Source organism: Phalangium opilio, unplaced genomic scaffold (genome assembly GCF_054372755.1).
Source record: "Phalangium opilio isolate 3A_F unplaced genomic scaffold, DU_Popi_V2 ptg000025l_1, whole genome shotgun sequence".
NCBI classification, from domain to species: domain Eukaryota; kingdom Metazoa; phylum Arthropoda; class Arachnida; order Opiliones; family Phalangiidae; genus Phalangium; species Phalangium opilio.
In genome coordinates, this window is record NW_028324156.1 from 4,230,427 (window position 1) to 4,291,374 (window position 60,948).

The window sequence follows — 60,948 nt, forward strand, 5'->3', positions numbered from 1 at the left end:
GTCAAAGTCCCGGACCCCCTTCCACGGGACGGAGGGGTATGAAAGAAGAGGCGTGTCGTAGCGACAGAGGTAAAATGGAATTACGTATTTTCGTGGTCCCCGTCAGCAACGTCATCAAAACGTAGTTTAAGTGAGCCAATAAGACAATTTAAACTTTTCGTTACGAATTGGAGGGAGGGGCTCTATACTGGGCTATGAGTCGGACTGAAGTAAATTAATACTAAACGTTCTCCATTCAATTAAATCTATCCCTGGTTAAAACGAAACACCCGGTAATATATGTGGATGCAAAGACGTTAGATAGGGCTTCGAAGTTGTTAGTCCACCACATTAAGTCCGTATTGTTTGAAGCCATATCTTAATTAAGTCCACATACCCATAAATTTTCCCACTTAAGGAATCAAGGTGGTCAACACACCGGACTCTATTTGACCCCTCTACTTTTGAAATAGGTCTATATGGTTTGTAGTTTCCCAAAAGAACGGTTGCCTTAGCTGCTCTCTGGTGGTAAAAATAAATTTTAAACCACACGCAGTTTGCGCTGAAGCTATAACTTGACGCAGTTATCGGTATTTCATCCCTAGTTTGCATCGTGTACAAAGCTACGTTTAACGTTTTATTATTATTTTTTTTTAATAGTTATATTGAAATAATGGTTTCCCCCCTTTCGATAGCGTTGCATTCTTAGGGTGTAACAATGTAAGAAACTTCATCCACGCTCGTAAAAACGAGGGTAATGCGCGAGCGAGATTGAAAAATGTTATATAATAGAATTCAATCTTAGAAAAAGCAAAATTTAACTGATAAAAAAACGCTTTCTTAATACGAAAATTTAACACTTTAAAGAGTGAAATCTTAACTCGGAATATCTAGCGTTTCTCTATTGAAAATGATGCCCTAATAAAAGAAAGATGTTTCGCTATGAATTTACTAGAATTATTTCATGAAAATTCGAACGGAATTTCTACCACGGAGCATGCGCAGATGAAATATTTTTGGGGTCGACTGTAGAGAAAGAGAGGGAATAAGATGAGAGTCGCGGAGAGTTCTGAATGACGTACCATTTATTTTATTGCCTTCACTGGGAATCGTTGCTAAATTTACAGGAAATAATAACTTAGGCCTTGGTTAGGCCTTAGCTATTCAGAGCAGAAAGGCTTTTTTATTTATTTATTTTTTTGTTACTTTTGGGGATATCAATATAGCATTACCAAATCAATTGAACCGAATAAACTTTACGTAGAGATATGATGCGTAACTGAAATCACAGAAGGGATCAATATTTAAACTATATTATAAATTATAATTTAAATTATCATTAAATTAAACTGAAACCAAACTCGCTAAGGCTAAATTTATCCTTTCAATGGTTTTTACGACAGGTTTAGAAAGTGGAGGAGTTAATTAGACAGTGTTAATACAAACCTGGAAAACCTGAAAATGTTAGGGAATTAAATTGTTGATTAAAAATTCAGGGAAAACTCATGGAAATTTATAATTTTATGTAAAATTCAGGGAAATCAGGGAAATTTGTTAGGTTGCTCTAACCAAAAATAACCAATCCCGTAGTTATTATTCCCATATCTTGAAATATCAGGGAAGTATATGGGAATAAAAACCTGTAAATGTCAGGGAAGAATATGGGAATAAAAACCTTTAAATATCAGGGAAGTATATGGGAATAAAAACCTGTAAATATCATGGACATGTATGGGAATAAAAACCTGTAAATATCAGGGAAGTATATGGGAATAAAGACCTGTAAATATCAGGGAAGTATATGGGAATAAAGACCTGTAAATATCAGGGAAGTATATGGGAATAAAAACCTGTAAATGGCAGAGAAGTATATGGGAATAAAAACCTGTAAATATCAGGGAAGTATATGGGAATAAAAACCTGTAAATGGCAGAGAAGTATATGGGAATAAAAACCTGTTAAGTTCATGGAAGTATATGGGAATAAAGACCTGTAAATATCAGGGAAGTATATGGGAATAAAAACCTGTAAATATCAGGGAAGTATATGCTTATAAAAACCTGTAAATGCCTGTGAAATCGGTTTTCTAAGAGTTGTATGAACCCTTTTAAATTAACCCCCCCCCCCTAAACCTTATTAAGATCATTAGTAACTTGTTAAGCTTTGCTTTATCCATTAATTAGACAAACTTTATAGTTATAAAGCTAGATGTCTTCCAAGTCCAGCCAGAAGTAGTTCCTTTTCAAAGAATCATCTGGACCGTAAAAATAAATGCTTCAATACGATACTTTTCTAATGGTGGTAGTTGTTTCTTCTTTTTTTTTTTCTTTTGAGAACGTAATCGTTAGGGACGTTTTTTGGCGCTAATTGAGGACAATTTTCGCTATTCCTCAGTGGAAAAACTTCACCCTCTTTTTCGGGGAACAACAAGAGAAACTAACTGAACGAATGAGGAACTGAAATCCGGTTGACAACACCTATTATTGAGAAAGAGGAGATACCCCAAAAGAAGAGGGAATTCTTTCTTTGGTGTGGGCGAATGAGTTTAGCGATTTTTAAACAAGTTGGAAAGACCGATACTATTTAGAGTTTTATCTCAAATTGAGGAGTGTTTTAGGTTTTTAAGCCACGTGACTTCTTGGCGCACGTGATTTATTAAAAGCGTAGGTAGATTTGAATTAAATGGGGAATGAAATGAAATGATCAATAATCCTTTGTTTAATCAATTTATTGATGAAGTAACATCAAATTCATTAAGAGAAAGCTATCAAAACGCGTGGATAAGACTGCAACCTGTGTTTTAGGTTTACTTAGGGTTATATGGGTTAGTTTTAAATTTAGTTAGGGTTGTATAGTTTAGTTTTAGTTAGGGTTGTATAGTTTAGTTTTAGTTAGTGTTATATGGGTTAATTTTAGGTTTAGTTATGGTTATAGGGGTTAGTTTTAGGTATAGTTAGGATTGGTTAGGGTTAGGTTTAGTTAGGGTTATATAGCTTAGTTTTAGTTAGTGTTATATGGGTTAGTTTTAGGTTTAGGTAGGTTTATTTTTAAATTAAGGGGGAGGGGTGGCAGATTGCCGTCTTATATCCACCTAACCCTTTCCGTTAATTGGTATAATTTTTAGTTTAGACTGTATTTTAATAAAAACCACGGTAATAAACAGTAACCAATAAGCGTCCGACATCTCACGTGATTTATTATTAAAAATCGCGCGCCGTTTGCCACGTGTTTCTCTTCGTCAGTCAAATGGCGCGCTTTTAAGTTTCAATTCAATATAGAAAAATAAAAATAAATGCATTTCTTTAAATTGTTTATGGAATTCAATTCCACGGGGAAGGAACCCAAAAAACCTTCACTAAAATTGAAGGAAGAAAAATAATAATAATAAAAAGAAGCCGAAATAAGCCTCGGTAACCTTTAACGGAAAAAGACATAAAGCTTTTAATCGACAAAAATTCCAAGTTGTATTATTTTTTTTTTGGAGTTTCGTCGTATCGTATTTCTAAGGGGATTTCAAATCCTCTTGTTTTTTGGAAACTGCTGGAATCACTTGGGAGGTATATGTAGTAAATGTCCATCTTGAAAGTAGCTCGATTTAGCACGGGAATAACGGGGGGAAAGAGTGATTCCAAGATTGGATACGCCTTATATATCGAAAAGCAGCTTTTGTTTTCCCAATACCTCATACGCAGCTGCCTTTTAGATCCACGGGGAAGCCTGGCCACAATCGTATTAAGCCATCACCTGAAGTTTACGTTGAAAATCTTATGATTTATAACCAAAGTCCGTGTTTTCCCAAAGTGCTTCATGTTCTTTTATCTTTGGCCCGATTATAAATTTCCACGTGCATTTTTATATGGATTTCATGGAACTATACAGGGTGTTTCTTATAAGTCTGCCATATTATCCTATATTTTTCATCAATTTCCACCTATATTTAACACCAATTTCCTCCTATATTTTACACCAATTTCCTCCGATATTTTACACCACTTTCCTCCTATATTTTACATCCATGTCCTCCTATATTTAACACCAATTTCCTCCGACATTTTACACCAATTTCCTCCTACATTTCATACCAATTTCCTCCTACATTTCACACCAATATCCTCCTTTATTTTACACCAATTTCCTCCGATATTTTACACTAATTTCCTCCTATATTTTACACCAATTTCCTCCTATATTTAACACCAATTTCTTCCTATATTTTACAACAACTACCTCCTATGTTTAACACCAATTTCCTCCTATATTTTACCCCAATTTCCTCCTATATTTTACACCAATTTCCTCCTATATTTTACCCCAATTTCCTCATACATTTAACCCCAATTTCCTTCTATATTTACACCAATTTTCTCTTATATTTTACACCAATTACCTCCTATATTTTACACCACTCTAAAGGAATTTACGATTTTTAGTCTCCACCCTGATTAGGGATAATATTTACTTCAGTTAGTAAACCTCCGTTCACTCGGATGCATTTCTAAGGGAGTAGGCTTCTTTTCTGTGGGATCAAGGTGCCCTTTTTGTTCTTTTGTGCCTCTGTTACTTACGTTCTTATTCTAATAGATATCAAGGACATCTGCCCATAGATATTAAGTCTGGAGAGCCTTAAGTACTTGTAATAATATGGAACATATCCTCTTAGTAACAATCCCCTTACTGGGCCTGCGACGGCGCAATGCATCTCGGGTATATTAATTATAAAAATTTTCCCTGCATGGGAACACTGATTACATCTTTCATCGATTTGGTAACAACTCTCCCGTGCATTTCCAAATTGCATTGTTTGGGATAAAGGGGAAGAAGAACCAATGAGGATGCTATTACCTAGTCACGTGATCGTGGGTAGATTAATATCAGATGATAGAAACTCGAGATTGTGTTGAACCCTTTAACTAAAGTTACGAATGAATATTTTAAGTCTTTGAAATTTTGCTAAGAGAAATTGTATTAGGTAAAATTTTATCTTTAGCGGCCCTAACCCACTCAAAATCTGTCAAGATGGCGGCTGCTCGTCAGACATTATGTAAATTTACTGTATTTACTTTAATTGCAGACCAATCAGAATAGGGAACGCAGGGGAATGAGTGACACCAGGAATACATACAGCTTACGGGAATCATTGTGGCCCCAATATCTCCATTCTTATTTTAATGCGGGTTTTATGGGCCGGGCTTGAGAACTTACTCTCCGTCACACCTCGTAATTCTGACGTCATTCTAACTGGGATTCTATTGGTTTGTAGCAACGCGAGTTCCTAGGCGATTGCGCAAGGTGCAACGCGCAGCGATATTGATTATTCTCCAGGTGAAATTCATTATAAATAATGATTAGTCTAGCTCTTCCCACAAAATCCGCCCTAGACACTTTGAGTGAAAACGGCTACACACAATGATTCCAACTATCGGTATGAATTCCTAGTGACACTCATAATCTAATCTAATATCAGATTATATTATTAGAAAGATAAAGGGTTAGGAACTAAAAAAAAGTAGAAGAAAAAAAAAAGATTACGTTGCTGGTTCGTTCAGTCAGTCAGTTAGTTTGTTCTTTTCGCTCTAGCAAACTAAATTTTCAGCCAACAATGGAAGAAATTTCCTGTAACGGGTTTTGGCTCGCTAGCTTAGTAGCTTCGCCGTTAACACCTTCGCTTTTTCACGAGGAATGACCCGGAAGGCTATCTTCAACCGTGATACGCTATTTTACTCGTCTCGTTTCTCTGGTGCTAAATTGGAGGGGCTCTTCACTCGTACAGCGTAATAGACAAATTCGGAAATTACAAACAGAGAAAGCAACACACAACCCTGACGAGACCGCCATTGGGCAGGGTTCGTACGGTACCTGGATAACCTGGAAAACCTGGATAAGTCAGAGATATAGATAATAGGGGAATAAGTCAGGGATTTTAGAGTTTTTCCTAAAAAGTCAGGGATATGTCAGGGATTCCATTTGGTATTTCAAACCATGCTTCGAGTAATGCTAAATATGAGCCAGGTGTGAAAAGTGGGCCCGGTAAATACCTTAAAATGGTCAGGGATATTGCGAAAATTTGGTCAGGGATAACCTGGAAAAGTCAGGGATTATCAATGTGAAAATTTCGTACGAACCCTGCATTGGGGTACTCTCCCTATTGCCAAGAAGCTCCACCAGAGGCAGTGCGAGTTGGTTAGCCTCCCGTGTGTAGTCAACTTAGGCTCCGTCTGGCGTTGCTTCTTGGAGAGAGGGAGGATACGTCAGAGTTTCGAGGCGTGCAGAGTAATCAAGCCCGGCCCACAAAACCCACGTAGAAATAAACGTGGTTGCAAAATGTTTCCTATTAGCTCTGTATTTATTCCGGTTTTCAGTGATTACAACTGATCCATTAGGTTTACACGTAATCTCAGAGTGAACGGCCCCTCAGGGGAATTTACGGGTGGGTTTCTAAGACTGGCCTTTTTGTATGGACCATCCATGTTTCACTCATCATCAGCATCCCTTCCCAATCTCTCTTTTTCTTCTTCCCCTATCTAGTTTTTATCCATTAGCCAAGGCTTAAGCGAGTTCTCTTTTGGTATACCTTACACGTTACCTAATGTTATACTACACCTACAACGCGAATGGTGATTACTGGTCAAGATATTTCTGGTGGTCAAATATTGTTCTTATGGGGTATAGAAGATCGTAAGGAAAAGTAGGCCTAGAAAATGAAAATCGGGTATTTTCTCTCATAGAATAATTTAGGGATTAGACTAGGTTAGGTTAAAGTTTACCTGATGATTATAGTGGGAACAAAAGGGTTAAGGGAGATAAGACTGCAATTTGAACCCCATGGTATTCATGGGTGTTTTAGGGTTAGGTTTAGTTTGGTTAGGTTCAACTGAGGGTCAGATTGTCGTCTTCGAACAGGGTTAGGGGTCACCTGAACGATATTCATGCGTGTTTTAGGTTTTTGTTAGGGTTAGGTTTGGGTTCAATTGGGGGTCAGGTTGCCGTCTTCTATCCGGGTTAAGGGTCACCTGAAACCCATGATATTCATGGGTGTTTTTGTTTTTTTTAGGGCTGGGTTTAGGTTTAGTATAGTTAGGTTCAACTGGGGGTCAGGTTGCCGTCTTCAAACTGGGTTAAGGGTCACCTGAACCCATGGCGTTTTATATTTTGTTAGGGTTAGGTTTAGTTTGGTTAGATTCAATCGGGTTGAGGGTCACCTGGGGTCAATTAATCTATAACTGGGGTATTTTGGAACTCCGTTTATGGATACAAATCGAAATAACTACTCTTTATCAGAATATAATACAGTAAAAGCCACCCATGGAAGTAATGGAGGCTAGAAAAGAGGTGTTTTTTTTTTTTTTTGACTTAGCAATGTACTGAGCTCCTTCTAAAGCTGATTTATCACAAGTAGAAAATCTGTAAAATTCTTTAGCCCGTAAAAATACCTTCTGCTTTTAAAAAAAAGTGTCACAATGATGCGAATGTGACTTTAAAAAAACAAAAGATGGTTCCCTAGTGCGGCTTAAAACGAGCAGAAAAGTTTAGAGTCTTCTAAAAGCTTGAAACCTTCGACTTAAAAAAGAAAGAAATGAAAAGGAGAACGAAAGAGGATGGAGATAGATACACGGTCACCCCACAACCCTCTTCCCGGTCGAGTATGTTTGCGACATTAATCCCCGGAGACCCTTAAAGAGAGCCACTATAGAGCCCTCGACTCCCATGGCTGCTGCCTGCAGTTTTTTTCGCCCTGTTTCGATAGAAAGAGTAGTACCTCCTAAAAAAGTGTACAAAAACATAAATTGAAAGGTTCAGAGTTCGTACGGTTTCGAACGACGATCACGCCGGAACTTATAGAGTAGCGAAACGTTTCCGTTTCCCGCCATCTTCGTCTTCGTCTAACCCTAAATCACCCCGAGAAGCAATACCGAGGAAAAAGGCGGAAAAGAAAAATATCCCTAAGCCTAACTTGAAACAACGATCTTGGATTTTTAGGGTTATTTCTTTTTTTAATTTCGCGTGCCACGTGCGGTTGTTTTCTAAGTTTAAGAATACAATTAATGAGCTTTAAAATTAGAATAAAAATATAGTTATTACAGCTTCGGATGTGGTTGACTTTCCAGTTGAAATTAATTTAAACAGAGCGAAAAGGGCGGGAAAACAAAACGAAAAAAAAAAGTTCATTGGCCACGAGCGTTATGGCGCGAAATAAAGATGAACAGCGTAGCTGCTATTATTAGGGTTAAGGTTTTGACGACTGGTGATTATTATAGATCTATTTACGATTGCACCACAGTTATATAAAAATCGAAGCTATCCCGCTTTCCCTCGTTCTAAATCAAGGGCGTTAGGCTTAGCTATCGAAACCATTATCTTTTTCATTTTCGGACAAATGATTCTGTCGTATATTTTTAGACAGAATTGCCCTCGGTTATACAAAAGCACTATCAGTTCGTGTTATCTATTTATTTTTTCCACCCTAACACAGATATAAAGGAAGCGGAAATAGATCAATTTCCTAACCCAATTTTGGTGATATTTGTATCAATTTGTTTCAAATTCAATTTAGGATAAATTTCAATTGGATCCATATGTTTCTTTGTTTACTCTTATCAACAAAATATATCTACATAATCAACATAAATGTTTTGTATTTTTATTTTTGACGAATTTATATCGCAGACAAATTTTAATATCGTTAGACAGGGTTCTTACAAACCTGGAGAACTTGTATTGAATTATCACGGAAAATAATTGTTGACTAAAAAATTCAGGGAAATTTTGTGAATCTGGAGTAAGTTTGCCCCGAAGTCGTCACTCAAACTAAAAATCATACAGACCTGGAGAACCTGCATGGAAATTTAAGGCAAATAAATAAATTGTTGACAAAAAATTCATGGAAAACTCAAGGAAATAAATAAATTGTTGACTAAAAACTCATGGAAAACTCAGTGAAATAAATAAATTGTTGACTAAAAATTCATGGAAAACTCAGGGAAATAAATAAATTGTTGACTAAAAATTCATGGAAAACTCAGGGAAATAAATAAATTGTTGACTAAAAATTCATGGAAAACTCAGGGAAAATTATGATTTTTAGTAAAGTTCAGTTAAATTTCTGAGACTTAAGTTAGTTTGCCCTGAAGTCGTTGCTCCAATTAAAAATAATCTATCCCGTAGTTATTACTCCAATAAAACCAATCTAGCAATTACTAGATGACCTTGCACTTTAAATTATATGGGAATAAAAACCTGGAAATGTCAGACAAATCGATTTTCCCAAAAGTTGTACGAACCATGTTAAAATATATTTTAAAAAATTCAACTATCCTAGGCAAATTTTAATATCATTGCATATTGAAAAAAAGTAATTTTTAAAATATATATATATATGCATATATATATCTTCTCCCTATTTCCTTGTTAGAAATAGCATAAAAAGATAGTGGGGGGTCATCCATACTCCCTGAGGTATATGGTACGGGGTCCAAGTAATAAGATTACGTTCGACCCAGGATGGCTTTTCTACCTTCCTAGATTCCATTGAATCCCAAAGAATTGGCCAGAAATCCAGAAAATTTTTCCAATCGCAAGATGAATTGATACCAGGCGCAAAGGCGGGTCACTATGTTTAAGAATACACGTAGACGTTACCCCATAACGTACCTTAACTGTGTGGTACACCTTCGTAAATGGCTTCTATGCTTTTTGACAAAGCTATCTTCGCATATACCTATTTTTGGACTGAATCTTTTCCTAACAATTTCGGTACTATTTTGCCCCCCCCCCCAACTTTTTTATCAGATTTAACTAAAGGTCCATGGTCACTTGTCACTAAGTTAAAATAACCGTCAGGTTCTCCTCATGCTTTAGTTTTACTGGCAACTTAGATTGGATTCGTTCTTTTTTATATTGGAACCAATTTATTTCGTATTCCTTATCTGTATCTTATCTGGAATGTATAAAACTAATAGGAATGATTGTGTACCCATTTTCTCAACGTTACGTATCGAGCCCGATTTTGTGGGAGGAGCCCTAGACTAATCATTACGTATGACGAATTTTGTCTAGCGCGAATAATAAACCTTGCAGCGCGTGGAACCTTGCGCGTGTCTAGGAACTCCTCGCGTTTCTTCTAACCAATGAAATCACAGAGTTAGAAAAACTCCAACAGAATTATGAGGAGTAACGGGATAGCAAGTTCTCAAGCCTGGTATACTCACAAACCCCGAGTAGAAATTAACGGTTCACGGGTAGTTGAGCGGTTTTCAAAAGAGCGTTTTGGAATAAAGCGGTTCCTAAATTAGCGGTTTGCAAAACCGCGTGGAAGCAAAACCGCGGTTGCTGTTTCCGCGTTTTTCAATACAGCGCTATTTCCCAAAACAGCGGTTGCTGTTTCCGCCCAAACTGTGATTGATAGGGAGGGAAATATCTATTATATTAAGTATATAGGACAAAGAACAATATTATGCAAAAAGGAGTAATGTTATATCGGAAGTAAATATAAAATATAATTTTTTGGAAAAGGTATATTATTTTGGGAAGTTAATGAAGATAAACAACAATATTTTGGAAAAGGCGTACTTTCGTACGCTCAAGATATAAACACTGTAATCAAAATGCGCTAAAACGAGAAATGGCTATAATGGCAAACGCGTTTATGAAAAAGCCGTTTTGGACAATGCTGTTTTGATAACACGCCCAATCGATAACATACCGAAATTAACATGGGGGATAATTGAGGGCACGATAATTCCTATTAGCTGTATGCATTCCTTATCTTATTTATATCAAATGCACGATGTGTTCCTTACGAAAATATATATATATAATGCGAAGGATGGATGCTAGGTCAGATTGATTCTTCTTACTTTACTTGTTACAAAATATCCATAATATGCAAATTTAAAGAAGAAATTTTTTAACGTATGTTAATTTTATGCAAAGTTGTTTAGTTTCTACGTTACTGGAATTATCAAAATTTTAAAAAGGGCAAAAAATAAAAAAATTATAGAATCATACTAGTTTTTTATTCCGAACACGATATTTTAGACTATATTCAATACCTGAGCACTGCACTTCAAATTATACACTTCTGATGTGAATTTAAACATAAGCCAATTAAGAAACCTCATTTTAAGCTTCAATAAATAGGATATTGTCTGTCGCGAACTTATAAGATTAAAAATTAGGCTTAATTCGCAACAGGGTGCTTCCGACAATAGTAAACGTCTTTTTCAAAGAATTGCAAACTTTGGTTTTGTTTTCTTTCTTTTCTCTCACTCCATGCACAGTGTGTTTCAAAAAGAAAGGGTAATTATGGACCAAAATACATACAGTGGGATGGTTCTATGGGAACTGTACATCGGTCCTATAAATGCCCTTCCTTTTTGAAACACCCTGTACATAACTTAAAGTCAGACAGTATTAATGACTTCGTGCGAATATCGTCGCATCTGAGACCATGAAAACACTGCGTGACGTATACTTTCTATTATTAGCATTTGCCTTTGATATAAGCAAATACTGTACAGACGTGTATGACATCATAGAGCAGACTCCAATATTATCTAAGACATCTTGTATAGACATTTTAATTTGATTTAACAACTGTCCTTTCTTCCAAGAACTTGTCAGCTTCCAAGATTTTATAAAAATAAACAAACGGTCCTCGCTGGTAAAACATTCTTAAGTCGAGCGTTGAAATTAATAACCCCTGGTTTAAGGAATAAATAAACATTTCCTAAGCCTAACACACTCTTTCCAACCAAAAGCAACTCTTTACCCTCTCTCAGAGTCTCAAGAAAATGCATGACGCAGTTGAGCCGGTTGGATCAATCATTCTATAAATAGACAATCCAACAAGAACCGCTGTAGGACCCCTTCTCTTCGTTTTATAAAATATTTTTTCCTCCGAAACTTATTAGGATGTGTCATTATACCTTTGATAATTAGGCCCAAAACGCGTACCCGGATAATTTAATTTTAATTAGTGTTTAACTCTTTTAATTGGTTTGTAGTAGTTGTAGACGCAACAAGTTTAAGAGTTTTCAATCCACTAGAGTTCTGGTTGGATATACCTTCAGGGCGCCAAAATATATTTTCTAAACAGCCAATTAGAGAAAGAGAGGGACTAATTTTGCCCGGGAAACGAGAGAGAGAGCGCGCGTGACTTCATCGATCCTGCAAATTTACCTTTCGTGGAATTATATCTGCAACTCAAGGTAAGGGGTGGGACTAGAGAAAGAGAGTTAAATGTATGCTAATTGCAAATTTCGTGGAAATAGTAATAATACTACTAACTAAAAACGCAAGTGAAAATATACTAAAATTAGGTTTTTATTTAAGTATTTTAACTTAATTTTTATTCTAGTAAAGGCAATTTAATTAATGTAGTTAATTATTTATGTTAAAGCGCTAAGCCTTGGTCATAAACAAACAGAAAAAAATAATATTTTATTAGTCAGAAATAACAGAATATATAATTATCATTATAAAATTAGAATTTCGCCAGCATTGGGCTTAGCTGAACTTGGAATTTTGAAATATTCGGATTAGCTGAACTTGGAATTTTGTAATATTAGGCTTAGCTGAACTAGGAATTTTGAAATATTCGGATTAGCTGAATTTGGAATTTTGTAATATTTGGCTTAGCTGAACTTGGAATTAAGCCATAATAGGCTTAGCTGAACTTGGAATTTTGAAATATTCGGATTAGCTGAATTTGGAATTTTGTAATATTTGGCTTAGCTGAACTTGGAATTAAGTCATATCAGGGTTAGCCGAACCTAATTAGAATTAAACCCGTATTAGTCTTAGCTGTCCTTAATTAGAATTAAGCCATAGAATTAACTGAACACTTATCATTAAATATGTTACTTCTGCTATCGTAGATTGTCAAGCAGCATCAATCAACATAATACCGAAGAAACAAGGTTTTTAAATTTATGGTTGAGAATGGAAGACCCGGGAATTAAAGATCCTGGGAAATAGGAGGGGGGAGGAGTTTTAACCGCAATTTCAAATTCCGGGAATCAATTTTCTCAAAACCTTTAATTTAATTCTACGGTAGGAACAATGTCCTTCATCTCTCTCTCTCCCTCTCTCGTCCTCTCTTTGGAAACCTTCCGAGGATAGGATAAAACTGAACACCAAATTTAGGGACCCCCACCTCATCCTTTGTCAAAATAATGGGACCCCGACTTTTCCTTCCATTCTCTTTGTCTCCGCGACATGTCGGAAACACACACACAAGCTATATTTGGATGGTATGCCACTGTAGATTTGAATACGGAAGGAACGGTGGTATAACCATATATTCATTCTCCATTTTTAAGAGGGCACGGTTAAACCAAACCGACAGGCCCAACCCCCTTTGATGGAAGAGGTTGGTTCGGTTCCCTCTCTCTCTCTCTCTCTCTCTCTCTCTCTCTTTCGCAATTTCTGGACGGCTACGCTGGATGCCGTTGGAAGAGAAGGATCTTTGTAGCTATAGGGGAAAGATGGGGAAGCTCAAGAGGAGTCCGACTTATACTTTTCCCATGGAGGATAAATGAAAGGAGAGGAAATGAGGGTGCTCTTTCTCTACCTATCCGACAAGTAGAGAATTATCCCGTTAAACATTCGAGGGGCGCTCTATTAGGCTCTTTTGTCACGTGATTACATTTTACCAGGCTGCGAACAATGCGTTTACAACGCGCCTCACCCTCCCGCTGTAGGAGGTTGGTATCAAAAGCCTGGTCATTCTCACCCATCCGACAAGTCCTTCCACCCACAAGTGTTTGAGTATCCTGGTAAACATTAAATGGGGTGCTAGAAGGCTCTTTTGTCACGTGACTACATTTCACCAGGCTGCGAACAATGCATTTACAACGCGCCTCACCTTCCCGCTGCATGAGGTTGGTATCAAAAGCCTGGTATTTCTCCAACAAGACGAGCCGTTATAATACACCGGTGTACTGCGGGTTAACCTTTCTACAGGCGCTCGTAGGATTACCATTAGGGCATTTGCCCCTGTATGTCGGCTTATGTAACAATCCGACTAGTCCTGCTTACAAGTGTTTGAGTATCCTGGTGAACATTCGAGCGGTGCTTTAAAAGGCTATTTTGTCACGTGACTATATTTTACCAGGCTGCGAACAATGCCTTTACAACACACCTCATCCTCCATCTTCCCGTTTCGGGAGGTTGGCATCAAAAGTCTGGTCGTTTTCTTCTCCTTTCATTTATCCTCCATGTTTTTTTTCCGAAAAGGGAATTTATTTCTCCAAGTAAAATATATTCATTTCAAATTGAAAATTTGACTTTGTAATAGCATGCATGGACTTTGGTAGGGATTTCTAAAAAGGACTATTGATGAAATAATTTTTCGCGACCCGAGTACAGCTAGTGGGTTTAGGGGAATGCATTAATTTCAATTACTTCCCCCCTGCGGTGTCTATTTTGACCTTGATATACTAGAATTATAACTTACCCTTATATCGTTCATATCGTGAAGTAATATTTTTGTATCTACAAAAGTATCACACAATTTTTCGCATATCCGCTTTATTTTTCAGTAAGAAAAATATTCCGTTAAATGTTCTAGAAACTTTACGTCAGTTTTTGTTCTAGCCAATATTTTAATTGGCTATCGATAAAGTAATTAGGCTGCTAGGCCTATAATTTGCCAAAGGAACAACGGAACGGAAGTGGCTTTTGTCTGCGTGTGTATGTATGTATGTGTTCGATAAGAAACATTGGTAAAACTTGCGTGATAATGGTTTTTCCATTAAATCAACCGTAAAAAGTTTTCTTTCCTAATTTTTATTCAAATTCTTTATACTGTAGCAGATGTTTGCTACAAACTATTTAAAGTATTTATGGTTTTGCTGTTGAGGCATAGAACACTATGAAAGTGATAAGGCTTCAAAATGGTTCAGTACGATTGGTGTGGTATTCCTATCATCGTATTCTCAAAATGTGCTTCGTTTCAATTAGGCTTGGGTGGTGTTCTCAAATATGGTATGTTTTCAATTAGGCTTAGGACCTATTCTCAAATAGGCTTAGGTCGTATTCTCAAATAGGCTTAGATCGTATTCTCAAATAGGCTTAGGTCGTATTCTCAAATAGGCTTAGGTCGTATTCTCAAATAGACTTAGGTCGTACTCGTATTCTCAAATATGCTGCGTTTTTAATTATACTTCTACTTCTCAAATATGCTACGTTTTCAATTAGGCCTAGGTCGTATTCTCAAATATGCTACGTTTTCAATTAGGTCTAGGTCGTATTCTCAAATATGCTTAGGTCGTATTCTCAAATAGACTTAGGTCGTATTCTCAAATAGGCTTAGGTCGTATTCTCAAATAGGCTTAGGTCGTATTCTCAAATAGACTTAGGTCGTATTCTCAAATATGCTACGTTTTCAATTAGGCCTAGGTCGTATTCTCAAATATGCTACTTTTTCAATTAGGCCTAGGTCGTATTCTCAAATATGCTACGTATTCAATTAAGCCTAGGTTGTATTCTCAAATACGTTACGTTTTCAATTAGGCCTAGGTCGTATTCTCAAATATGCTACGTTTTCAATGAATTAGACTTCGTTATAATTATCAGTTAATATTCATTATGATATTAATTACTATGAGTACAGATTTAAACCCCCTTTTTTTAAAATAAAATAGGCTTAGCTCTAAACGCGCGTGGAAATAAACTCAAATTTTGATATTAAAAAGGAAGGTTAATACACCCTTAGAAAAAGAAAAATGGAGGTTGCTTCTACTCAGACATAAGCTGTTGCTCGAAAACCCTCTGGTCCGAATCCGTGACCAGAAAGCTGTCACTTTTCGCTCTTATATACAGTTTTCTAGCTAAAGGGTAAAAATCGGGGTGAAATATGTTATCTATCTACGTAATCATTCATAAGAAAGGGGGTCTAATAAAAAAATCAACCCCTGGTGGTGTAAATCATTCATTTCTCCCTTCAGAGCAACCCGTACGCGTCACTGCAGCCCCTAAGGTAAGAAAAAGGGGGCCCACCCCCGCCAGTAAATGACAAATTATCGATTAACGCCATAGATATACTATATAAAATGTCTAAAAAGAATTAGGTCGCTATTGAGTTAAAGGAAAAGTTCAGGTAACGAAACATTATATCTTAAAAGAACGGAGTCTTTTTCGAAATATAATAAGGGAAAATATTAAAAAAAAATTTAAAATTATCTCTTGCATCAGGGATAGATTTAATTTGAGAAGTAGGAATGGAGAACAGAGTAATCTGGGCGCGAGTCAAAGTCCCGGACCCCCTTCCACGGGACGGAGGGGGATGAAAGAAGAGGCGGGTCATAGCGATAGAGGTAAAAAGGAATTACGTATTTTTCGCCGTCCCCGTCAGCAACGTCATCAAAACGTAGTGTAAGTGAGCCAATAAGGTAATTTAAACGTTTCGTTACGTGTTGGAGGGAGGGGCTCTTTACTGGGCTATGAGTCGGACTGTTCTCCATTCCTACTTCTAAAATTCAATCTATCCCTGCTTGCATTTTATTAGTCTAAAAAATGAGGACTACTACTGCCTCGCCATGCTTAGAAGTGTCTGCTTCTATTTTTTAGAAGAAAAGGTCTTTCTTTTAAGGTATAATGTTATATGATGCCTGAACTTCTCCTTTAAACGTACGCGTTTATTTTTGATATGTTTCTCATATCTATTCACCGGTACGATACACCTCTAGAGAATGTTTCAGAAAAGCCTTATTTTTAAGGGAAAAAAATATAAGGGATTTCTATGGATTTAACGCCTTTCTGAAAATATGCCAGACCTTTACACATATATATATCGATTGCACTCTTGGAAAGGCTAAATTATTAATATGGTAAACTGGAATTTTTGCAGTTTTCTTACGTTGCAAGTGAATTTTATTACTTTGGTGGTTAGCCCATTAATAACAAGTAGTGCATGTTATCTCCAATAGATCTATTTTTATACCTAAATATAAATTTTCCAAACAAATTTATTATTGCAATTTGAGATAAATTTAAGATTTTAAAAAATTTACAAAGGATGTTCTGAAAAGGGTAATTGTAGGACCGAAGTACATACAGTGGGATGGTTCTATGGGAAATCAATTTTGAGTCGAAAAATGTTGTAACTTCTATGACATTTTGCAATAAGGGTCACCGTTTACACGTTTATGATTGTAGTGTTTTATTGATGACCCCTTAAATAAATTAGAAATCATTGTCTTTCAGTTTCTTATGTTAAATTTAAGGAGTCATCCGTAAAACACTCCAATCATAACTTGTTTATGGTGCACCTTCTTAGGGCAAAATATCATAGAACTTACAACATTTTCGACTCAAAATTGATTTCCCATAGAACCATCCCACTGTACTTCGTTCCTACAGGGTTAAATGTAATGTTAGAAGCAGGAATGGTCGAATGGAGAACGGGTAGTATTTACTTCAGTCCGACTCATAGCCCAGTAAAGAGTCCCTCCCTCCAACACGTAATTAAAATTTTAAATTATCTTATTGGCTCACTTAAATTACGTTTTGATGACGTTGCTGACGGGGACGGCGAAAAATACACGTAATTTCTTTTTACCTCTGTCGCTATGACCCGCCTCTTCTCTTTTTTCATACCCCTCCGTCCCGTGGAAGGGGGTCCGGGACTTTGACGTGCGCCCACATTACCCTGCTCTCCATTCCTGCTTCTAAAATTACATCCATTCCTGGTTCCTATAATTACCCTCCTTTTTTGGAACAACACCAAGTGTATACATGTTTTTGATATCCATGACTTAAACCATTCCGGACATAAGCTTTGTGTAGTGACTCTAGTCATTGTATGTATCTTTTGCCGCCAATATCGTGTGTCCAAGCAGCGCGCCAAACCGTCTGTCCGGTAAGATAGGTGGGTCCCGGTCAATCCAAAGCAATAGGCATCGAACTTGGGTGGTTGGTTGGTCTTTATCGAGTGTGTAGGCTTACGTTTTTAGGCTTAACTTTCCTCTTCGTTCAATTTTATGGATTGATGTAAGGTTAAGGTAGAAAATATCGAGTATGAAACTAGTGAAGGGCGCGGCCATCATGTCGATTTTCAGCCCCCTCTCCGAGCCCTCTTCCGATGGGAGTTTAAACCCTGCATGCGTTTATGGGTTAACTTTTTCCATTTGAAGGGATTTGGGACTTCTTTGATATCAAGGATCAGGATAAACATGCGAGACGTCAGGTAATTTAAAATTGAGCGAAAAAGGCCAGGGAAGTGTTTGGAAATTTTAAAAATGGATCAAAAGGTCAGGGAAGTGTCTGGGAATTTTAAAAATGGATCAAAAAGGTCAGGGAAATCTCTGGGAATTTCAAAAATGGATCAAAAAGGTCAGGGAAATCTCTGGGAATTTCTAAAATAATGAAAAAGAATAGTCAAAAGGCAGGGAATTTAAAAATGGGTCAAATATATCAAGGAACAAAAATAAATTACTGGAAATAGTCAGGGAAAGCAGAAAAATTCAGGAAATTTGAAAATGATCATTCTGTATCTGAGAAGGTATAGATAGTTTTCACACATGGAGGATTCATACCATTTTCACTAGAAGGCCAGGCTGCCTGAAGGACAAAATCAGGCGTGTTTTTGTCCTCCAAGTAGCCCGGCCTCCTGGTGTAAATGGTATGAATCCTCCATGTGTGAAAACTATCCATACTTCAATAGAGGGTTACATCTATTTAAAGTCTGTGGAGTTGTACAATTGTCGTTCAATTTTTGAATGTTATATCTATGATATCTTTTGCGCGCGCGTTTTTAGGGTTTGCTGATTTTGGGCGCGAATGAAAACGTCATTGCACGCGCCCGGAGTTTGAACCTCGTTTATTAAGGAGTTTCGGGTCTCGAGATAAAAGCTTTAAGTAAACAGACGCACGGGTTTCCCCTCGCGCTCTTTGGCGATAACACCATGGGACACGATAGCGGGACGCCTTCATAATGGAGCGCTAATCCATCTTGGATCAACGCTTTGTACTGCATGTACAATGCGCCGTTTCCATACTTAATTCAAAGAGTATACCTTGTAGGCTGTAGATTAAAGGAAGGAATGTGATGCGCGTAGCTCCGTTAAAACCCGACGCGAGGATACACTTTAACGTTTTAATCACGATGAAAAGGGTTTACCCTTACTCTAATGGGATGAAATTATTCCATTATTCTATACCTAAACAAGTGAAATAATAATTTCATGATTCCATCAAACTTTAAATAAACAAAAGTTATACTTAAACCTTGTTTGCTTGAGCTCTTGTTGACTTGGTTCTGTACTTAGTACCCTCTGAAAGAGCGTAATTTCATTTCCCGTAGAATTCAAAATTTAAAGAGTTCAGAGGCGTTAAACTTTGACCCTCGTGGTACTGAGGGGCCCTAAATATTATTATTTATTTTCAAACTTTATTTATTCGAGAACTGGTTGAAGTGCATGCGGGTACCCTTGGGAAGAGGATAATTTTATCTGTCAAAAACTATAACCGTTTTAACTTAACGTTTAAATTTCGAGACTTATGACGCCCCCAAGTTTGTCCACATTGTAAATATTTTAAAATCTTGTTTACTCGAGCTACGGTTGACGTGGACCACCAAGGTCTAGGTACCTTTGGAAAGAGGAAAATCTGATCTATCATGCCCTGAAAGGGTCTCCCCTTAGAGTGTAAATGGGTAGAGTTCTGACGTCCCATGTTGCATGTCCTGTTTATATTCTGATATTAATTTATCTACTGTATTCAAGGAATTGTATTTGAAAAATGCATGTTTTGACGTAGGCGGTATAGTGAAAGCGGGGAAAGTTAGCTAGCCCGGGATTTGGACGCAAGAAGAGCTGAAGTTCTAGTCTCAATTATTATCTGGCAAGTAACTCGTCAGAATTCACAAGAGAGTCTTGGCGTATTCAACGGAGTCAGTTGTCTGCCATAATTTCTCTTTCCATTACTCACTAATAAGCCTTCCTCTCTTTCGCGACAGAGAAAGGGGACAGATACTTCGCTTTATATTTAGGAACAACAAAGCTACGGGTGGTGGCCTGAACTCTAAGCACGAACATAAAAAGTTTTCGGTTGTATTGTGGCTCCCGGGCGAAGACATTAACAACAACGGAAAAGAGAATTCTGGGAATATACAGACTGAAAAATATCTTAGTTTGATAGTCGTAGTTTAGTAGCGGCATCAACATTTTTAGGCGGGAAATCTCAAAGGCGCCAAACTTTCGCGCGCGCGCTCGCGATTTTTACTTAAATATATTCTTCGCGCCAAAAGCAAATTAAACTAAAATTGAAAAAAAAAATATAAACCTAAACACGTATCATAATCTCTCATAGTCATGCATGGAAATTAGATAATTTGAATCTGAAAAGTTTGTGGGGGATAAGACGGTAACCTGACCCGACCCTAGTAATCATAGTGCGTTAAGCTTAGGTTAGTTTAGCCTTAGGTTTGGTTAGGCTTAGGTTAGTTTAGCCTTAAGTTTTCTTAGGCTTAGGTAAATTTAGCTTTAAGTTTGCTTAGACTTGGGTTAGTTTAGCCTTAGGTTTGCTTAGGCTTAGGTTAGTTTAGCCTTCCGTTAGGTTAGGCTTGGGTTAGTTTAGCCTTCCGATAGGTTAGGCTTGGGTTAGTTTAACCATAGGTTTGGTTAGGCTTAGTTTAGTTTAGCTTTGCTTAGGCTTAGGTTAGGTTAGGTTACGCTTAGGTTAGTTTAACCATAGGTTTGCTTAGGCTATGTTTTAGTTTAACCTTAGGTTTGGTTAGGCTTAAGTTAGCTTAGCAATGGGGATCAGGTTACCGCATTTTAGCCCGTTCATGGCAACCCAGTGCAAATATTGACGGCGTATTATCACTTTTAAATCCTAAACATTACGTGAAAGTTTATGATAACTTTGAGTTAAATTTACTGTGGTTTAACCGAGATTGCGGAGAAGTACAGAGCTCTAGCACCACTGCACCAGCCAGCAGCTATTGCACCCGATGGTGTTCAAAGGAGCCTAGAAGTTCGAGTGGAAAAGCTAGTGTAAGTGTTATATCTTTTTGGGAGTCAAAAACTATAAATACAAGAGTCGGAAGAGAAAATGGGCAACGCTCCAAATTCGAGAGATTTTTAGTTTAGCCCCTATTACTTACCATAGGATGAGTCTGAGATTTTGAAAAAAGTAGGAAAATAAAAAAAAAGAAATTTCGTATTCTTATTTTTTTTCATTCGTGCTCCTAAACTTTTTATAAAAGAAAAACTTCCTTCAATGTCATATTAGACTAATTGTTATTACATGAATATTATAAACACTTTATAAAGAGGATAGGAAAATACAACGGTGTCCAACGACCAAGGCTCTCGTTGGGATCTATTATAGAAAGGTCTATTAACTTCTAGAGAAATCCGTACATAACTAATAGGCCTAAATCGAAATTAGACCCGAATAAGGCTTAACAGAAAACTAGTACCACAACTTAAACAATCATTTCTTTTTGTTAGTTTTTAAGTCTGGAAACTTTAATTGAAAATATTATCGTATTTAACACTTTATTATTCTTTAAACAAATAAGAATAAATTTTTATAAGTTAGGCCCGAATTAGGGTTAACACTGAAAAACGGGTCGAAGTCTGAAAATGTTTTGGTATAGTCTGGAAACTGAAAAACTGCTTGAAAACAAGAGGCGGTGAATTTTTGACGATTAAAGGGCTGAACATCTGCCATAAACGAAAACGACTGAAGATTTCTCCAATATGTATATATATATATATATTTATTCCCGCCATTTTTATCGATTTATTATGAATTTATTATCATGCGCGAATCAAAATATTACTGGGAGTTTATTATCAACAACCAACTAAATACGTCTGAATTTAAATCAATAATCACAGACGTATTCTAAGGCCTAACAAGACGGGCCTTTATAATACACCGGTGTATTGCGGGTTAACATTTCTACAGGCGCTCGTAGGATTACCATTAGGGCATTTGCCCCTGTATGTCGGCTTACTTTTAATATCCGAGAAAATTTAAGTTCCTCCGACCCCTTTTACAAGTTTAAGTTTTCCTAAAAGCATTTAAACCTCTTTGAAATTTAGCCCAGCCCCCTTTCTGGCTTTTCATTAGGAAATGGTTCGTTTACAAGCCACTTAGAGAGTGCGTTATAACGATCTACGTAAAGAGAATTATTAATACGCTGGTCATGTCTCTACAACGCTGAATTCATATATAACATTACATAAATAAAGCTTATAAAGTACCAAGTAACTCCCCTTTGCACGTTTCTAAATCGATCTACATATATTAAAGCGTATGTGTGTGTGTGTGTTCTTCGTCACGACCCTATTCACTAATCATGTGACTTTATTAATTGTTAATGCGCGCCAAGCTTCAAAATTGAAAAACAAAGGCTTAACTAATTTTAACGTTAAGCCTTTGAGAAATTATTTAAAAGCTCGGGAATTTTTTTAAAAGCATTCGTGTTTCCCACTTACGAGCGACTGCATTCACTAATCACGTGACTTTATTAATTGTTAATGCGCGCCAAGCTTCAAAATTGAAAAACAAAGGCTTAACTAATTTTGATGTTAAGCCTTTGAGAAATTATTTAAAAGCGCGGGGAATTTTTTAAAAGTATTTGTGTTCATACTCACGAGCGACTGTATTCGCTAATCACGTGACTTTATTAATTGTTTAATTCAATTAATTGATTTCAAAATTCAGAAACAAAGGCTTAACTCTTTGTGAAATTATTTAAATGGGCGGGAATTATTTTATAGGTCAAAACGAGGCTTAGTGATAAAGTTTTAATGAAAATGAAACACCCAAGAACTTCATGAAGTAGCGGTACTCATTTTAATATAGAGAAATAATAAGGCTTAAGGTATTTTTCAATTTATACGCTAGTGCCCGTTGTATCATGCTTTGGCCAGTAATAACTAGCAAAGTTTGGAATAAACTATTTTATTTTTGGTTTGTTTAAATATTATTATATGTAAAATATATTTAACGGGAATAACAAACGTTCGCTCTATACGTCTAATGATGGTTTCGCGTTATTTCCGCAGACTCGAACATTTTACTGATCACATGTTAAGGGTCTAATTTCGTGTTTAAATGTAGTTACGGTCAGCTTCCGAAAAACTCATTATATTATGAGAAAATAAAGGTTCCGGTTACCATAGCGCAACTGTTTTAAATTTAGCAAAACTATTTTAGATGAGGATGTTGTGTTCCTATTTACTTACGTAACGGTAGTCAATTAACTTTAATTGAATTGAATTGAATTGCAATATTTGAATGGGTAAAAAGTTATTTTAGTAATTATTTGGCAATTGTTTTATGATGACAAAATTGCAATAAGTGAAGTTAATTATCGGCTCGGAACCGTACTCGACGTTTTTTGAGCTGCCCTAACTTCTCCACAGCATTCGAAATTTCGAATATACATTGCGTTAATGGGTTCCAGGAGCAAATTTAGAGCAGCCCCGCTTCAATCTGCTCCCGGAGAATTTGAAAATTCATTGCGTTAATGGGTTCCAGGAGCAGCTCCGCTCCAATCTGCTCCTGGAGCATTCGAAAATACATCGCGTTAATAGGTTCCAGGCGCAAAAGGAGCGGTTCTGAGCAACCCAAAACGAACTGCATAATGCAAACTGAATTTTCTAAAACTTTAAAATAATAATTAACTTACGTAGGAATCATTTTTTCTTCCGCCCCGTCTTCCTCCCCCGGTCCAATTCCAATGGAAACTTCTCAAGTTAAATCCACACACAATTTAAATAGTTTTGCAAAATAATCCTTGGAACACCAAAAAACAGCGAGATGTTCAATATTTTTTTTTTTGCAATATAATTTCTCTCAGACTGTTTATTTATTTATTTGTTTTATTTTGTTGTTTTCTTAATTTCAAATATTCCCTATTACGTAAATATAAAATCTTCCAAACTAATTACTAATTTATACTTAGTATTTAAAACGCGCAATTAATTGTTAATAACGAAAATAATTTAATTAATTAAAAAGGATTGGAATTTTTATTTTTTTTTTAATCCTAAAATAATTGGTACTTTTTTTGGCCCCTTAATATTTTGACGTGAAAAGCAGATACGTGCGTTTGCGGCAGACTGTAACACACACGTCTTGCTGGCTATGGAGAGAAAGGCCGACTGAGTGACTGACTATCTGTAGACCCCCGAAAAGCTGAAATCCTTTCCAGAGAAGTTGTAGTTACAGGCTTTAAGGGGGCTACCCAGGTAAAAGGGATATCTGGCTATAGCTCTCTCAAATTCTCTCTCTCTCACTCTTTCTCTTGCCCTGGTCTCGAAGGGATTCGGAATCAAGCTATGTACACTCCCTGGCTGCAGTCAGTCTTTGCAGAACAGCCCTGAATTTTGCCTTACCGCTCTCTCTCTGTTTTAATGATCTATAGCCTCTATTACATTTGCATTTATTGCTGGTGTTGCTAGAATTCTAGTTGCAGCATGCATGCACCCTCAGGGGGTTTGGTTTGTCTTTGATGTGTATATATATGTATATACTCATAAGTTTATAAGATATGTTCCTACCATAAGTATGACACTACCTATACTTCGTAATGCTTCTGAGAGACTTACAGCTCGAGCTAGTTCGAGGGAGAACGACAAGCGAGAATTGAGTAACTACACTCGGTTACTTAGTTTTGCAGGACTTCCATCTTCCTATTTAGTTTTTACTAAGCCTTTGACAGCGCCAAAAACCAGGCGTCGCTTTACCTCGAATCTATGACCTACCTCACTCACTTCATGACAAGCTCCAGTTTGTAACCAGTGACAAACTTATGGATGAAACATATCTTACGAACTTATGATATATATGTATGTAAATAATTATTTTCTTTACCAAAAAAGTCAATAGAACACTTCTTTTTCTGCGTACATGATTTACTTCTAACGGATTTTTCAGATTATGGATTAGTTTCAAGGATTTTTCTGTGTGATTGCGTGATTTGGCTGATATACGTTTTCTCTCAGATAACTATAGTAATTTCTTTTTGGGTTTCTTCCAGAGTTTGTTTCGCCTAGCATAAAAAAGGCCTATTTGCCTGAAATATATAGAAAGCAGCCAAGGCTTAACAGGGTTTTCAAACTTATACATTTAATAATCTATACTGTCGTAAAGCTTTTACCGGAAGTTTCTTTTCTTATTCGCTTCCTTTACTCGCTTAGCTCGTGAGCCAAATAACAAGAAAATAAATGAGATAATGCGTTTTTTTCCGCATGATTTTTATCGGTCCCGGGTGAGGTGAGGTGAGGTTCTTGTAATACGTATTGTTCGATGATACATGGTTTATTGCTAAGCCTTTGTTTCATTACTTATCCCTTGTTTTTCGGCACCCACGTATTTCTATGTATTCAAAGGTTACGAACGAATGGAAGATATTTTATAGTTGCTAAGGTAACTGGACAAATTGCACTCAAGAAAAAGGCTTAGAAAATTGGGTAATATATCAAAATATGAAGGGAAATTATCATGACTAAGAATAACTTGCGCGACGGACATTTTGTCTATTTCCCGATTCTTAACAAATAGGCCTAAAGAACGAAATTAACATAATTTATCTTTTAGATAATGTTATCTTGGTGCTTATTATTGAGATAAACTGCCATTAAACACTAAAATATGAAAATTACTTAACAATATTTGTTAAGTTTGGAATTATATTGCAACACTTTGTTTTTTCAAATTTCGCGGTTTTATCTAAAATACGTAATAAAGCTTTGCCCCTAGGTAACCAGCGCCCCTATTTTCCGATAGCGTCAGTTAAAGATTTTGCATCGACAACGTCGGAGAGTTACAGTATTTCGTCCGTGTATATTTCTTTTATTGCGTTTTAAACTAATTGTTGGTAATTAATTAAACTGTTTTTATTAATTAATTACTGGTAATCTATCTATATAATGGCTGCCGAAACGTCGGAACGCCGTATGAACTTAACGGCCCTTCAAAGGGTAGATTCTAACATAAACGATATTATTTACAATGCGTCACAGGCGGCTTTGTACAAATTTAGCCCCAAAACCACGGAATGGGTGAGATTATTTGTTTAATTATACTTAAGTAGGTGTAAATTAACTTAGTTTTAAGTCTAAAAATCAGGGAAAGCCGTTCAAGCTAGTGGCCTATGTTAGTCCTTTTTTTTCTAAGCCTTGGTCAATAAAATTCAAAATTTTTGGTTGAACTGGTTATCTGACCTCAAACCGAAAGAATTAATTATAATTATGGCCTATATTTGACTTAAATTAATTTATTATAATGCCTCAATCTAAAGTATGTTTATATTTACAGGAAAAAACTGAAATTGAGGGCACATTCTTCATCTACACTAGGTAAGTAAATTTGAAACTAATTTGTGTATAGATCAAACTTAACTTAAACTTAATTGTAACGCGATAATTAAAATTATATAACAAATATTTTAATACTACTTACCCCACCATCAATCCTTGATTTTGTATAATCGCGAGTAATATTTAATTGGATCCCACAAAGTCAAATTTAGTAATCCACAATAAGAAACTTATAAAACAAACCACGCACAAATCCGGAAAAAACTTGCGTAAAATCTTTTAAACACGAGATAGTTGCGAGGAAAATTATACACCAGTTAAAGATACCTACTTCTGAAACCCGTACTATCTCTCTCTTAGTTTGAAAATTTCCTAGTAAAAAGAAACTGGTGGTGGTGGTGTAGTTTTCTCTAATTTTACGTTGGTAGTTCTTACGCGGCCATGTGGGATTGTTAAAGAAAGGCTCGCGAAAAGTTTTCTCTTCCCTGTTGGCTGGATAAAGAACCCCAAGATGTTTCTTAAAATATCTTCCTCCTAGAGAAGGAAGAGGTAGAAAAACTCATGAGAGAGGAGGGAAAAGGGGGGGGGTAGGGGATCGTGCATCTTTGGGATTTAAGGAGGATGGAGGCCCGGGATTTTCGTTTCTATCCCATTTGCTTCTTAATTCGCCACCACGGTAGCCAAGTGTAAAAATGGCTGGCGACGATTTTAAAACTGGGACAAGGGGAAACTTGGATTTTGAGTAACAGAAACGTCACTGAGACTGATAGTGAGATTTGAGATTGACTCAAAACCTTTTTCAGGGTTCATACAAACCTGGAAAACCGGGAAATATCAGGGAAATTGATTTTTGCGTCAAACGTCAGGGAAAAATCAGGGAAATTTCAAATAAATAGTAAATGTCAGGGAAATCAGGGAAACTTCAAATAAATAGTAAATGTCAGGGAAATCAGGGAAATTTCAAATAAATAGTAAATGTCAGGGAAATCAGGGAAATTTCAAATAAATAGTAAATGTCAGGGAAATCAGGGAAATTTCAAATAAATAGTAAATGTCAGGGAAATCAGGGAAATTTCAAATAAATAGTAAATGTCAGGGAAATCAGGGAAATTTCAAATAAATAGTAAATGTCAGGGAAATCAGGAAAATTTCAAATAAATAGTAAATGTCAGGGAAATCAGGGAAATTTCAAATAAATAGTAAATGTCAGGGAAATCAGGGAAATTTCAAATAAATAGTAAATGTCAGGGAAATCAGGGAAATTTCAAATAAATAGTAAATGTCAGGGAAATTTCAAATAAATAGTAAATGTCAGGGAAATCAGGGAAATTTCAAATAAATAGTAAATGTCAGGGAAATTTACGAGGATAGTGTACTTTTCGCCCAATCCAGTTTATTTTCGATCGAGGTAGCCGAAAGAAAAATAATTTTCGTATAATTTCCAGCCATAGAGATGGCTCAAGCGGTACTCGCGTTCCCTCTGAGGCTCTGAGTCCTCAAGGCCATGTTTGTAGTGTTATTAGCATACTCTATAAAATTAGGGGCTCTTACACCTGGAAATATCAGGGAAAAACCTGGAAATATCAGGGAAGTTGATTTTCCAGATTTTGTATGAACCCTGTTTTTTCTTTTTTACGTTGAGATACTTTTTTTTGTTGTCTATATTGGAAAGATTGCCAGCTAGTCGTAAACACTATGTTAAGTGGCAGGATACGTTCATAATATGCAAATGAGGTTTTGAAAAGGAAAAGATGTCTTAATTCATTTTTGTTCAAAGATAGTTGATCGACACTTAACCGTTTTTATTTTGACTTTATCCCGAGTTTAAGAACTTCTGGGTTTAGCCTAGAACTTCATTGTGGATTTGACAGGGTTTATTCATTTTTTTCCCGCGACGTAGAACTGTATCTCCGCATCATGGTTTTGTTGTTATAAATCGACTGAGTACAACCAATCTTATCGAACCCATAACTGCTGGTCTAGAATTTCAACTGCAATCTCCGTTTTTACTTTACAAAAATGCCACAGGTGCTTATAAGCGACAAAGAATTTAATACTTCGAACAATTATTAATTTGTTTACGAAATTCTATCAAAAAACAAAGGGCAAATATTTGGTCTGTGGTTTTATGACGAGTCAGAATGCATTACCATCCAAGAAATTCTTAACAGGTCAATTTTAAATGATGATTGTTATCCGTGTTAATTAGCCTTATTCCTGATCAGCACCACCTACCCATAGCGGCGACTTTGAGAACTACTGTAATCGTCAAGCCAATCAGATGTCGCTAAAATCTGGTGACGTCATTTTTGGTCAGACCCCGAGAGTGCCCGTCAGTGACGTCACCAGATTTTAGCGACATCTGATTGGCTTGCCGATTACAGTAGTTCTCAAAGTCGCCGCTATGGGTAGGTGGCGCTGATCAGGAATAAGGCTAATTGGAAATTAATTTAAATTGGGGTTTACATTAAAACAACAAACAAACAATAGGCTTTGTCGAGCCTGTTCCAATAATCAATTGAACGTTGAAGCCTCTCAACAACGTCAAAGATGCGCTTCGGAGGGGGATAAAATGCACAAAGGGAATAATGGAAATAAATCAAAGGGCAGTTTAGATATACTATCGTTGTTGTGCCAAGCGCAGGAAGAATATGACAAGGTAGACACAAAGTTAATTAGAAGCGCAATTAAATTAGATCATAAAATATTAATTATTACTGTTAAATTCTATGTGTGTATCTCAGCAGCAAAAATCAACAGCGGGTTCCAAAACCGAGCCCAAAACTATTATGGAAAACCCTACAAAGAATCCTAATAAAAAGGACATAGTTAAACCCACCCCTTTAAGAGTTCCCTCTTCTAAAAATGAATACTTAGATGAAGAATTATTAAAAAAGAACGGAGCCCCCGAACCCATAACCCCTTCTTCATCTACTAAAGGAACTTCCCTAAGTTTAGCCACTCTTTTCGCTCAAGCTAGCGAACAACAGAAATCATCCTCAACTCCAGCTGCGGCGACAGCGAACAATACCTTAATCAAAAACGAACCTTTCTCTAAACTTTCGACAAGTATCAAGTCTGCCCCCATTAAAATAACCGCTGCTAATAAACCCAATGAGCTTCAACGTTTATTTTCACATCCCGCCGTCAATACCGTTGAACAAATTGAACAACAACAGTTAAACGAAATCCCGATAATTAGGGACCGGTCTACGTCATTCTCGGGACCAAATCTATCCGCGAATGACGTTTTAGAGAAAGGGATAAAACATACTTTAAATCTAACTCCACGAACGCCGAGAAACGATGCCACTTTGATAAATTCTCTGCAAAATTCGGGTGATGGAGTTGAGGCATTATTGCCGCAGTTTTTTAGTACTAGGAGGCATTCGGTCAGTCCCGGTGTAGTGGTAACACCCGCTAGTTTAATGGCTACTTCAAATAAATGTATGATGGATTATGAGGATAGGAAAGTCATAACTCCGGCTATGTTTCAAGAACACCCCGATCTCTCACCTTCCCTTATTTCCCCCGGTTTGAAAACTCAACTTTCAACGTGTAACCCAAGTGATCCTTTTGTAAGACTGTCAATTTTATACACTGGTCTTAGAGGTCAAGTACAAAATATTCCTTTCACTTTCAGGGATCGTTAAATCCTTCATTTTTATCTTCATCTTCCATTTTGAATTTTACCAAACCTCTAATTAATCAAAGACCAGATTTGACACTCTGTAAGCGAATCGATGGTTTCAAAATTAGTTTCTTTCTTTCGTTCATCGTCTTTATATCTTTGTTAGTAAATGGTTTAGATAGCGAAGGACAACCTAAAGAAGTTCTAGCATTGACGAAAGAACATTTAAAAGAATCGCTCGTCTATCTGTTACAGGTTCGTATAATTTTCTATCCTTTTTGTTACGTTAAGACAAGAAGTTATATCTAGTTTATTAGAGAGAAGGTATAAGATGCCTTTGTATTCGCGCGCCATAGTCCCTGCAGTCCTCCTTTCAAAATACAAGGGGGGGACGTAAAAGGAGGCGCCGGGCTATTTCGCCTCTCCTTAGTCGGAAAATATGACTGTAATTTTCGTCACTCGCGTCGTCGCGCTGACGTGAGTTTTCAAGAACCAATGAGATGCTGGTTCTGGTTGTAATTTAGAAACGGGGATTATCTCCGGACCTACTTTTGGACTGGAGATAAGAGCTGCTGGAAATCTGGCGAATTTATACCTTCTCTCTGAGATGCTAGATATAACTTATTGGTTTAGACGCGGGTTTTTCTAATAAGGTTGGGTTCAATTAATCGCGTAGAATGATGACGATTTTCTGACTAAAGTTCATGAAGGCTACATAGCCAGTTTGAAATCGCAGTTGGGGAAATTCAGATTTAAATCGTCTAAAAGTTAAAATTAAGTTAAGATTCGGTAATAAATTTCGGAAATCTTTATTTTTAAATCCATTTCAACCATCTTTTTTTATTTTATTTTATTTTTATTTCTAAAATCGTGGAGAAATTTAACCGATTTTCTATATTTTTTGCGGAATAATTTTTTAATTGGTTTAAATTTCCTTAAGTTTTAATTATCGTAAAATATAAGAATTACGATTTTTTTTTTTCCAAAATTACAAAGGGAGGAACTAAAGTTAATTTTTTTATAGGTTTTAATTGAAATTAAGTTTAAATAAGACCTATAAAAGATAATTGTAACCTTTTTCTTTTAAGTGGGGTTTAACTTTAAACGACTTAAACTCGCTTAAAAAAATAAAGTTTATCTCACTCAAATTTATTTAAACTTGTCTGAGATAAAATTATAATATTTTTTAAAACATGCAAATTTGAAAAAAAAAAAATATCTTTTTCCGATTTTCATGTTTTAAAAATAAATAATATACCTAATAATAAAGTTTATAATTATTTTGAATTAAAATTTAATTCAAAATCATTATAAATTAAGTAAAAAAATAAGAAAATAATATTCAAGACTTAAACTTAATTATAAAAAGTTGCCCATTAGCTATTTTAATTATTAATTAAAAATTTCAAAATTAAATAATGGTAAAATAAAAATAAATCTTACAAACTTAAAATTATAAATCAGTATAAACTAAAAATTAATTTAGTGATTAATTAATTTAAAATTGGCCTGAAACTTTTAATTCGGAAAATAAAAAACAAAAGAAAAATTATGTTTTCAAAAAAAAATAAATCTGTTTATTTTCAACAAAATTGAAACAATTTAAAAAATAATAAAATATTTTTATTGGCAACAATGTATGTTTCTTTTTATTACAATTTTGAATAAATATTTTAAGCGAAGCCCAAGGAAGACAGCTGCAATTTCAAAGTTTGACTCTCTTTGTAAAGTTCCTCGAACTTTGCCATGAGGGAATCAGGGTTTTTTGACAGGTTGTTAAAGTTTTGTCGAGCCAATTTCAAAGTCAGCGTAAAGTACTTGTCATATATTTTGTTGTCGTATGTCAAGTGAGCTACACCCCTATTCCATATCTGACTAGCTATAATAAATAACTAATTTTGGGGAAGTGAATAAATAACTAAATAAATTAATTAATATCTAATTTAAGTAATTAAAAAATAATATTAATTAGTACCTGGGATTCGTCAGTCATTTTGGAAATTATTTCAACAAGTTGGGTAATGTTGCTATAAATCATATCTTCACACATTTTTTGAGAGAGAATGGTCTGAAAACGAATGATAAGTTACTCTTCAACATTCCTACAGTAAAAATCATGGATAAAGAATGCGCGTGAGGAAATTTGTTTTCACTCTACAGGATAGGCAACTCCCTATCTCGAACGACAGATTATTCTGTATATACTCTGTTACAACATCGGTTGTCAGCACGCGCAAAGCTAAGTCTCTATGTAACGTAGCTTTGTACGTGCTGTCAAGCGACAAAAAAACTTCAAGATCTTCAGGATTTAAAATATCCGCGAGTTTTTTAGCTCGAGTGCACGGACCTCTAGGCCTTAGTTTTGAAACATGTGTGAAATTGCCTAAAGCCTACTACACGTATTTGAAACTAAGGCCTAGAGGCCCGTGCACTCGAGCTAAAAAACTCGCGGATATTTTAAATCCTGAAGATCCTGAAGTTTTTCGTGTCTTGACAACACGTACAAAGCTACGTTACATAGAGAAACAGCTTTGCGCGTGCTGACAACCGATATTGTAACAGAGTATATACAGAATAAGCTGTCGCCCGAGATAGGGAGTTGCCTATCCTATAGCGTGAAAACTAATTTCCTCACGCGCATTCTTTATCCATGGTAAAAATGGTAATTATTTTAATTACTTTCAATTGGTAATGAGCGAAATCCCAATTTTCCTCCGAATCTATTTCAGATTCTCTTTCTAAACCCTTTCTTAGAGTTTCAAAGCCAATTTTGATCTTTAAATTATTCTTTATTTCTCTCTCCTAACGGTCGAAAATGATAATTAAAATTTAACCTCAGATTGTTAAGCTTAATTATTTAATTTAACTTACAATTAAAATCCCAAGGAGTCTTTTACACATACAGAAATCCATTTGATTGTGAGAATAATCCCACATATTCTCCAAAATCTCGTACTGTTCCAAAATACAATTGATTTCAAATTCGTGTAAAAAGATGAATTTGTTTATAAATTCTTCATTTTGGTTAGCGTTGATGAACTTAAGTTCTTCGCAAAGAGCTACGGCTATTCTATATACAAATATTTACGTCATTAAACCCTTATAGGGAGGGTGAAGTAGAAAATAAAGTGATTTTTTTTTATCAATTGTTCTGGTTCTACTAATCATAAGACCAGTCTGCATAGTGAAACATTCAGGAAATACTTCCGAATGATTTTAAAATTCAAATTAGGTTCAGATTTTAAGGATAATTTTAAACAAGCCCCTCCGACCAATCGCGTAACGCCCTGCCTTTTTGTTAACAAAATTCACGTGGCACGTTCCGTGTTGAATGAAATTTATCACGAGATTTGATAAAATTCGCGCGCGACGTGATAATCGTGGCGCGAGACATGGATCGTGCCACATGAATTTTGTTAATGAAAAGGCAGGGCGTTACGCGATTGGTCGCAGGTCCTTATTTCAAATTATCCTTAAAATCTGAACCTAATTTGAATATTAAAATAATTCGGAAGTATTTCCTGAATGTTTAACTATGCAGACTGGTCTTGTAATTAGTAGAAGAATCGATAAAAAATCACTTGATTTTCTACTACACCCTTCCTTTAAATTAACTTTAATTGAGATTAGAACATACTTGATTTTCTCCAAATCTTTTTCAATTCGAATAAAATGGAAAAAAATCTTTATTGCTTGCAAAAATATGGTTTTGCAACAGATTAAAATTTCAGGAACTCTTATATCGGCTACTTTCAGCAATTGGCAACATCCTAATAAGACTTCGCCGGATTCCGTTGGTTTTAACGACAATGCGATGTTCCGAAAAGTTTGTAAGTAAAATATAACCACTTTGTTGTGATCAATTCCATCCTGTAAATAAGTTTGAAAGTACTTGAAGTTGAAACTAGGTCGTAATTAGTAAATTGTCGTCAAAGTACTTCTCGCGTGGCTTCAATGATGATCTCACGCCCTTCCTCTAATAGTTTAAGGATTTCTGGTAGTTTTATTTCGTCTTTTTCTAGTAACAGGTGAACTAGGTACTTATGAACGTGGACTTTAACCACTGTCTTTAACGAGGTATTTGATAGTAATTTCTTCAAGCACGTTTCAAGTACTCGATGGTTGTTACATTCCGAGGATAATGCCGCGCTGCAAGCCATCGTAATCGCTGAAGAACCTTCGTAATGAAGACTCATAGCCGTATCCGCTGCTTACCATTAAAGAAAATAAGTCCTCCAACAAACACCGACAGAACTTCTCGAGATACTTACTAAGTTGAAGTAGCATCTCCAAGAACTGATCGTTTTTGCCTTCCATCAAAAGCATTCTCATTTTCAAGTAGGAATAGAAAGGGTTCAACTCGTCGTCTGGAATGGATTTCCAAGTTTCCTTCGCTTCAGTTCCGGCTCCATTTGAAACTTGAAAGAAGCATATCTGTTGCAGCAACAAATTTGATATTTCTTCGTAGCGAATATTTGTGTCCTGTTTAGCGATTTTAGACGTCGCGTTGGACGCGAATCGAAGCCATTTGAACCGTTTTTCGATGTCAGTGAGTTTACTGGATGTCAGGATCGTTACGGTTTGCTTAAGAATCTCTTGTACGAAATCTTCGTCTGGTTCGTAATCCTCGCAAACCTCCAAGTACTTTTCGGCTTCTTTGACGCGTCCCATTTTAAGGAAGGTACAAGCCTTGAGTTGAATAGTAAATAGATGTTCCATGTTCGGGTTTGAAAGTAATTGATAAGCTAAGGCTGAATGGTCCGATTCCAATAATAGGTTTACGATGTTTTCGGCGTCCATGGATTTGAGGAAATTCTTGTTGGGTATTAGGGTATATTCCAGGAATTCCTTCACCAGCATGGTCTTTCCGCTATACAGTACGCAACGCGTCATGTTTAATAGTAATGTGGAATCTGGTTTCAGGGTAAAAGCCGATTCGTAAGCGAGTCCGGCGTTCTTCCAGGCGTTTTTCCGGTCCATTTCTAAATGAACCGTACCCATAAGATAGGAGATCTTAAACTTTAAATCGGTGCTAATTTCCCCGCAAATTTCCATGGATTCCTTCAACCATTCAAGAGACTGCGCGAAATCCTTCTTTTCTCGCGCGTCAATGGCGAAGTTGTACAAAAGCGTAGCTAAGTAACGAGTAGTTACGGGCGACTCCAGTTTGGCAGTTACCATTTTGATGTAATATTTTGCCCCCTTCACATCTCCCTGGGCGTAAAGGATCTCGATGCTGTTGGTCAAGAATACCAATTGCTCCTGACGTACTTTGAAGCGCTCTTGGCTGGACATTTCAAACATAAATTCATCGGAATCTTCTAAATATTCCACGAATTTGGATGAGATTTCGTGGCATACTTTGGCATTTTCAAAGTCTTCAACTTTCAACCATTTGCTGGTAGCGTTCAAAGACGACGTTAAGACCAAACGGCCAAGGTCAATTGATTTTGTTCCATCACATTTCCCTTCTATAAGATGCCATTTTAACTCGAGTATCATGGCAATATTTTGATGCATTAGCGCCAGTATATTATCTTCAAGGTCATTCTGCTCTTCATGGAATTTTTCGATATTTATTGACCATTCCTCTAGCTGGTACGCAATATCGGGTATTTCCCTCGAATTAAGTACATCGCTTCGATATGACGCGAGTTTTTCTCCTATTTTGCGAAGATAATCGCAATCTACCACGAAACTACATGGTTGTGTTAGCATTGTGGATGACGTGGCTTTGTCTAATTCTAAGCCTTGGTCGTCAACAATAATAATTTCATTAGAATCATATGGCGAAAGTGTAATAACTGGTAAATCCATATTTCTATAGTTAAAATTGAGGGCCAGCGCCTTTCTGTCATCAAAAATTAATTAATTTAATGGTAATTATATTATTTTTTGCTGGTTTTGAAAGCGTCTCAAGTTTTCAGTTTTTGAAAAATCCGCCCTTATTCGCGGAATGAGTTTATCGAAGCCGATTGGCTGTTCATAATGATGACATCACTAGTTGTGTTCGGTTGCATTTTGTTTTTAGAACAGAGGGCGCTGAATGGTCCTATTACGTGGACGAAAGTGACGCCTAGGCCTCGCTGTTCCTGTTCTAAAAGTCGTGTGCTTTTTTCCGGAATTTCGCCGAGTATTCTTAATGTAAAATAATTAATTTAACTAATTACTATTAGTTTTGGAAAAATGTATGTGTTAAAAAGGGATAAAAAGGACGAGGAGGACGGTAAGAATTTATAATTTCTCTCAATTTCGTTAGACCTAAGTCCCATATACACATCGTACGTGAACGGTGAACCCCGGTTTTTAATGAAAGGTATGCACCCACTTGTCAGAGTGCCTTGGCCATTTAATCCGTCTTTTAATCATTAATTAGGCTGATTATCGTTGCATATTTTGATTATTATAGGTCCATTGACCCTTATTTATTCTTATATGTATTTACTGTAAATAGAAAACCAGATTTAGGCCTAATTTTTATCTAATAACTGTTGTATCTCAATTAAATAAAAGTCATCTTTTACAAGATTAGAGATTACACGCTGTAATTAAATTAAAACATGTACAGTTGTACTCGTATTACACGCTTCTAAATACGAAACTAAATACGATGATTCGATACTTCATTCATTTGTTAATTATTTATCTGGTTAACTTAGAACCATTTCCTATCTTTATTCTCAGGTCCAGGGGGCAACCCATTTAATAATTTAGAAAAAACAGCTGTTCTACAAGAAGCCAGAACATTTAACGAAACACCAGTCAACCCCAAGAAATGCGCTCACATATTAACCAAAATATTATACCTTCTCAATCAAGTAAATTAAATTAATTAACCACAATTCCCTTTTATACACAATGAAACCTTTATAATTGTAAAAAATGTATGTGTAAAAAAGGGGGAGCAGTTAGGAACTGTGGAAGCAACGGAAGCGTTCTTCGCTATGACAAAATTATTTCAATCAAAAGATACCATTTTACGGAGACTGGTTTACCTTGGTATCAAAGAACTGTCAAAAGTAGCCGAAGATGTTATCATCGTTACTAGTAGTTTAACAAAAGATATGACTGGGAAAGAAGACCAATATAGAGCAGCGGCTATTCGTGCTCTTTGTAAAATAACAGATGTAAATTAAGTTTTTATATTAATTTAACTCATGATATCTTAATTTATATTAAACTGTGTTTTTCATGGGGTTTTTTAGAGTAGTATGCTTCAAGCTATCGAACGTTATATGAAACAAGCCATTGTGGACAAAAATCATTCAGTTTCAAGTGCCGCTTTAGTCTCTTCCTTGGTTAATAATTTAATTTTGAATAAATTAAATTTAATCTTAAATGTTTCTAAATAATTAATTTATATTTTTTTCCCTTAGCACTTAATGGCTGTTAGTCCAGACGTAATTAAACGATGGGTTAATGAAGCCCAAGAGGCTGTTAATTCCGATAGTGTTATGGTCCAATACCACGCTTTAGGCCTACTCTATCGAATACGTAAAACTGACCGTCTAGCTGTTTCCAAATTATTGACAAAATACACAAGATCCCAGTTGAAATCTCCGTACGCGGTTTGCACCCTAGTAAGTCCCCAATTATTATAAAAAAACAGGGTTCGTACACGACCTGGAAAACCAGGAAAAGTCAGGGAAGTTGAAAATGGGCCTAAAATGTCAGGGAAAAGTCAGGGAAGTTGAAAATGGGCCTAAAATGTCAGGGAAAAGTCAGGGAAGTTGAAAATGGGCCTAAAATGTCAGGGAAAAGTCAGGGAAGTTGAAAATGGGCCTAAAATGTCAGGGAAAAGTCAGGGAAGTTGAAAATGGGCCTAAAATGTCAGGGAAAAGTCAGGGAAGTTGAAAATGGGCCTAAAATGTCAGGGAAAAGTCAGGGAAGTTGAAAATGGGCCTAAAATGTCAGGGAAAAGTCAGGGAAATTAAAAATGGACCTTAAAAGTCAGGGAAATGTCAGGGAAAAATTTATTGGAGGGAAATTTAAAGTCTGGATAACTGTAGGGTGACCTTCTGAGACTTGAGCAGAGCCCCAAAATTTGCGGAACTCGCTTCGCTTCGCTCGCTCTAGTTATTTACAACAATAATTCGTGCAAAAATTACTCTAAATTTAGATTGGTTTTCATATATGTTCGCCATGTACAATATTGAAAATGGTCAGGGAAATTTGTTCAAGTTAGTCAGGGAAAACCTGGAAAAGTCAGGGAATTTCATTCCAAAAATTTTGTACGAACCCTGAAAAATAAGTTTTAGCGTTTAATTAAATTAACTTTAATCTTAATTAATTTAGATCAGAATAGCCAGCAAACTTATCGAAGAAGACGAAGCCGGACCCGAAAGTCCTTTATTTGATTTTATTGAGAGTTGTTTGCGGCACAAGAATGAAATGGTTATCTATGAAGCTGCCCATGCTATAGTTAACTTAAAAGCGACCACTTCACGAGAGTTAGCGCCTGCTGTATCAGTTCTTCAATTGTTTTGTAGTTCTCCTAAGCCCACGTTAAGATTTGCGGCTGTTAGAACTTTAAACAAGGTATGTTTCATTAAAACTTATATTTTAGTTTTTCTATAGAAGGTTTATTAATTGATTATTTAGGTTGCTATGACGCATCCCGCTGCTGTTACCGCCTGCAATCTTGATCTAGAAAACCTGATAACTGACGTTAATCGCAGTATAGCCACTTTGGCTATCACAACCCTTTTGAAAACGGGAAGTGAAAGCAGCGTTGATCGGCTCATGAAACAAATTGCCTCTTTTATGTCGGAAATATCTGACGAATTCAAGATTGTTGTTGTTCACGCTATAAAGTATGAACATTGTGAAAGATTACAGGGTTCATACAAACCTGGAAAAACAGGGAAAACATGGAAAAATCAGGGAAAACTCAGGGAAATTTCGAATTTTTAGTAAAATTTAGGGAAATTTTCGTCAAACAGGGGCCAAGTAATTAAGCGAAATGGTCATAAACAACATGCCCTCCATAGGATTAACATTACACTATACTTTGGAGGCTCATAACTCTGGTTATATTAGAGATACGGGGATGTCCTTTGATTATGTAATAGTCCTATTTATCCCCCATCCAACCATACTAAAAACATACGGCTACGACAAACAGGGGCCGAGTAATTAAGCAAAATGTTCGTGAACATACCCTCGATAGGATTAACATTACACTATACTTTGAAGGCTCATAACTCTGGTTATATTAGAGGTACGGGGATGTCCTTTGATTATGTAATAGTCCTATTTGCCCCCCCCCCCCTCCTTCGTTAACATTTGCTCCATAGGATACTCCAAAAACCTGGAAAACTCAGGGATATTTGTTTTCCAAAAGTTGTATGAACCCTGGATTAATTAGACGTAAAATAGACATAATTATGATTAATTTCACCTCCCATCTTCTTCTTCTCCATCCAGATCATTGTGCCACAAATTTCCACGTAAACATTCTGTTATGATGAACTTCCTTTCATCAATGTTACGCGAGGAAGGAGGCTATGATTACAAGAAAGCTATTGTTGACACTATTATTAGCGTCATTGAAGAAAATCCGGAAGCGAAAGAAGCTGGTTTGGCTCATCTCTGCGAGTTCATAGAGGATTGCGAACACACTAGTCTCGCTGTGCGCATCTTGCATCTTCTAGGACGCGAGGGACCTCGAACTTCCAACCCTTCCAAATACATTCGATTTGTTTATAATCGTCTCATCCTTGAAAACACTCCAGTCAGAGCTGGTAACAAATCATTTGCGTTCATTTTTTTTCCCTTTTAAGACTGTATTTAACTATTTACGCTGTTCAAAAGCGGCTGTTACATCATTATCTAAATTTGGAGCCTTTTGCGAAGAACTTTTACCAAATATTCTGGTTTTACTTCAACGTTCTCTTTTGGACTCTGATGATGAAGTCAGGGATCGTGCAACGTATTATATGCAGATTTTGAAAGAGAAACAGAAGGCCTTGGGATCCATGTACATTCTTAATGGTACTTTTTTTTTTTTTTTAATTCATTTTATTTTATTTTATTGTTTATTAGGTTGTTGCAAAATGCAAATCAATTGCAAAAATTAAAATCAAAAATCCCTTTTTTGTTTTTCCTTTGTAGGTATCCAAGTATCCATTGTTGGTTTGGAAAGAGCTCTTCATCATTACACGATGGAACCCTCTGAAGCGCCATTTGACATGAAAACAGTGCCTCTGGCCACGCAGCCACTTCACGAAGAAAAGAAACCTGGTAATTAATTAGTTCATAAAAACCTGGGAATGTAAGGGAAATAAATGGTTGACTAAAAATTCCGGGAAAACTCTATGGTAGGCGGGGTAGATTGATGATGCTGGATGTAGTTGACGTCATGATACTTGTGTGGGAATTATTTCGGTCATTCTTAAGCCAAATCTCTATAAAATAAAGACTTATCTAAGCCTAAATTTAAATACACGCGAAGCCTAAGGTGAAGTACACGCGGAGCCTAAATTGAAAGGCACGCGGAGCCTAAATTGAAAGGCACGCGGAGCCTAATTGAAAGGCACGCGGAGCCTAATTGAAAGGCACGCGGAGCCTAAATTGAAAGGCACGCGGAGCCTAATTGAAAGGCACGCGGAGCCTAATTGAAAGGCACGCGGAGCCTAAATTGAAAGGCACGCGGAGCCTAAATTGAAAGGCACGCGGAGCCTAATTGAAAGGCACGCGAAGCCTAAGTTGAAGTACACGCGAAGCCTAAGTTGAAGTGCACGCGAAGCCTAAATTGAAGTGCACGCGAAGCCTAAATTGAAGTGCACGCGAAGCCTAAATTGAAGTGCACGCGAAGCCTAAATTGAAGTGCACGCGAAGCCTAAATTGAAGTGCACGCGAAGCCTAAATTGAAGTGCACGCGGAGCCTAAATTGAAGTGCACGCGGAGCCTAAATTGAAATGCACGCGGAGCCTAAATTGAAATGCACGCGGAGCCTAAATTGAAATGCACGCGGAGCCTAAATTGAAATGCACGCGGAGCCTAAATTGAAATGCACGCGGAGCCTAAATTGAAATGCACGCGGAGCCTAAATTGAAATGCACGCGGAGCCTAAATTGAAATGCACGCGGAGCCTAAATTTAAATAACTGATCCTTTGTTGCAAAAACTTTCGTTAAACATGTTTTTTCATTTTATAATTTATCTTAGAAATCATTTCTATCGGAAAACCAACAGTTGAAAAGGTGGCCGCTACCAGACAAGATATCTTTGCTGAGCAACTCTCGCAGATAACGGAACTTTCTAATCTTGGTCTTGGTCCTCTGTTCAAATCATCTCAACCTGTTGAATTAACGGAATCAGAAACAGAATACGTTGTCAGGTGTATCAAACACGTATTCCAAAATCATATTGTCTTTCAGGTAAACATAGTTCGTCTATTTTTGTCTAAAATTTACTGTAAAAAAAGTTACTTAAAATGATAAGTTTATTTCAGTTTGATTGTACCAATACTCTGAATGACCAAATCCTAGAAAACGTTAGAGTGGTGATGGAGAATTCAGATGGGTTTGAGCAACTTGCTTGCGTTACGACGAGTAAACTTCCCTATAACGTTACTGGGAACATGTACACTTGTGTCGCGCTCCCAGATGATCCAATATCCGTTACCGCAACCTTTAGTAACGTTTTGAAATACTTGGTCAAAGATTGCGATCCAAATACGGGAATTCCCGATGATGATGATGATGGATATGAAGATGAATATGTTGTAAGTATTTGTATTTTTAAATTGAATTAGATTGTCAGCCGTTAAGGGCAGGGTTCATACAAACCTGGAGTGGAAAGCTCAGGGAAATAAATAGTTGAAATAAAACTCAGGGAAGTTAAGAATTTTTAGTAAAATTCAGGGAGAACGGGAAAATTTGTTTGAATAAGGTTGCTTAAACTATAAGAAACCACTTCCATTGTTATTACTTCATGTATGGGAAAGTACCTGGAAAACTCGGGGGAAATATATGGGAAAATACCTGAAAAACTCGGAAATATATGGGAAAGCATCTGGAAAATGTATGCGAAAGTGCCTGGAAAACTCGGGGAAATATATGGGAAAGCATCTGGGAAATGTATGCGAAAGTACCTGGAAAACTTGGGGAAATATATGGGAAAGTACCTGGAAAACTTGGGGAAATATATGGGAAAGTACCTGGGAAACTTTGGGAAATATATGGGAAAGTACCTGGAAAACTCGGGGGAAATGTATGGGAAAGTACCTGGAAAACTTTGGGAAATGTATGGGAAAGTACCTGTAAAACTTTGGGAAATGTATGGGAAAGTACCTGGAAAACTCGGGGACATATATGGGAAAGCATCTGGGAAATGTATGGGAAAGTACCTGGAAAACTTTGGGAAATGTATGCGAAAGTACCTGGAAAACTTTGGGAAATGTATGGGAAAGTACCTGGAAAACTTTGGGAAATGTATGGGAAAGTACCTGTAAAACTTTGGGAAATGTATGGGAAAGTACCTGGAAAACTCGGGGGAAATGTATGGGAAAGTACCTGGAAAACTCGGGGAAATATATGGGAAAGCATCTGGGAAATTTATGGGAAAGTACCTGGAAAACTTTGGGAAATGTATGCGAAAGTACCTGGAAAACTTTGGGAAATGTATGGGAAAGTACCTGGAAAACTTTGGGAAATGTATGGGAAAGTACCTGGAAAACTCGGGGGAAATATATGGGAAAGTACCTGGAAAACTCGGGGGAAATGTATGGGAAAGTACCTGGAAAACTTTGGGAAATGTATGGGAAAGTACCTGGAAAACTTTGGGAAATGTATGGGAAAGTACCTGTAAAACTTTGGGAAATGTATGGGAAAGTACCTGGAAAATGTATGGGAAAGTACCTGGAAAACTCGGGGGAAATGTATGGGAAAGTACCTGGAAAACTCGGGGGAAATGTATGGGAAAGTACCTGGAAAACTTTGGGAAATGTATGGGAAAGTACCTGTAAAACTTTGGGAAATGTATGGGAAAGTACCTGGAAAATGTATGGGAAAGTACCTGGAAAACTTTGGGAAATGTATGCGAAAGTACCTGGAAAACTTGGGAAATGTATGGGAAAGTACCTGGAAAACTCGGGGGAAATGTATGGGAAAGTACCTGGAAAACTCGGGGGAAATGTATGGGAAAGTACCTGGAAAACTCGGGGGAAATGTATGGGAAAGTACCTGGAAAACTCGGGGAAATATATGGGAAAGCATCTGGGAAATTTATGGGAAAGCATCTGGGAAATTTATGGGAAAGTACCTGGAAAACTTTGGGAAATGTATGCGAAAGTACCTGGAAAACTTTGGGAAATGTATGGGAAAGTACCTGGAAAACTCGGGGGAAATATATGGGAAAGTACCTGGAAAACTTTGGGAAATGTATGGGAAAGTACCTGGAAAACTTTGGGAAATGTATGGGAAAGTACCTGTAAAACTTTGGGAAATGTATGGGAAAGTACCTGGAAAATGTATGGGAAAGTACCTGGAAAACTCGGGGGAAATGTATGGGAAAGTACCTGGAAAACCCGGGGAAATGTATGGGAAAGTACCTGGAAAACTTTGGGAAATGTATGGGAAAGTACCTGTAAAACTTTGGGAAATGTATGGGAAAGTACCTGGAAAATGTATGGGAAAGTACCTGGAAAACTTTGGGAAATGTATGGGAAAGTACCTGGAAAACTTTGGGAAATGTATGGGAAAGTACCTGTAAAACTTTGGGAAATGTATGGGAAAGTACCTGGAAAACTCGGGGACATATATGGGAAAGCATCTGGGAAATGTATGGGAAAGTACCTGGAAAACTTTGGGAAATGTATGCGAAAGTACCTGGAAAACTTTGGGAAATGTATGGGAAAGTACCTGGAAAACTCGGGGGAAATATATGGGAAGAAACCTGGAAAACTCAGTTGAATGAACCCTGAAGGGATACTCACGTTTTAACCCATTTTATTTCTAGCTTGAAGATTTAGAAATAACAGTAGCCGATCACGTTCAGAGAGTCCTAAAAACAAATTTTGCCGCAGCCTGGGAAGAAGTTGGTCCTGAAAATGAATTAGAAGACACATACGCTCTCACGACGGTTAATTCCTTAGAAGGTACATTAATTTTAAGTTAATTTAAGGTTAAAAATTAATATCTTAATTAATTTAAACTGAACAGAAGCCGTTAAGAACATAATTCAATTTATGGGGATGCAGCCTTGCGAACGTTCCGATAAAGTGCCAGAGGGAAAGAGTTCTCATACTCTTTGCATGTCGGGAGTTTATAGAGGGGGCTACGACGTTTTAGTTCGAGCCAAATTGGCTCTTAATCCCGTCTCTGACGGTGGAGTAACCATGAATTTGGCCATTAGAAGCGCGAATCCCGTAGTTAGCGAGATTTTAGCTTCGGCAGTTGGTTGAATTTAATTTAAATATGAATATTAATTATTAATATTATTTTCCTCAACGTGAAAACAAAAAAAAAATAAAAATAAAAATGGGAATTTGAAAAAAAAGCAAAAAGAATATGGATGGCAGAAAAAAAAAGAAGTTATATATTTAAGAGAAACAACACGAACTATGATCTACTAGAATATGTCGCAATAGAATAAATAAAAATTAAAAAGGCACTCGTAATCTTGAAATATGAAATGAAAAGATGCAAATTTCGTTTACTTTTTATTTCTTAAAAAAAAATAAAAATAAAATACATTTCATTATTTCAAGATTAATAATTTAATAATTTTTTCTTCCGTTTCCGTTGATAGTTTCCGTGAATTTATTATTCAAAGGGTTTAATATAAATAAGTATTCTTTAATTTCTAGCAGTGACTAAATAATATAAAATCCACCTTATTCCCTTTCGCCGGAAGTTAGGCTTAGCTCGGGATTCATGGGGGTGAATAACGGGAAGAAATTCGTCTGTCGTCTGCTACAAAAGCCAAAAATATGTACTGTAGCGGACGACAGACGAATTTCTTCCCGGTACTCACCCCCATGAATCCCGAGCTAAGCCTAACTTCCGGCGAAAGGGAATAAGGTGGATTAAGGAAATTTGGCCCCGATTTTAAGCTTAGTACCAATTAGAATATTTAAATTAAAATCCTTTTAGAATAATAAATGCTTGAGGTACTACTTTGAAGTCTGTAAAATGATATTTTTCACTCCTGCCAGGACATTTTTTTTTTGCGTTAATTATTTGTCAGTTTATTACTATGGAGTTTAGCCATCAATTATTTTATTAATATTTTATGTTTTTTTCCTTTAGACTTTAAAAAAAAAAAAAAAAAATACACAGCTGTAAAATGTAATGTAATATTATATCCGAAAAATGAAATTTTCAGACCCATTTTTCCATTCAAAATAAAAACAACAGGAGGGATTTAATATAACTTAAGTTTTTTTTCATGATCCTGTAATGGTTTGGACGAAATCGACAAATAAAATTATACTTTGTTCCGTATTTCTTATTAATTATTGGGCCGTTTTTAATTATTTGTATAGACTAGTGGCACACCATGTTATTTTCCCGTAGAGCTTAATAGAGTCGAAGGCAGAGGACTGCCATTACCCGTTGTATTATCGATTTCTGGATGAAAGTTTCGGTAGATGGCGCTATGATCGTGTGTGTAAGTATTTGGCCTAAAAGTATGCGCGTATCTCGTAAGCGTGTCGGCAGATATGCTCCCCAGTTTTGTATTTTGTCAAATGTTTAACGTAATTAATTAACTAATTATTACTTAAATTAGTTTAATTTCGGTGTTATTTATGTTTTTCAAGCATTAGATGTTGTCAAAGTTTAGTATTTTTGAAGGAAAATGATTTTGGTCATCTTGACCAAGGCTTAACTTTAGTTTTCAAAGTTTGAAGTTCAACAAGTGGTTCGATTAATGGTAATTTATTATTTGGGAATAATTATAATTTTTTTATTAAATAGGATTCTTAATGTCAGTTATTTCGGTTTCGTTTAGACTTAATAGGATAAAAGTTACAGTGCAAAGATTAGTTTTGGCTTTACGGTTCTGTAAAGGGTCAACGCCAGTAGCCAATCAGAGCAAAGGAACTGGGAGGCGCAGTTGACCTTCTGAACTTCAAAAGTTGGCAAACTACAAGAGAAGGTCAAATGACGTCACAAACTCAGCTTTCTAGTGTGACGTCACGTACTCAGATTTCTCGGATGACTCGATCAGCTATGGATTCTACACATTAAAAAAGATTAAGGTAATTAATTTTAAATGCTTTCCTAAAATTAAACTTTCTTATAATCTAAAGATAAGAAAAAAAAGTAAAATAAGGCTATACCAAATTCATTTTTGACGCTACTATATTATTCATAGTTTTGCGTTTCTTTGTCAGAGCAATTTTTTACTCTAGCCAAGGCTTAACTGATAGTCTCCCTTAGGCTTAACTCTTACTCACTCAAGTAAATTGAGTGCGAGATTGTAACATTAAATATAATAGTAGCCCCCAAAGGCCCTCCCGGCGAGTTATATTCAATCTAGTAAAGCGACAAAAACTACCCGAAATTATTTATTCATGAATAAACTTGGAGCTTGCTTTCGTTATAAAAGAGACACATTAGCTAGAGTTGTAAATGTTTTATGCACCGTTTTATTCTACCGTTTGTTGGGGCAACGACGCGGTAATTTAGAGGTATTTCTTTCTTAAACTAAATATGCTAAATTCAACCATGGATTAACTAACGCTAGGGATTGTTCACTAACCGTGTTCCGAATTATTCCTTGATTCCCCTCTTCATTCCCCCAATTTATTGGACTAAAACGGATGTAGATATAGCGCCATCTCTAGGCCAAATAAATCGTTTTTGCGGATTTTAAAGATGGCGGCGCCCAATTTTAGCCGGGATTTAAATTTTTGACGTCATAGGACACGTGACATTTGGTCCAATTTTCTTATAACTTCCTGTTAGGGATAGTAGCTGCGGCTAGGGGGCGTTTGGAACATGCATACTTAATCTTTTAGGGGGAACGAACAATCCCTAGAGTTAGTTAATCCATGATTCAACAATATTAACAGTCAGAGAGTTTAGGGAAAAACTTATTAAGTTTAAAGGTCATGTCAATTATTTTTTAAGGTTTTCTAGGCCTGTTGTAATAATTATGGTAATTTTAAAACTAACATTATCAAAGCAAATAGACATATTTTTGTTTTCGTCTGGTAAACTCAAGCTGTCATTCCGCGGACAGCTATCATCACATCACGTTTCTATTTTGAGTAAATAGATATACAGGGTGTTTGTGAAAGGTCCATCAATAATGAAAGGGCGTATTTATTGGGCCATTTTGAGTCGAAAATGTTCTATGACATTTTTCCGTCCGGGCCACTGTTTTCAAGTTATGATTGGAGTAATTTACGGATGACCCCTTAAATTTAATTTAGAAATTGAAAGACAGCGCTAATTTAATGAAGGGGTCATCCCTAAAATATTCAAATCATAACTCGAAAACCGTGGCTCGGACGGCTAAATGTCATAGAACATTTTCGACTCAAAATGGCCCAATAAATACGCCCTTTCATTATTGATGGACTTTTCACAAACACCCTGTATAATAACAAACTCTTCCGAACACCCGGTACCCTAGGTCCTTTTAAGAAACTGTGTCCGCCCTAATATCCCATGACAGCTGCGACTTTGATAAATACCATTTTATTCTTGGCGTTTTTCTTCCCAAAACTATTTCTTTATTCCTTTTTTTTCCTTCCCCCCCCTTTCTGTTAGAAATATGAGGGGCGAAATCTTTTGAAATATCACAGGTTTTAAGTTTATAGAGAACGTAGAGTGTAGTGTCTAAAGTTCATAAGTTTAAGTAGATTTTACACTTATTTTGAAGTGAGCTACCAAACCACACTATCTCTTTGTGTTTTAGGCCTAATGCGGGGTTATTTTTTTCGGGTACATCAAGGTTACTTGGGGATGACGTAAATGATATGTAATTACATAAGCTTACTGGATATGCTCAGTCCCCCCCTCTTTAAGATTGTGAATTAAATTGTTTTACCTTAATACTGTGTGGGAAAAAAGAAAGGGTATTTGTAGGACTTAAGTACATGAGTGGGATATGAACATCGTTGAATTGTGAACCATAATCTAGATGGAAACCTATGGTATTCATAGCGTGTTATGTTATGCTCGGTCTAATAGACTTTTTCAGTGTAATTAAGATTGAAAGGCACGTTTTTAAATCGTTGCCTTCCATCTCGCTTTTTGCGCCTGCTCTCAGGAAGTCTTTAGCATTACGAAGTACGGATACTGTCAAACTTATGATACTATTAGATAGCTTTAAAATTCAAATGGATTACAGCAGTTTTAATTTTATCATGGATATGTTTAAATACTATATAGGCATACGTATTATGTATTCCAAACTAGGCTATGAAGCTAACCACCAAAGACGCGACATCCTAGCGGATGTGAGGTGGTTAGAAGTAGCTATAGAGAGTTTTCAGTTGGAGGAGCTGAGTCTTGTGACATAATTTACGCTGCCATATTGGTGGGTTGACTGGGTTTAAAGCAGGAATGAAGCTGTGACCACCCAATATGGCTACCAGAACAGCGGTAAGACTTAGGAAGGTGTGACGTACTACTATCCCATCTGAAAACTCTCTTTTCTCATGGGGAACCACCCAATATGGCTACCAAAACAGCGGTAAGATTTAGGAGGGTGTGACGTACTACTATCCCATCTGAAAGCTCTCTATAGGGAGCTAACAGTTCTGACCCTGAAACGTCACACAGGTCAGTATTCTACGTGCAAAAATGCCAACCAGAGGGGGGCTGCGTGACGTCAGACTATCTCTTCCCCTAGCCAGTTGTTAGCTCCCTATTCTCATGGGGAAAGGAACTATAACTCTCCGGAGAAATTTGAGTTTACATTTCGCGCATGCGCAGAGAGAGAAAAACGAACTTGCCTCTCCTTTACAAGGTTAGAAAAACTCGAAGTGGTGATATTCTCAAAAGTTTAGTGCAGAATTTGATGACAAATGGACTTTATTTTAAGTCAAGTATAGTTACATAAATAAGGAAAATAATGGTTTTACGTTAAGTTTAAACTTATTCCGCAAAAATAACTGAGTAATGTTACAACTTGACACGAAATTATTCAAAAATTCAAAAAACTAAATATTTTCACAGACATTTTGCTACTTCTCTTTAAAACTGCAGTTATTCCTCATCCTGATAAAAGTTAATATTAATAAAAATTAGCATTTCTAAGTAACTAAAATTAAAACAAATTCAAAACCCATACAGTAGTATTTTTATCGCAGTCGCGAAACAACCTTGTATACGTTTGCACCAACGCTTTGAATTTTTCTTTCCTAATATTTAAATATAATTAAACTTATTAATCATAAAGGCTACGAGTCGGACTGAAGTAAATTCGAACCGTTCACCATTCCTACTTCTAAAATTAAATCTATCCCTGATCATATAAATATAATTTATTAACCATGGTTATGACTAAATGTAAAAATGCTTTAAAAACGTGACGGATGTAGTATACGTTTTCTAAAACATTTCTACATAAACTTAATTATGATAGTTAGATTAATTTTTAAAATCGCGTATGTTTAAGTAAGGTAACTTACAATATTTCTTTCCTATTCGCATCGGTCTCATCTTTCAATTCTTTGTGAAGTCTAGACAAACCTTCTAAATAAGTCTTTCTGGTAGATCTGTGAAAATGGTTTAATCTTAATTTTAAATTAGATTTAAAATTAAAAAACTCTTACCGCATGTCATCACCAAAAGCTAGGCTACCGTCGGATGGAATCGAACAATTCTCCGCCGTGTCCATGGTCACGTTTTAGATTTGGGTTCTAACAGCACTCGTTAATGTTATAACTTCGATAACGTTTAGACCTAAGGGCCTGTCGCGTTATATAACAGTGTACTAACTACCACAATAGCGTCTTAAATCAAGCGAACTTATTTTATGTCAAATATGAACAACGTTTAACTTAATCATACAAGATTAACTTTGGGGTGATTGAATTACAAGTGATTTGAGATAGAGGTGAACTGTGTATATATATATAGGTACTAGTTTTTAGATCAAAATTAGGTGATACGAGATAAATAAAGCCCTAGTAAAAAACTAACTTTATATTTCTATAATTAAAAGTCTAATTGTTTTTTATTAAGATCATAAGTTTGTAATATATGTTAACCATAAGTATGACACTTCCTATACTTCGTGATGCTACTGAGAGACTTAATGTAGTAATGACACAACTATTAAAATAATTTTAACATAGTTTATTGTCGAGATGATTAAAATACAATAGAGTATCTAAGCTACTAGGAGATTATTGATGCTGTTACAATAGTTGGTTTGCTATTTATACAATACTGTTATCAGCTAGTAGACTTAATAATAGGCCAGTTGGTTTTTTATAGATCGCGTACGTAACAATAATTTAGTTATCTCGCGCAAAGTTGAATGGGGAGAGAGTTTTCCCCTTGAGTCGGGCTGAGGACTTTTAAAAATTGATTGGGAAGGCATTGGTGGGTCATCGAGATTTGCATTGCTCATCGGTGAGTTCTAATTCAAAGCAATACCAACTGAAGACGTTGTTGAAGCTGGAGCCGCCTCTGGTGCAGATCTTGGTGGTAGTAGCAAATACTGGTCGAGGGCCCTTTGTTTAGTTGGGATGCATCAACTGATTCGATCATATCCAAGGACATACTAGCTTGACCTTGAAGGACAATCCTCCCAGAATTTGTTTCATCCAGTTGACTCGATGACAGTTGAATTCAAGATCGAAAGCATAACATTAACAATGCGTCACATTAACGATGAACGCATCGTTAATGTTATGCTTCCGATCTTGAATTCCGTATTAGAGTTTAGCATTACAAATGAGTCTCGTTGAGACCCGGCTGAAATTCTTTCGGAACCACGTGACATGTACGAGGCACCAAATTTTTCTTGCTCAATAGCTTCATCTTCTTGGTCACGTGGTTTATCTTGATGTAGAGGGCCCTTCGTTTAGTTGGGATGCATCAACTGATTCGACCATATCCAAGGACATACTAGCTTGACCTTGAAGGACAATCCTCCCAGAATTTGTTTCATCCAGTTGAAGGCTCTTTCTGGGAGGGCGTCGTTCTCCATTCCTGCTTCTAAAATTAAATCTATCCCTGATCATATGAATATAATTTGTTAACCATGGTTATGACTAAATGTAAAATTGTTTCAAAAACGTGACGGATGAAGTAGGCCTATTAGTCACGTATTTGAAACATTTTTACATAAACTTAATTTTTAAAATCGCGGATGTTTGAGTAAGGTAACTTACAATATTTCTTTCCTATTCGCATCGGTCTCATCTTTCAATTCTTTGGAAAGTCTAGATAAACCTTCTAAATAAGTCTTTCTGGTAGATCTGTGAAAATGGTTTAATCTTAATTTTTAATTAAATTAAAAATTAAAAAACTCTTACCGAATGTCATCACCAAAAGCTAGGCCCATGGTCACGTTTAAGATCTGGGTTCTAACAGCACTCGTTAATGTTGTAACTTCTATGACGTTTTGACCTAAGGGCCTGTCGCGTTATATAACAGTTTACTAACTACCACAATAGCGTGTTTAAACAAGCGAGCTTATTTTATGTCAATTATGGACAACGTTTAACTTAAATTAACATACAAGATTTACTTTGGGGCAAAATCCGCAGTTATTACCGAGACGGCGACTGAATTACAAGTGATTTGAGATAGAGGTGAACAGTGTTTATATAGGTACTAGTTTTTAGATCAAAATTAGGTGATACGAGATAAATCAAGCCCTAATAAAAAACTAACTTTGATATTTCTATAATTTAAAGTCTAATAGACTAGTTTTTTATTAGATCATAAGTTTATAGGATATGTTCCTTCCATAAGTACAGGGCGCCAACTGGTCCTATAATTCCTATAAAATCCTATATTTTGGAAAGTGTCCTATTTTATCCTATATTTTCACAAATTGTCCTATAAAGTCCTATATTTTGAGAATTTTGAAGTAATTAATTATAATCCCTTAAGAAAAACCTCAGAAAATGTCTTGTCTGAGATTTTAGCAGAGCTCCAAATTTGCGGAGCTCGCTTCGCTCGCTCCGGTTATTTATGATTTACTTAATGTTAAATTTAAACAAATTAATTGGCTAATTTTTATAACAATAACAACTCGTGAAAAAATTATTCGACTGAATTTAGACTGGTTTTCATATATGTTCGCCTTGTACGTTATTGCAAATGGTCAGGGAAAATTGTGGAACTTAGTCAGCGAAAACCTGGAAAAGTCAGGGAATTTCATTCCAAAAATTACGAACCCCGTAAAGGCCCAAATTCTAGTTCAGTGGATTTTTTAAAAAACAGTAAACATGATAAGAAAATGGTTACTTCTAATCAGAAAACCTTCCTTATACATTAGAGCCAGTATCAAGTCTTACCTACCGCTGCCTTAGAATTAGAATATAAACAAAAGAAAGTCAGAAATAATATCCTATTTTGTCGAAAAAATAGAAAAGAGTAATAGGTTCCTAACTGTCTGTTTGTGATATTTTCACAGAATAGATATCATTTTGTTTTACCAGTGGTCCCTTTTTGGTTCCTACTTTTAAAATTTAGGTCCTTATTTTACCCTATTTTTATCGTGAAAAGTCCCTTTTTCCCCTATTTATTTTTGAGGTTTTGGTGGGAGCCCTGTAAGTGATATAGTTGGTGATATTTTTTTTAGCAGTGCAAAGGCATTGTATACTATTTTAATTGAAAAATTAAGCAGTATTTCATTAAAATTGGTCGGTTCTGGTTATATACTAGTCATTTAAGAGTCCTATATTATCCTATAATTTCATGAATCTGGTCCTATAAAATCCTATAATTTCGCCTGGCGAATCCTATTTTTCCTATTAAAAATTTCTCTGCAAGAGTTGGCGCCCTGTAAGTAAGACACTTCCTGTACTTGGTATAATGCTAGAGACTTACAGCTCGAGGTAGTTCTAGCAGAACGACAAGCGAGAATTGATTGTCTACACTCGGTTAATTGCAGGACTTCCATCTAGGTCCTATGTAGTCTGTACTACGCCTTTGACAGCGCCTCACTAGGCATGGTCGCTTTACCTCTAATCTATGACCTACTTTAAAAAGTTCATGACAAGCTCCAGTTTGTAACCATTGACAAACTTATGAACATATCTTATGAACTTATGTTACGTTCTATCGCTGTTTTGTGGTTTTTTTCCTTCAATGCTGCCAGAAATAGGCCTGTCTCCGTTTACAAGTTGTGTGGGATTGGAGTGTTTTACGTATGGCCCCTTAAATTTAAGGAATAAACTGAATAACAATTCATGATTTATAATTTAATTAAGGGGTCGCCCGTAAAACATTTCAATCATAGCTTAATTGTTTAGGGTGTCCCTTAGTTGTTATAATACATTTTCGACTCAAAATTGATTTCCCATAGAACCATCCATCCCCACTGTATGTACTTCTGTCCCATAATTACCCTCCCCTTTTTGTAACACCCTGTATTACTTCAAATTACGGTCTTCTGCAGCACATAAATGATCTGTACAATATTAGAAAAGATAATCCAGATTTTTTTTTATGTAGCAACTAAACTGCAGAAACTTGATAAATCGTAAATCAATGGGACTTTCATTTATTTTTTTTTTTTTTTTTTTTTTTGCCATTTTTCGATTTTTTGTAGGATGGGAAAAACAGCTGGTCTCTTCAGCGGCAATCAACAACTTCTTCGCAAGGAAAACTTATCTGACTGAATGACTTTTGGTGGAAGGTGAGTACTACGTTTAAATCTTTTTTAAGCCCATCTTTTTGACGTAAGGATGTATATGGGAAGTGGGGGGGAAAGGGGGGAGGATAGGTAGAAGTTAAACAGGGTTCATACAAACCTGGAAAACCTGGGGAAATAAATAGTTGGCAAAAACACAGTGAAAACTGAGGGATTTTTTAGAATTTTTTAAGTAAAATTCAGGGAATTTAGGGAAATTTATGAAGTTTGAGTACGTTTTCTCTGAAGAGATGTCTTCAACTATAAAAAACCACTCCCGTTGTTATTACTCCATATATGGGAAAAAACCAAAAATAAAGTCAGGGAAATCAGGGAAATTTGTGAGGTTTGAGTAAGTTTGCTCTGAAGGGGTTGCTTCAGCTATAAAAGAAACCACTCCCGTTGTTATTACTCCATATATGGGAAAAAACCTAAAAGAAAGTCAAGGAAATCAGGGAAATTTGTGAGGTTTGAGTAAGTTTGCTCTGAAGGGGTTGCTTCAACTGTAATAAAACCACTCTCGTTGTTATTACTCCATATATGGGAAAAACCTAAGAAGGTCAGGGAAATATATTTGAGAAAACCTGGGAAACTCAGGGAAATCGGTTTTCCAAAAGATGTATGAACCCTGATATATGTATTCGCTATTGTAGTATTTACTTTTAGTTTAATGTAATTATTATTTTGAGGTTTAGCTAAAATCAAAGAATTTATTTTAATTTCAGGTCTTTTTTGACAGAATGACGTCACGATGGACATTTCTTGGAAGGATCACGTTTGGCCATCAGCGAGGGATCAAGATTTGGGCGGTCTAGTGCACGACCGAGCTGCACGGAAGGTCGCGGGAACCAAACCGTACTATTCTAAAGATCTAAAATTACGTCACTATGGTTCCCGAACGCGTTTGTTTTTCGCCGTATTTTTATATCGGTTTGCGTGAACTTTGACTTTTTTGGTGCGATTACATTTGGACTTGTCGCGAATTACGGTTATCTACGAGTTCATCGGGATGCCAGAAATAGTGGGTGAGTACATAAGTTGGCGCGCGAATAAGCATACTTTAATGTCAGAGCGCTGCGTCCCATAGTCCCTTTCCGAGTTGTCAGGTCAGCGTGCAGCGCCCCATAGTCCCTTACCCTAATGCGCAAGGCCAATTGTAACTAGCGAGCAGTACCAAAATGTTGCGCGCGCATTAACAAACTTTCAGGTCAAAGCGCAGCTTCCCGCAGACCCTTTTCCTTTAATGCGCACATCTGGAAGTCAGGTGATCATTTCACCTTGAAGCCTTTTAATGTGATCAAGTTTATTACGGTCCAACCTGGAGGGTGGTGGCAAACCTACAAACTGTCTATCGTGTACTTTCTATAGAACGTCAAAATGCGTCAATCGGTTTCCAAAACTGTTAGTAAAATAAACACTAAGTCGCGTCGCGAGTTTTGTTTTTAAAGGCAAGTTTAGGTTTGTGAACTTTTCGCGTGATAGGTTAGCATCGTGTTTGTGCGCGTTTTTCTGTGTGTGACATTTTTCATCATCTTTGGATTCGATCGTCGTTAAAATGTAAGTACCCGTTTTATTATGTGTTTTCTGTCGCTCGCTTTGTAACGTTCCTGTGCTTTTTTGCGTTATTTGGTTATTAATGACGTCAGACATAGAAGGGAAATATATGGGATAAAACCTGAAAAACTCAGGGAAATATATCTGGGAAAAAACCTGGAACACACAGGGAACTATATTAGGAAAAACCTCGAACACTCAGGGAAATATATTAGGAAAAACCTGGAAAACTCAGGGAACTATATTAGGAAAAACCTGGAACACTCAGGGAAATATATTAGGAAAAACCTGGAAAACTCAGGGAAATATGGGGAAAAACCTAAAAAACTCAGGGAAATATATTAGGAAAAACCTGGAACACTCAGGGAAATATATTAGGAAAACTTGGAACAGTCATGGAAATATATGGTAAAAAACCTGGAAAACACAGGGAAATATATGGTAAAAAACCTGGAAAACACAGGGAAATATATGGTAAAAAACCTGGAAAACACAGGGAAATGTATTAGGAAAAACCTGGAAAACACAGGGAAATGTATTAGGAAAAACCTGGAACACTCAGGGAAATAGGGGAAAAACCTAAAAAACTCAGGGAAATATATGGGAAAAAACGTGGAAAACGCAGCGAAATCTATTTTCCAAAAGTTATATGAACCATGCTTAGAGTGGGCAACAAAAAAAGTAGAATCCTTCAACTTTATTTCTTGGCATCTTCGATATTGTGAAGACCTTTCTGATCTTTTAACAATTTTTGAGATCGTAACGTTTTGGGCGCAAAACTAAATCGCTTTTCCATTATGGAAAAAGGTTCGAGAAAAGCTATAGTTTGAAGGATAGTTTGTCACGACTCTATACACCGATTTTTGAGGGGGGGGGGGAATGCATTAAATTTGCATATAAATAAGCCTTGGTCTCCAGGGAGAGTTAGCGAGATTTCAAAACGTGTAACGACTTTCATTGCTTTTAAAAGTTTGTACAGTATAGTTTTAATCTAAAAGTCACTTTAAAAGATTTTTGTATTTATTATTTAAATTGATTCCTTCGTTAATATTTAAAATGACTTTGTAACATTTATACTATATTGGCCCGGCTTCTTTAAGAATTTATACATTTGTTTTAACTAAGTTTAGGATATGTACAGGGTGTAACCTCGAAAAATGGAGGCTAATTATAGGACAGTGGGATGGTTCTATGGGAAATTGAATGTTGTGACTTCTATCACCATTTTGCCCTTAGAGACACCGTTGAAAAGTTATGAATGGAGTGTTTTAAATTAGAAATCTGTTTTTCAGTTTCTTACTTAAATTTAAGGTGGTCATAAGATATATTCCATAAGTTGGTCACATGAAGTGAATGAGGTAGGTCATAGATTCGAGGTAAAGCGACGCTTGGTGAGGCGCTGTCAAAGGCTTACTACAGACTAAATAGGAAGATGTAAATCCTGCAAAACTAACTAACCGAGTGTAGTACTTCAATTCTCGCTTGTCGTTCTCGAGCTGTAAGTCTCTAGCTTTACGAAGTATGGGCAGTGTCATACTTATGGGAACATATCTTATAAACTTATGTTAAATTTATAGGTCATCTAATCATAAAAAGTTACATTTTCGATTTAAAATTGATTTTCCATTGTACCATCCCACTGTTCGGTCCTATGATTACCCCCTTTTTTGGAACACCCTGTATAGTTCAAAGGAAAGCATTACACTCCGAGGGAATTACCATGCAAATCTCAATGAATTTTAAAATATTATTTAACGACGTTAATATTAACTAGAAGATTTAAAATTAATTAATGTAGGCAAAAGAAGCTAATATTATTAATTGAACTATACTTCCTTTACATTTTTATATGTCTTTTGTTTTAGTTTTAGTTTCAAGGACAATAAGGTAACTATTCTCCGATAATTTTTATTAAGTAGGCTTTATTTTGTCAATGAGTATATCGTTAATTACTTGAAAAGTAATTGTTTGGCCAACTAGATAATTTGCTTTCGAAAACGAGGGTCACTGGTTCCTCTGACTCCATTAGTACCAAATTTAGTTCGAAAGGGGTAGGAAAGGCACAGGAAAAGGCGAAAATCCTAGCCAATAATGAGTCGAGCATAAGTTTATAAGATATGTTCCATAAGTATGACACTACCTTACAGCTCGAGCTAGTTCGAGAACGACAAGCGAAAATTGAAGTACTACACTCGGTTAGTTTTGCGGGACTTCCATCTTCCTATTTAGTCTGTGTACTAAACCTTTGACAGCGCCAAAACCAGGCGTCGCTATACCTCGAATCTATGACCTACTTCAATCACTTCATGACAAGGTCCAGTTTGTAACTAGTTACAAACTTATGGAACATATCTTATAAACTTGTGGTCGAGGTAACGGAACTGTTTTAAGACCATTAGCGGAACAGAATTAGGACTAATAAAATAAAGAAAAAAAGATGAAAAGGTGGGCCCACGCCGTTGTTACAATCCGTATGTGTATGATACAACTCGAGGAATTTATTTCGACTGTTTTTACAAATCACGTGATTTAAATTAGTGTTTGGGCCCACGCGCTAGCCCGAATTTGGGACTGGATTTACTCCATTATTGGATAAAGTAGACTCGCTCGAGATTGACCCTTTTTTCTCTCTCACAGTATTATTAAATTAAGGCAAGAATGCATACAGCTAATAAGAATCATTGTGCACTCCCCCAAATCTCCCAGGTTAATTTCTATGCTGGTTTTGTGGGCCGGGCTTGAGAATCTACTTTCCGTCACGCCTCTTAATTCTGACGTCTTTCTAACTTTGATTTCATTGGTTGGTAGCTACGCGAGTTCCTAGGCGCGGACGCAAGGCTCAATGTCCAGTGTGATAGATTATTCCTGAGGTGAAATTCGTCATACGTAATGATTAGTCTAGCTCCACCCACAAATTCCGCCCTAGATACGTTGAGAAAAATGGATGGATGCGCAAGCATTCCTATTAACTGTATGCATTCATGATTAAGGATAGTCTGGTCCTTTGGTTACCCTTTAAATTAACTTAGAGAAGTCAACTTCAATTTACTTTTATTTGAACCAGCAAGTACCATGTATGAATTCCGAAAATTGCGAATTGCTAGGTAGGAAGTTCATGTGGTTATAGACAGTTTTAAAATAAAGGGGTTAGAGAAATTTTCTCCTTTCTCTCATAATTAGTGATGTGTTATCTCAGTCCCTTGGTGAGATAAGGCTACGTTTGTCAAGTACTGATTAAAACTGAACTGCGAGCCTTTTTCTCTGCTGTCAGTAGACTATTCCATTAATTCCAGAAGGAAAGCCAAGACCAAGGGGAAGGGGGAGGTCACCTTCTTGGGTTATTTCCCTGGCGCCAAGAAGCACCGCTAGAGGGCAGCGCGAGTCGGCTAGCCTCCCTCCCTAAGCGTGTCACGTTGTCTCTTGGTTGGTCCAAGGGGAAATAACCTTAGAGATGGTGCAATGGACACCCGCCTGTTTGTATTGCTTTCTCTTCAGGTAATTTATGAAATAGTCTATTTCCTCATTAGTAGTCTGGTAACACTGGGGTAACGACAAAAACCCCGCCCCTTTTAGTGAAACCCACGTATAGTGCAAAGATCAGAGCTAAATTTCTTTTTGCAAGGACCTCAGGGCGTGGTTTCATATTTATTTTAGAGTTAAGATCAGTTTTCGTTAGTCTACTCTTCTTCTAATTATCCTTCGTATTGTTTAACTACACAAAAGAATATTTGCTAATTATATTGGTTATCGATGCTTAAAAACGGGTAACCGAAGAACGCGTGCCCTTATTTGTAAAGAGGGCGTGTTGCCCTCATATCGGTCACGTGTAAAGGAGGGTATAGGTCAATATTCTTGAATTATGACTGCGGTTTATTGATTTAGTTTAACGGAAATTAGGTTCGGTTACGCGTGCACGGCTGCCCCTTAACGCATCGTCTTCTCTTTTGAGCGGGAATAATACTCTTTGGGAGCATGAAAAGGTGTAACTAGAGCTTAGTTTGAATTTTTTTAATGAGTTTGAATTCAAAAACACCCCCAAGGGTTCTTAAGGGTATTTTGCTTTTAGAATTTATATTCAAACACTACGTATTATCTAGTCTTAAGAATTTTGGGGCTTTACTCGCTGGAAATTACAGAAAAGCCTTCTATGGCCTGGTTAGATACTTTTTCCCATCAAAAATCAAATTTTTTTTTTTAAACTGGGAACTGGAGTAAGTGATCTTAATGGTTATGGAAGCTTTAGCTCGTAAAGAAAGTCGTTATTGGAGAAGCCACGCTCAATTTTAAAAGGAGAAAAAAGTGTTAAACTACTTTTCTTCTGTGCCGTCACAAATTAAGGGGCGTCACGTGTTCTTTGGGCTATTTTAAGTCGAAAATGTTCTATGAAATGGTGAAGAAAGATTTAAATTTAAAAATTGTACTCAAGGAAAACATACTCAAAGGACATCCGCGTATCTTTAATAGTATCAGAGTTATGAGCCTCCAAAGTATACTGCTAAAAAGCTAGAGTTAATCCTATGGAGACAGTGGTGTACAGAGTGTGAAACACTTCTACAGGGGCCATAGGTTTAACACGGGGTGATTTCAGCCTAAATGTTGGCTGCACCTGAAAGCAGACCCTCCATAAAAATAAACGTTCATTATTTCAAAAAAATTATGTGAAAAATCTCGTGTTAACCCTATCCAGGGAATGTTAAAGAACCAGAGTTATGAGCCTCCAAAGTTTCTTGTAAATAAATAGAGAAATGGAGAAAAAAAAGTTATTGCGAGTGGTTAGGGAAATTTGTTGAATTTGGTCATGGAAAAATACTTGGAAAAGTCAGGGAACTTCATTCCTGTTAGGGTACACCTGTACCTGTGTGTATTGACCAAGCTCTTAAATTAGAAATGGCCTTTGGTCTGAGTCTGACTCAATTGGGTTTTGGTCTGTCTTCAAGACGAAATTCGGATGCCCCCAGCGTAGGAAAATCTTTTTATCATCGCGTACCGTTCTAAGCCCCGCTCTCTGTTTTTCTTTTCGGTTGTTTCTCGACCTGGAGCCTGGAGGACCTCCTTTGCTTTTGCTCGACCCTTGGAGGAGAGAGGCGAGATAGAGTAGTTCTCACGAATTAGCTTCTATGTTTAAGACACAGGTGACACTGTCGACGTTATCGTACCGTACTACCCTACCGAAACGCCAGCCGATGTTGCTGGGAGGATTTCTTTGCTTTTCCACAGATGGGGTACAAACGCTACGTTGTAGGTATGGAGATTACTACTCCGTATCACCTGCCTCCTCTAAGTTCGTCCTGAGGGAAATTTGTCCGCATATTGATTTGTGTTCCTTTAGTTTCTTACGCTCGAATTCTTTTTACTTCTTCCCAATCTGAAAGTAAATGTTTCCACTTTGGTACCTCTTCATACTTTTTTAGGAAAGAGCATTTGTTTTTCTCTCTCTTTTAGCTAAGCCTAAAATAACCCTATTTTAAATTTCAAACTCTTAATAAAAGAGCTAGAAGACGCAATTTTTCCTCCAACCTTAACCCTAACCTTACATAAACGTAACCTAACCTAACACTAACCGTCCGTATCCAAATCTAACCCTAACAGTCCGTAACTAAACCTAACCCTAACAGTCCGTATCTAAACCTAACCCTAACAGTCTGTATCTAAACCTAACACTAACCTTACTTGAATACCATAAATCTAATGGGAACGGGGGGGTGGTCAAGATGCTTTC

The 60,948-nt window shown here is 36.5% G+C and overlaps 3 protein-coding genes and 2 long non-coding RNA genes across 7 annotated transcripts; 3 read left to right on the top strand and 2 right to left on the bottom strand.

The window, feature by feature from the left end:
- The first annotated feature begins 25,722 nt into the window (after positions 1-25,722).
- LOC149691874 (mRNA-decapping enzyme 1A-like) lies at positions 25,723-30,719 on the top strand. Of its 2 annotated transcripts, none has more exons than XM_089869349.1 (9): positions 25,723-26,006; positions 26,263-26,303; positions 28,165-28,292; positions 28,369-28,435; positions 28,755-28,923; positions 29,012-29,842; positions 29,908-29,995; positions 30,062-30,150; positions 30,572-30,719. In XM_089869349.1, exons 1-9 carry the CDS (start codon positions 25,875-25,877, stop codon positions 30,665-30,667), a joined length of 1,641 nt encoding a protein of 546 aa, XP_089725475.1. In that variant the 5' UTR covers positions 25,723-25,874; the 3' UTR covers positions 30,668-30,719. The 2 variants fall into 2 exon arrangements, with proteins under 2 accessions (XP_089725475.1, XP_089725474.1); XM_089869348.1 differs by having other exon boundaries at positions 25,724-26,006; positions 29,009-29,842.
- A 783-nt stretch (positions 30,720-31,502) lies between these two features.
- Positions 31,503-35,816, bottom strand: LOC149691875 (uncharacterized). Its single transcript, XM_089869433.1, has 7 exons — positions 34,167-35,816; positions 33,834-34,102; positions 33,533-33,765; positions 32,767-32,965; positions 32,575-32,697; positions 31,871-31,963; positions 31,503-31,787 (listed from the first exon to the last, which is right to left on the bottom strand). Exons 1-7 carry the CDS (start codon positions 35,710-35,712, stop codon positions 31,569-31,571), a joined length of 2,682 nt encoding a protein of 893 aa, XP_089725559.1. The 5' UTR covers positions 35,713-35,816; the 3' UTR covers positions 31,503-31,568.
- Positions 35,817-35,941: 125 nt separating this feature from the next.
- On the top strand, positions 35,942-45,343 carry gammaCOP (coat protein (coatomer) gamma). Its single transcript, XM_089869344.1, has 14 exons — positions 35,942-36,121; positions 36,580-36,713; positions 36,795-37,022; positions 37,101-37,193; positions 37,272-37,475; positions 38,191-38,433; positions 38,497-38,708; positions 39,322-39,638; positions 39,709-39,888; positions 40,009-40,137; positions 41,064-41,275; positions 41,350-41,622; positions 43,857-43,995; positions 44,060-45,343. The coding sequence occupies exons 1-14, from the start codon at positions 36,082-36,084 to the stop codon at positions 44,299-44,301; spliced, it is 2,646 nt and encodes an 881-aa protein (XP_089725470.1). The 5' UTR covers positions 35,942-36,081; the 3' UTR covers positions 44,302-45,343.
- LOC149691877 (uncharacterized) lies at positions 44,570-46,323 on the bottom strand. Its single transcript, XR_016383525.1, has 2 exons — positions 46,183-46,323; positions 44,570-46,079 (listed from the first exon to the last, which is right to left on the bottom strand). It is a non-coding gene; the product is annotated as an uncharacterized LOC149691877 (long non-coding RNA).
- Positions 46,323-55,156, top strand: LOC149691878 (uncharacterized). Of its 2 annotated transcripts, none has more exons than XR_016383518.1 (3): positions 46,323-46,533; positions 53,595-53,681; positions 54,401-55,156. It is a non-coding gene; the product is annotated as an uncharacterized LOC149691878 (long non-coding RNA). The 2 variants fall into 2 exon arrangements; XR_016383519.1 differs by having other exon boundaries at positions 46,417-46,533; positions 54,415-55,156.
- Positions 55,157-60,948: the final 5,792 nt, after the last annotated feature.

Bases quoted from the DNA above. Each gene is read 5' to 3' on its own strand.
- LOC149691874 (XM_089869348.1), top strand. From the start codon at position 25,875: ATGGCTGCCGAAACGTCGGAACGCCGTATGAACTTAACGGCCCTTCAA. The intron at 28,436-28,754 runs GTCAATTTTAAA...AACAAACAATAG, and splicing joins ATCCAAGAAATTCTTAACAG to GCTTTGTCGAGCCTGTTCCA. The intron at 29,843-29,907 runs GTAAGACTGTCA...TTTCACTTTCAG, and splicing joins GTAACCCAAGTGATCCTTTT to GGATCGTTAAATCCTTCATT.
- LOC149691875 (XM_089869433.1), bottom strand. From the start codon at position 35,712: ATGGATTTACCAGTTATTACACTTTCGCCATATGATTCTAATGAAATT. The intron at 32,698-32,766 runs GTAAGTTAAATT...TTCGACCGTTAG, and splicing joins GACTCCTTGGGATTTTAATT to GAGAGAGAAATAAAGAATAA. The intron at 31,788-31,870 runs GTACTAATTAAT...CCCCAAAATTAG, and splicing joins AAATGACTGACGAATCCCAG to TTATTTATTATAGCTAGTCA.
- gammaCOP (XM_089869344.1), top strand. From the start codon at position 36,082: ATGTATGTGTTAAAAAGGGATAAAAAGGACGAGGAGGACG. The intron at 37,194-37,271 runs GTTAATAATTTA...TTTTTCCCTTAG, and splicing joins CCGCTTTAGTCTCTTCCTTG to CACTTAATGGCTGTTAGTCC. The intron at 37,476-38,190 runs GTAAGTCCCCAA...TAATTAATTTAG, and splicing joins CGTACGCGGTTTGCACCCTA to ATCAGAATAGCCAGCAAACT.